Source organism: Arvicola amphibius, chromosome 9 (genome assembly GCF_903992535.2).
Source record: "Arvicola amphibius chromosome 9, mArvAmp1.2, whole genome shotgun sequence".
In the NCBI taxonomy this organism is placed as follows: Eukaryota; Metazoa; Chordata; class Mammalia; order Rodentia; family Cricetidae; genus Arvicola; species Arvicola amphibius.
In genome coordinates, this window is record NC_052055.2 from 69279307 (window position 1) to 69350077 (window position 70771).

General features: G+C 45.0%; 3 protein-coding genes across 13 annotated transcripts in view; 2 read left to right on the plus strand and 1 right to left on the minus strand.

Moving 5' to 3' along the window:
- Window positions 1-546, plus strand: part of Apobec2 (apolipoprotein B mRNA editing enzyme catalytic subunit 2) — a 13341-nt gene extending 12795 nt beyond the window's left edge. The window contains exon 3 of the mRNA XM_038341340.1: window positions 228-546. The gene's annotated coding sequence lies outside the window, so the exon portion shown is untranslated. The remainder of the gene's footprint in view (window positions 1-227) is intronic.
- Window positions 547-2429: 1883 nt separating this feature from the next.
- Window positions 2430-9098, minus strand: Oard1 (O-acyl-ADP-ribose deacylase 1). Of its 4 annotated transcripts, none has more exons than XM_038341344.1 (6): window positions 8989-9098; window positions 8242-8318; window positions 7738-7882; window positions 5437-5495; window positions 4383-4495; window positions 2430-3048 (listed from the first exon to the last, which is right to left on the minus strand). In XM_038341344.1, exons 2-6 carry the CDS (start codon window positions 8278-8280, stop codon window positions 2946-2948), a joined length of 459 nt encoding a protein of 152 aa, XP_038197272.1. In that variant the 5' UTR covers window positions 8281-8318; window positions 8989-9098; the 3' UTR covers window positions 2430-2945. The 4 variants fall into 4 exon arrangements, with proteins under 4 accessions (XP_038197272.1, XP_038197270.1, XP_038197269.1 ...); XM_038341342.1 differs by having other exon boundaries at window positions 8242-8315; window positions 8860-8998; XM_038341341.1 differs by having other exon boundaries at window positions 8860-8998.
- Window positions 9099-9472: 374 nt separating this feature from the next.
- Nfya (nuclear transcription factor Y subunit alpha) lies at window positions 9473-32865 on the plus strand. Of its 8 annotated transcripts, none has more exons than XM_038341337.1 (10): window positions 9473-9620; window positions 17834-17975; window positions 19348-19434; window positions 22832-22978; window positions 25092-25223; window positions 25511-25616; window positions 26717-26865; window positions 27165-27338; window positions 28003-28104; window positions 30377-32865. In XM_038341337.1, the coding sequence occupies exons 2-10, from the start codon at window positions 17901-17903 to the stop codon at window positions 30428-30430; spliced, it is 1026 nt and encodes a 341-aa protein (XP_038197265.1). In that variant the 5' UTR covers window positions 9473-9620; window positions 17834-17900; the 3' UTR covers window positions 30431-32865. The 8 variants fall into 8 exon arrangements, with proteins under 8 accessions (XP_038197265.1, XP_038197259.1, XP_038197262.1 ...); XM_038341331.1 differs by having other exon boundaries at window positions 9474-9620; window positions 26699-26865; XM_038341334.1 differs by having other exon boundaries at window positions 9474-9620; window positions 19348-19431; window positions 26699-26865.
- The last annotated feature ends 37906 nt before the right edge of the window (window positions 32866-70771 follow it).

Consider the following 70771-nt stretch of genomic DNA (forward strand, 5'->3'; position numbering starts at 1 on the left):
CAGAATCTTTGTACCCTGTATTTAACTAGAGAACAGAATCCAAGCAGATCTCCACACCAAAGCAGCAAAGGAAACCATCCCAGCGAGCTCAGCCAGGAACCACAGGAGGCCCTGGAGGAAACATTCAGGGTCTGTTTAGGGAAGGTACAAAGAAGCCTTAGTTATCTCAGAGGGTAGGCTGTTGGGGGTCAGCAAGGCTGTCAGTAACACGCTCTGTTTCCATGAAGGTCTGTCCGCTGCCACCCAGAGAAGCAGTGACATGGATGGCGTCCAGGACATGCCTGTCTTCCCAAATTATACTTGGAGTTGGACATCTGACACCAAGCAGTTGTGCTAGAGAAGGCCCTCCCTCCGAGAACTCAAGCACACCTCAGGCTGTCACTCACTCAACTGTGCCTTTTGTAATGTGGCACCACGCACCTGGGGTGGAGGGTCTCACTGCCTCCCCAGGGGTGTTCTCTGAGACAAAGATCCTTAGGTTCAAGGACAGACCTTTGAAATACATCAAGAAGTGTTTTGAGTTGGGCTGGGTTGTTGTTGGTTTTTTAAAAGGCAAAATAGTACCATTAATAAAGGAAATAGTGTGGTTTTTCTGGCCTGTTCTTTTAAGAAAGTTGGGCAATGGAAAGTTCCCATGGACAGTGAGTGGAGACGGGGCACAGGGACATTGTAGGCTAAGAACCAAGCCGTGACATTAGGAAGGGAAAGCCAGGTCTTGGCAATGAGGATCTAACTCTCTAAGACTCACTTCTCACCATGGCCCTGAACTTTCATTTTTTTCTGAAGACTGGGGAAATGGCAATGGCTCACTGTATAAAGCTCTTGCTGTAGGCATGAGAACCAGGGTTCAAATCCCCAGAACCCATGCAAAGCAGAATGCAGTAGCATGAGTCCTTAAGCTTAGCACATAATACAAAATGATCGAGAATCCCTGCAGATGTGCTAGCCAGCCTGGTATACCCAATGGCAACCAGGAGACTGATTCAAACAAGGTGGAAAGTGAAGATAACATGACAGGTCCTCTCACCTCCATGTGCATTTCTTCCTGAGGGAGATCTAGTAGATCTAGTTTGCCAGTAGAGTACTTGTCTAGCACCTGCAAGGCCCTCACACCATCCCCAGCACTACTGTAAAATCAAGAAAACACTTTTCCCTGAAATTATTTCTAAATGGTAGCTTCTTTGGGATAATATGGTGGGAGGCTTGGAATTTTGAGATATCCACACCTCGATGGCCAAGCAATAAACAATTTCCTCCTCACTAGAGAGGGTCCAAAGTACCAGGTTAATGTTCAGACACTGTGAGATTCCAAAGGGCAGCACTGGAAACCACGACAGGATGGTAGCAAGTGTCATTTCCCAAAAGGTTCATGCCTGGGTGCCAGCCACACTCCACCTGGCTTTCCAAGAAGGTTGTGCTCATCTACTGTCGGGCTTCACGTGTGATCAATCACTGGAATTTGACCCCAAGGCACTTGATCACATCCCCACTAAGGCCCAGAATGTCACCAAGAGTCAATCAAGAGCCCTGCAAAAATGAGCTATAATCCCCCTAAAGCAAGGGAAGCTGGGAGCTAGCAATCCGACAGAGCATTAAGAGGTTTCCGCAGGGGCTGGAGGTGGAGGTGGTGGGGAACAGCCTAACACGAAAGCCTGGAGACTGAACCCACTGCAGGGAAAGACAGTAAAGATTTGCCAGAGTGAGACAAGATAACCTGCCCAGCACCTGCTCTGAAGACTTCTCCCTACAGGTGTACAGACTCAAGAAGGTCCCAATAAAAGCTTTGGTCTCAGTTGTAACGAACGCCCCCCACAGCAACATGCAGAAACTGTCCCCAGATATAAAAGTGGAACACTTTCTGAACAGCTGCCTCCTATCAGGCTGCAGTGTGATAAGAACCAAGAGCGCGTCACCAGCGCTCGCTTCCCTGGTACTTCCACAAGGCTTCTGTAAAACTTAGTTGTTGTTTTACACTGGAAAAAACCACCCACTCCTGAGCAACCAGCATTCACACTAGAGTAAAATCTGCATACTCCTGGCTGTGCAGTCTCTCAGTATGACCACGGCAGGGCAGGAGGGTCCTAGTCCCCCAGTAGTTCCCCTCCCCATCCCCGCAGACATGCCGTTTGGCCTTAGTTTCAGAAGAAGGCCCAATAATTACTGCAGTGCTCCTGAGATCCAGTTAGTTGCACATTACCGTCTTCTGGGGTAGAAATATGAACCTAGAACCCCACTTGCCACTGACATGGCCGATCATGTCAACTATGCAGTAGACAGCAAATGGTCCCCACAAACACTTCAGTCCTGCCTCCTAACCAGGTGGACACAATCCTGGTCACACTTACCTCTGACCTTGTTGCTCTTCAAAATTAAGTCAGAGGTTCAGCCTGCCCCCAAACCCCAGAAAACAGATGTGCATGCGCAAAAACTTCAGTGACTCCAACAGAAAGGTTTATTGTTCCAACCCTGTCCCAATAAGCTCATTGTGACCGTGGAGAACTACATGTGTGACTACAAAACAAGCACAATCCTTCCTTCCCTAGGATGACTTTGATGAATCAGACTAGCACCAAGTGCACAAACACAAGACACCAAAGAATCTCAGCAGTTTACCAAGTCTCCCACAATTTCCCGTTAAAAACAAGAGAGTTAGAATCAATGCTGCCACCTAGTGGCCAGCCAAACAAATCCAGTAGTGGACAAGCAAACAGGTCAGGTGGGCTTACTAAACTGGTTTCCTGGCCTGCTTACAGGCCTCAGCCTCCTCCCACACTGTTCGGGCATAGTGCCCTCCAATCTTAGAATGCAGAATCCCACATCTGGCCTGTGACACAGATTCCCTCACATACTGTCCTCTGCCCATTTTGAGGCCCTACAGTTGCTCAGTCCTACAGCAAAGTAGAGATGACACAAAGACGGTGAGCTCATCCCAAATCTCCATCTGCTCAGAGTGTATACACAGTAATTTTGATGTCTGTCGCCTCAAACACCTCTTCGATTATCGCAGATACATTTTCCCACTGCAGACGATCCAGACCACATCCAATCCTGAAAACAAAACAAAAAAAGATCTTATCTTTTCCTGGTCTTTTGGTTTCAAGTCTGAAAACCAACCAAACAAACCCCTCCACTGGTTGTGACAGACATATTTAGGAGACTGCCCCTTCTTCCCTCTTTCTTTGGGCTCTATCCAAAGCACAGTTCTCTGGGCTCCCATGTGCAGGCAGCCACAGTGAAGAATCTATAGTCAGTTCCTATTGTGAAGCCACTTGACAGTTCTTAGGCAGCCATCATATCTCTTTGCTTTCCAATTATTTCTCATTATTTTCCAATTATTTCACTCTTTGGCACAAGGTCACTAGCTCAGTTACCCACTTCTGATGAAGAGAAACTTCAGTGGATGGAAAATGTACGTACATTTAAAACACTTGCACCAGTGGAATGCTAAGGAGGATGCAAGGGAGAGGAGGACCTTTGCAGAAGGAAGCAAACACCGGGACGCCCAGAATGCTGGCTGTGGCCCAAGTGAAGTCTGCGACACTGTACTGATCCTCACCTGCCCTAGGGACAAAGGGAAGCTCAAAACTGCCAATTTCATATGATAGCAAGACAACTTCTGCAAGAATAGCGATTTTTTTTTAAAAAAAGTTTCTGATACATAAGCCTTGAGTATACTAAAGAAGGATGATGGGCTGGAGAGATGGCTCAGTGGTTAAGAGCACTGACTGCTCTTCCAAAGGACCCAGCTTCAATTCCCAGCACCCACATGGCAGCTCACAACTGTAATTACAGTTCCAGGAGACCTGACATCCTCACACAGACATACATGTAGGTAAAACACTAATGCACATTAAACAAAGAAAAAGAATTGATGTTATAGTCACACCCAAAGTCACTTGAGCTTAGTCAGCACTGACTGAATACTAGGGTAATAGAGAGAGAAGGGTACGGACCAGTTCCCGAGGAAGCAACGGGCCACTGGATATCCAGTGTCATTTAAGTCCTCAAAAGGACAGCAGGGACAGGTCCTGCCTGTCACCCACTGAACAGCAAGCAGGCACGCAAGCATAAAAGGCAAGAGCACTGACAGCTTTCCTGGAACAAAGTCAACTGGAGGGAGGCGCTATGGCTCAGTCTCCGTTCTGGGATTCCACGGCCTCAAGAGGAGAGGACACTGCTTTAACACAACTCAGGAATTCAACAGCTGTGTCTGAACACCAAGGACGCTCCCCACAGAGGAGCTGAGGCAGGTGAATGCCTCTCATTACTCACTGAGTCGTTCAACTCAAGCTAGAAAACAGCTGTGCTATGGCCTCACAGCCAATAGGAAGGGAGTTCTGAGACCAAACCTCATCAACCAATTCAGTCTTCCATTTCCTTGCCTGGGCATAGAGAGGTCAGTGACTCCATTCTTCAAGCAATGGGACTTCATAGCCTCTAAACTCTTCTGCAGGTTCTCGTAAGTTGGCTTGTGTGAGGCCCGTTTCTTTGTAATCTGGACACAAAAGGAAGGATTCAAACTCTCATTAGCTCCACCCCCAAAAAAGTGTCAATGAGGAAGCCACCAGGTTGCTCTACATCCTCAACCTGAAAGAATAAACGATTAATCCCTGAATTCGTCTAGAGCAGGGATGACAGTGTCCTACAGCCACAGGAGAGCCCACCAATGACTGAGAAACACTCTGCTGTGTGACAAGGAAAACCACGACACAGGAAAGCTGTGCCTGTTGCCATGCTTAAGCGAGGCACTGCAATCTGTGCCAGGTAAGTGACACACTTGCGCCAAGGTGCCCATACTGCTCGAGTAGCGCCCCTCCAAGACTGTTCATTACGCAATCACACTCCCTCCTTTTTGTTTCTCTACAAAAGCAGCAGCGAGAGGTAGTTCTTCCAATGGAAAATCATTCTTGGCTTTCAGGACAGCACTCTTGGGTCAGTGTGTCACCCGACTCTGCATGCTGACCAGAAAAGGTTTGAAGTGGGTTGGCTCTAAACTGCCCCTGCAGGCTGTAAGGAAGCCACACCTCTTCTGGGGCCAAAGATAGTGTGGAAGGTAAAAATCCCACATCCCCACAGCAGGCAGGAGAAGGCAGGACATTCTGTGGCTCTGCAGTGGACAGGGAAGATGAGTTCCTCAGGGAACTCTCTCGAGACAAGGTGTCCTTTCACTGTGACTGAGAAAGGGCAGTGGGCCTCCCTGTCTGCCACTCTTAGACCACAGGCCTATGGTAGACAGCACAAGAGCCTCCCGCCGGAGCTGCGGCATAACCTGATATACCTAACTCAGTGCTCCAAGCAGCCAGCTCCTCTGGAGCTGAGCTGGTGTCAAAGTGGAAGCTGTTTGGCATCCTTTACTGTCTCTGATGGAGCATCGTGATCAACGCATGGAAGTCTATTTGCCAATCTATACAAGATGAAGATTTGGCCCCATCTTACCAAGTAATATATATATCGTCCATCTCTCTTCAGAACAGCCACTTCTCCAGACTTCTTTTCTAAGAAAAAGTTATTTAATAGTAAAAAGGAAAAAGAAAACCAAAACATCCATCTCCACACTTAGCTAAAAAAAATTCCCATAGACCTGAGTATTACTATCCAAATTTCAAATGCACTGTCACCTATCCATTGAAAAATGTTAATGTTAACTGTTTTGAAATTGTCTTAGAACGTGCCACCATTCAAAATCTGTCAAACATGTTTATTTAATAAGATCTTTGTGTGTGCGTGCGCGCGCGCGTGCACCTAAGTACAGGTACCTGTGGAGGCCAGAGATTCGGGGACCAGAGTTACAGCAATTATGAGATACTCAATGTGTAGGTTAAGAATCAAATTCAGGTCTTATTCAAAAGCACTATATACATTTAATCACTGAGCCATCTCTCCAGAACCCCCTACCCCCAACTTACACACATCATCTTATATTTTAATTTTTTTTCTCTGTTTCTCTCTCTCTGAGACAGGGTCTCTCACTGAAACTGGAGCTCCCTGAATCAGCTAACTGACTGGCCAGTGAGCCTCAGAGACTCACTCACCTCCACCTCTCCAGGAAGGAGAAAATATGTCTGTACTTAACTTTAAAAAATAAAATACATGGGTTCCGGGGATGGAGCTCACTCCCTCAGGCTTGTTCAGCAAGTCCTTTACAAGACGGCACCCTGTCCCCCATCCCAACAGTGACCTTTCACAGTGCTGTATTAAACATGAGGAACATCCTCCCACCTCCTGGGCTTCTCTGTGTAGCCTTGGCTGTTCTGGAACTTGCTTTGTAGACCAGGCTGGCCTTGAACTCACAGAGAGCTGCCTGCCCAGCTATAAGAAACATTTCTTAAGGTCCTTGATTATTATCTTACAAGTCTGAAAAGGTGGCTCTTCAGAAGAGGGATGGGCCTAAAATGTGGGCTGAGAAATTATTTCAGAGGCTCCAGGTGTACTATTCTTATTCAAAGCCACTGGCAGAGTGCTGGAGGTCTGGGAAGAAGCCGTTTCTGTAGGCCAGGCTGGTCCTGAACTCAGTGACTCCCCGCCCTCCCGCCCCCCAATATCCTGATCACTGGGTTAAAGGTGTCTGATACACTCCCAGTACAAACTACTCTTTGAAGAATAAGCTGAGAAAGTCTGGTGCAGTGGTTCATGCCTGTAATGTCAGCAGCATTTAGGACTGAGCCACGACTGCTTGGAGTTCAAGACCAGCTTAGGTTACTCAGCAGGTGCCAGGTTACACAGTAAGCCTCTGCTTTAAAGAAGGAACAAATAGAAGAATATTTAGTACAGGATCTTTGTATTGGCATTTCACTGTATTTAATAAATAAAGTTTGCCTGAGGATCAGAAAAGTAAAACAACCACACTGGCCAGGCAGCCTTACAGACCAGGCAGCAATGACACACACCTTTAATCCCAGTAGCCACACCAGTTTGCCAAAGAAACAGGCAGTAGTGGTACACGCTTTAATCCCAGAACTAGAGGATTATAAAAACGGAGGAGACAGCTCAGCCTCATTCTGAGATCCCTGGAGGCAGGATCGCTATTTCGAACTGAGGCAGAGATAAGAGCCAGTGGCTGGCTGCTTTGCTTTTCTGACCTTCAGGTTGAACCCAATTCTGTTTTTGTTTATCATGCTTCATATCTTGACTTCCAAGCAATACATACGGAATTTGAAAAGCCCTTCAGCTAAGGTTTGAGAGAAGTGAAAAATTAGAAAGGAAAAATTTTTGAGTATTTGGGAGATGAATTAATCAGTAAAGTGTTTACTGCACAAACATGGGAATCTGAGTTTGATCTCTAGTGTCCACATAAAACCTGGGTGTCAGGGTACACATTGTATACCCCAAACTGGAAAAATAGAAATAGGAAGGTGCCAGGGACCAGATGGTCAGCTAATGGAGCTAAATGGGCAAGCTCTATGCTTAAAGAGAGATAGAATCAACCTCTGTCCTCCACACATGTATCTGCACACTATGATCTCTCTCTCTCTCTCTCTCTCTCTCTCTCTCTCTCTCTCTCTCTCTCTCTCACACACACACACACACACACACACACACACGACAGAGAGACTGGAAACTTTTACAAGAACTCTGATTTGGTGTGGTAAAGATCCAAACCAGAGGCCATTCTTGTGAGAAAAAGTTAAAAGTACTCAGTGAGAAATCTCTTTGAACACACAAGTAAACAGGGTACAATGAAGAGCAAACTATGCTCCACCAGGACGAACTAGGCTGTGATAGAAACTCAGAACTCACGCTGGTTTAACAGTTCCTGCACCCCTCCAAATTTCTTCTTGAAGAGAACAGCTATTCCAGCACCCATCCGACAGTCCTCACTGATACAGTGGGCTAGAGAGTCGGTTTTGGAACATTCGAAAAGATCTCCTTTCACGTAAGTGATCTAAAACGTGCAAAGGGAAAGAACACGTTTGTTAAAAACAGAAAAAGATTACTCCTTTCAGATCTTCAGTAGAACCCCCCTGCCCCGCCTCTTTCCTGCTTCTCCACCACTCGGAATTGAATTCAAACCTTCCTATTTTACAGAATTAACCACCATAAAAAAAAACCTCTATAAAGGGAAAGTGACGGATGATCTCTGCTAAGATTGTATTAGCCTTTCCTAAGTAAATCAGCTAGAAATAAACAAGCGGGGGGGGGGTGCGACAATCCAATTACTGGTTTAATTAGAAAGTGTTTATGCTTTTGACCTCAATTATTCTGAATTTCACTTCACCGATAAATTTAATAGCAGTCACGCACTCGACTTCCTTCTGGATCTTCATTAAGGTGGCCGGCCATGCTAAGTCGCTATTTCCAGAATTTAAGAGTTTCTTCTGCTAATAAAAAGGAAAAACAAGTAAAAAACGCTCAGGCAGCCTGAACACAGCACGTTCAGATCACCCTGCCAACCCACTTAGTTTCCCCCACCTCCTCTACTTGTACCTCTGAATGCGAGTTCACTCAGCCTTTAAGAGGCAACACAGACCAGCCAACCCACTTAGTTTCCCCCACCTCCTCTACTTGTACCTCTGAATGCGAGTTCACTCAGCCTTTAAGAGGCAACACAGACCAGCTTTCCAGGAGGGAGGTCCCAAGACACACCTCCTTACTCCAAACCCTCTCCTAGCACGATGGGTTTAGCCGAGTCCGGTATTTTCCCAGAGGATACGGCTTAGAATAAAATAGGAGGGACTTTGCCACAGTTCCACTGAGCTGCAATCAGTGTGAACCGAACTAAGATGTGCTGAGCGCAGGCGGAGAGGACAGCCTCTCAGTGAAAGATCACCTCTCCTAGAGGTGCAGGAAGTCTGCAACAAGCTACCCATCCTCTCCTCCAACCCTGAGATCCCGTAGGAGAGGGCGGGAGCCATCCTTCACCTGCAAAGGAATCGGCCGTCAGCAGACCCTCCCGCACGCAGGGAAGTGTCTGAGATGAAACCCTGGTAGGTGGGGAGTTACAGAAGAGCCCGCGCGCGGAACCAATCCCGCCAAGGACTTTGCACGCACCCAAGATGGCGGCCCCCACCCTTTAACGGGGCGGAAGTGAGACTCTCTAGCTAGCTACCCGAGCCCGCTCTCGATGGTAAAGGTTTCAGAATTTCCGGCGGTAAACTCGGTAGTCTCCCGCCGCCGCTCAGGCGTGCGTACCAAGAAGCCGACCCCGCCTTAAGAAGAGGAGCGCTTGCGCATTTGGCCTCAGGGGGTGTGTCCCGGTGGCCGCTTAGAAATGGGTTCACAGTTGGGGGAGGAAAAAAAAAAAAAAAGGGCGTACTAGCGCTTGCGTGGTACACCACTCAGGGCAGTGTTTGAGAAGCGAGTACGGCGCCTCTAGAACGCGCTTGCGTAGTCCTCCAGCGGAAGGCGGAGTCCAAGCTAGGAAGTAAATGTGGTCCCTGGGACGCCTGCGCAGTGCTCCCTCTAGGGGGCGGGGCCAGGCTGCCTGGGGTTATGGGGCGTGGTCTCGAAAGCGCTTGCGCGAAGGCGGTTGGAGGGAGGCCCGATTCCCCTTTGTTCAGATTCGCCATTTTGCGAGGCAGCGGCAGTGGCGGCGGCGGCGGCGGCTGGAGCCTCTGATTGGGTTTCGGGGTCCGGTACTGGAGCCAATCAGCGCGGGCAGCGAACCGGGGGAGCGAGGCACGGTGAGTAAGAGGAGCCAATATCCAGCGGCCCAGAGCCGGCCCCAGCGCCCCGATTGGCGGGTCTCGCTGACCACTCAGGAGAGGCCCAGGCGTCCGCCGAGCCCGGGAGTCGAGCCGAGGCTGCCGGAGCTAGGCAGCCGGCAGCCCCGGCTCGGAGCCGGTGGAGGCCTGCAGGGGCGGCCCGGCGTGGGGATGGCACCTTGGAGCCAGGCTCCTCTCCGGGTGCGGGTGGCGGATGCACCGCTGCTCCCCGATCCTCGGGTCCCGGGAGGGCGAGTGGCCGACCGACCCGCCACGGACCGTGGCTGTTTCCCCGGGTCGTTGCAGCCTTATCCTACGACCCGTCCTTGTGTCCTCACGTTCCGAGCCCCGGTGAGGCCCGCGTCCCCTGAGCCCCGAGGCGGTCGGGACGCCAGGTCTGAAGCGAGGCCAGGCGGGGACGCGCAGGGCGGCCTCCCGGACCCACCCCAGGGCCGTTAGCGCGCCCGCCGCCCCTCCTCCCGGCCCGCCACCCCGGGTCTCCGGCCTGCCGCCGTTACCACCCCTTTCTGCTCGTCATTTCCTCTCCTCCCGCCCCGCTCGGCCGCCCGTGCCGGCCGGCACACCTCCGTGCTGGAGCCTGACCAAGAGCTATTCTCTTTTCGAGGGCGCCTCTGTTTGGAACCTCGCTCTTGCGAGACTGACAACCTCATGCATTCTTAATGACGGGACCCATGTCCGTGTGTCCTGTGAGCTCTCTCCCTTTGATGCTCTCTGGTTCCGATTTTCTTTAGCCTTTTGTGTCAGTTCGTGTGAGCTCAGCTCAGCCCATTCTTGTCTTTTTTCTACCACACTTTAGAATCCCGTGTGAACGTTTTCTCAACAGATGTTTAAAAACTTACATGCCGATTATTTTTCTATCGGACAGCAGTCTTCGGTGTGCTGCCAGCCTGTAGTATTTGGCGGGCATCACCCAAGTACTGTAAGGGAGAGAGGGGAGAGGTAGGAAGCACGCCTGCTCGGCGGAGATTGGCTTGTGAAAATCAGTACTTAGGGGTTAGCGTTCTGTCGGGGTCTAGTGCAATACCGGGAAGTGCTGTTTGCACGAAGAAGCCAGCCAGTTTTCATCCGCACGCTTTGGTTGGGCGGTGGAGGGTTGTCCTCCACGAGGAGAGCGTATGTAGGCAGCAGATAGTGCTGTTGGGCGAAGAAAGGGCCAGTAGCACTGAGAGTTTAGGCGGGAAAGTCCAGTTTGTAAAGCTCTTGCAGATATCACAAAGGAGTCTTTGGAAACACTTCTTTCTGACTTGAGCTTAGAAGTGTTGGAGAGGGGCTTTTCTCCCCCAGCGGTGGGGAGAAAACGTTGCTGACCTAAGGATTTAATCTCATAATAATAACTGATTGGGGCTGGGGAGCAGATGGGGAAGAAAAGGACATTTTTCTCTGGGAGAGAGAAGTTGTTCTTACTCAGGCCGAGCATCAGTTGTTCTCAGCTCTTAGTTGGAGCCAGCTTTCACGGTGTGGCTTCTTTAGCACATTTGCTGAGCTCTTAACTGGTGGGTTTGAGGAAACTAGTCCAGTGTTCCTTCTGAAGTGAAGCAGCCTGTATTCACTTTCGAGGAAGTTTTTCTTTAAGTTGTTTCTTCATTTCTTTATGTTCTAGTTGGCTTTTCTGTTGCTGTGATAAGCACCACACCAAAAGGAGCTTGGGGAGGCTTATTTCATTTCCCAGTCCATAAAGGGAAGTCAAGACTCGAAGTTTGAATCTTGTTTTATTATCTAAGTTCCTGGTATATTGTTAGTGGAGAAAAGGAGCAGATTTGGACCTTCAAAGGCCCTAGTCTGGTCTTTGCCTGTGATTGTCATGTCTCACGGCCTGTGTTGATGTTAGGCTTATTGTAGTTGCGTTTCTGAATGTTTCAGCTTTCGAATAACTTCGGATAGATTACCTTTCTAAGTGCTAGCCAGCTGCTTCTGTGCCATCTAAATGGGCAGGGTATATGCTATGGAAGAATGCTTCAGAGACCAGAATAAATCCGTTCTCATCCATATTCATTTATATTCTCACTTTCAAAAACACATTCAAAAATTTGTGGAAGAGCTAGACAGACTAAATCCAGCTGGCTCACTTTTGTCGTAATCTTGGACAAAGAAGTGCTTGAGGAAGGCAGTGTGTCAGATTGCAGATTCTGCTGGCTGAAGTGGCAAAAGCAGGTGCCTGAAGCTCCACTGGGGCCAGGAAGCAGATACCATGAGCAGCCTGAATGTCATGCTCCAAGCGCCATTGCTCCCTTATTAATGCAGAATGGCTACTATATTTGGAGCCTCATCTGCTTTTGCCCTTCAAAGTACAGTAGGCTTCATTGACTTGAGAGGGAAGCATTTGTATCAGCAGGATAAACTAGTGAGGTCTGAATGATACTCGTTAACCATTCTTGCCCATCAAAGCTCCATTTTGCATTTTAATCTGATAAGATGAAGATTTGTGGATACTTAGCCAAGAAGAAAGCCTTATGGGAAGGGGACTTAGGGCTAGTGGATGTATTGAAATACAGAGAATGTTGTCTCTATTTTCCACATCAAAGTGTCAGCACCGTATATGTCTATTTTTTGGTGAGTTTTAAAAGCTCTACACGCCGGGCAGTGGTGGCTCATGCCTTTAATCCCAGCACTCGGGAGGCAGAGGCAGGCGGATCTCTGTGAGTTCGAGACCATCCTGGTCTACAAGAGCTATCTCCAGGACAGGTTCTTAAAAAAGCTGCAGAGAAACCCTGTCTTGAAAAACCAAAAAAAAAAAAAAAAAAAAAAAAAAAGCTCTACACACACAAGTGCACGTGCGCTTGTGCATGTACACACACACATACCAAAAGGAGAAATGTCACTTTCCCTAGTAGAGCCACGTATTTTTTGGCTGATTTCCTATTGTGCCTGAGGTCTCTAAAGAAACAACTCATTCAACTGGCTCAGAAAAGCCTGGTGTAAAAATCTGCAAATATAAACATCTTTTCATCTGATGGGATTAATATCCAGAATATAGAAAGAACTCAGAAATTAAAAATCAAAATAATCTAAGATAAATAGTTCTCCAAAGATTACAAATGGCCTGTAGATGTATTTATAACAAAACAAAAACCATACTGAGCTGCCAGGAAAATGCAAATCAAAACTATACTGTAATTTCACTCTGAGCCGGGCGGTGGTGGCGCACACCTTTAATCCCAGCAATTGGTGAGACAGAGGCAGGCAGATCTCTCTCGAGTTCAAGGCCAACCTGATCTACAAAAGCTAGTTCCAGGACAGGCTCCAAAGCTACAGAGAAACCCTGTCTCAAGAAACCAAAAAAGAAAAAAATAAAAAACTTTTCACTCCAATCAGAGTAGCTGTCAACGAAGAAAATAGAGGATGCTACCATGCACCTTTAATACCAGCACTTGGGAGGCAGAGGCCAGCGGAAGCCAGCCTGGTCTATAGAGTGGGTTCTGGGACAGCCTGGAAACCCTGTCTCAAAAAAAGCATTAAAAAAAAAAAAGGAAGAGAATGTTGAGGATGGGAGCAGCTCTTAAATATCATAGATGGGAATAAAAACTAAGCCACTGAGAGATGTGTATGTTAGAGAGTATGTGAGAAGGCAGGCTTACAGGTAGTCCAGCTAGTCCAACAATGACTGCCTACCAATAGAAAGTCCAAGAATAACTACTCAATAAATAGTTATTGAGTCCTCAAAGCTGCATTTCAGCTGACCTTCATATATTCCAGAATCTCCGAGAAGTAGGCTGTAATGCCAGTGAAGGAATGGGCTTGCTAGCAAGGCCAAGCAGACAAAGAACAAAAGCTTTCTTCTTCCATGGCCTTCATATAGGCTACCACTAGAAGGTGTGGTCCAGGTCAAAGGTGGCTCTTCCTACTTCAAATGATTTAATTTAGAAAGATTTCTCACAGATGTACCCAGTTGCTTTGATTTTAGTTAATGCCAAATGTAATCAAGTTGATACTTTGTTTTGAAGGAAATGACTGGAACTGGAACATCACAGTAAGGGAAAGAAAGCATATTCAGAACCACAAATACCAAGTATGTTCTCTCTCATATGCATACTCTAGATAAAGACAAAGACAAAAAGAAGGGGATTATTTGTAAAGAGAAAAATGGGGTCAGTGTCCAGACAGGTTATAAACATAGTTTAAAAACCATTGTTTTATACAATGAACACATGCTAATAAAGTAGGGATTAAATTTAGTTAAGTTGCTAATTATATTCCCATTGTAAGTCCACTGTAACCCACACTAAAGGCATAAGTGCTCTATTTTGGTTATTCCTTGGTTGTTTGAGACAGAGTTTCTCTGTGTAACAGTTCTGGCTGTCCTGGAACTCGGCTCTGTAGACCAGGCTGTCCTCGAACTCACAGAGCTCCGCCTGCTTCAGTCTCTTAAGCACTGGGATTAAAGGTGTATGCCTGATTATATTTTGAGTGTTTTCCCCAACATTCTAGTGTTGAAATTTCTAGACAGTAAAATTGAAAGAGTATTATGATGAATACTCATACCTATTACTTACATTCTACCATTAGCATCTGCTGTATTAAATGCTAAGTCAAATTTCCACCTATTTTGTTTGTTTTTTGAGATAGGGTTTCTCTCTAACAGCCTGGAACTCACTCTGCAAGCCAGGCTGGCCTCGAACCCACAGAGATCCGCCTGCCTCTGCCTCCCAAGTTCTGGTATTAAAGGTGTGTGTCACCACCCACCCGGCTCATTTTTTTTTTTTTTAAGAGTTACTACTGGAGGAAAACACTTAGAATATAGACATAGAAAAGAATGGCCTTCCATTACTAGGTACTGGGGACTGATCAGTCCCAACCTTGCTTGTCTTGTGAGATCAGACAAGATCAGGTATGTCCAGGGCTACGGGTATGGCAATAAAGGATAAGAACCTTGTGAATAGGACCCCAATGGCATTGGAAGTAATCTTAAGAATTGACAAATGGGGTTATGTGAAATTAAGGTTTAGCAAAGTAAATAACCTGCAGAATGAAAGTTTTAGCATACTACTTCAGATAGGGGGTTAATATCTGCAAAATTATTTGTCAGAGGCAGTTGCTCATCCTTAGGGTTGCTGTCCTCCTTTGAGACAAGGTCTCTCATTGGTATAGGGCTCACCAATTAGGCTGTACTAGAGCCCCAGGGGTTGTACTGTCCCTGCCTTCCCAGCTCTGGCTTTATAAACTCAACACCACACCCAGAGTTCTGGACATTCTGGGATCAAGCTCAGGTCTCATGCTCATGAGGCCAGTACTTTACCAACTGAACCCTCTCCCCAGCGCAAGAGCTACACCAATTAAACACCAGAAGAAAAGAACTGCCAGTCAGTAGATAGTCTCTACAGTTCTCAAAAGTAGTACAGAGGGCCAAGATTTTTCAGCGTGACCAACAGTTTCTTTAACCACCAGGGTAGTGTAAATTAAAACTTACCCTATCCCTTCTTCTCACCCAAGTTAGAATGGCTCACACCCAGAAAATAAAGACCCACAAATGCCCTTGAGGATATAGGGAAGAATTATTGACACTGCTGTTTGTGGAAATGAGTGTGGAGTTATCTCAGGATTAAAAAGATCTAGCATGTGTCCCAGCTATACCACTTCTAGGCATGGACCAAAGGATTCTATGCTATCTCAGAGATACTTGCACATTCATATTTACTGCTGTTCTGTATAGAATAACAAGGAAATGAAACCAACCAGGATGGGCCACCAACAGAATAGATAATGAAAATGCCATACATATGCAGCATAGAATTTTATATAGCCATAAAAAAATGAAATCTGCAAGAAAAGCAGATAAATCTGCAAAGTGTTTTGTGATGGATATTCTTGTTTATCAACTTGACTGTGTCTAGAATTAACTAAAACCCAAGTGACTGGTTACACCTGTTAGGAATTTTTCTTGCCTGAATCATTTGAAATCCAGATCTTTTGAGGTAGGAAGAGCCAATTTCAATCTACACCACACCTTCTGCTGGTGGTAGCCTATATATAAAGGACATGGAAGAAGGGAGCTTTTGCCCGTTCTTTGCCTACTTGCTCTTGCTCCTTCGCTGGCATAGAGTCTACTTCTCCAAAATTCCTAACCTATACTGAAGACCAGCTGAGACATCTATCCTCATGGACTGAATAATGATGTAGGTGTGTCTTCTATTTATCTGATGATTTCATTGGTTAATTAAAGAAACTGCTTGGTCTGATAGGTCAGAACATAGGTGGGTGGAGTAGACAGAACAGGATGCTGGGAGTGAGGCAGATGCCTCTGGCAGCCACCATGCCCCTCCTCTCTGAGATAGTCGCCATGAAGCCAGCCACCAGGTCAGACATGCTGAATCTTTCCCGGTAAGACACCACCTCGTGGTGCTACACACATTACTAAATATGGTTTAAAGCAAGATGTGAGAATTAGCTAATAAGAGGCTGAAACTAATGGGCCAGGCAGTGTTTAAATGAATACAATTTGTGTGTTGTTATTTCGGGGCATAAACTAGCCGGGCGGCAGGAAGTGGCCCACAGCTCCTTCTACAAAATAACTACTAGATTCTTGGGCTTCTTGTTGGTAGACAGCCATTGTTGGACTAATTGGGCCACAACCTATAAGCCACTCTAATAAACCTCCTACCCATATATGTATGGATTTGTTCCACTCTGTTCTCCAGAGAAGCCTGACTAATACATGTTGCATTACACAAGAGAAGTCTAACTCAAGAAAACCCATATGTTCTTTGTCCTAGACCATAGGCAGTCCTACCTTTGCTTGTGAATATGGGTAAGAGAATGTTTGTGTGGGTAGAGATCATATAACTGGGAAGAGCACAAGAGGGGTAGAAGCGGTGCTAAATGTCAGCATTTGGGCACACTGAATCTTGAGAGCAGGTCTTGCAACAAAAGATGGCTTAACAGTGCTTCTGAGTGTTCCTCTGCTGTGGGACAATGATCTGTGTCCTGTCAAGTATATTTTAAATAAACGCTGATTGGCCAGTAGCCAGGCAGGAAATAGAGGTGGGGCAACGAGAATTCTAGGTAGAGGAAAGTATTTTCTGCAGTCTTGTTACTCAGCCACAGAAGACTGCCTTGCTGAAAAAGGTACTGAGCTACATGGCTAGCATAGGCAAGAATAATGGGCTAATGTAAGTTATAAGAGTTAATAAGAAGCCTGAGCTAAAGGGCCAATTAGTTTATAACTAATGTAGACCTCTGTGTGATTTCTTTGGGAATTAACGATTGCAGGATCCAGGCGGGACAGAAAACCTCAGACAGCATTACTCTGGTAATATTGAAAGGTGATCACTTTTACTTGCTTAACTGGATTGGGAAACAACAAATTAGTAAGGCACACCTGGATGTGTCTGGGGGTGTTGCTTATAGGGGATTGCATCCTAAGGGCTCTTGGTACATTTACATGATGCCATTATTGGTAGATGGGGCCTAGTTGGAAGAAGTGGGTTACTGAGGGGAGTATCTGTTCTTGGGAACTATCTCTTACCCTGGCCTTTTAAGAGTATTCATTTCTGTGTCCTGTCCACCATGGTATGAAATATGCTTCTCAACCTCATACACACCCACAGTGGACTAAAATCCCACTAAAACTGGGCCCAAAAAACTAATTTTCGGTCACAGCATCACAGAGATAGCTAATATACAAGGTAAGTTACCAGGAAAAAATAAGTAGAAGCATTTTTTAAATGTGAAAATACAATACCATGTGTTTTGTTTGTTCTGTTGGTTAGTCTTTTTGAGGAAATTTTTTTTTTTTTTTTTTTTTTTTTTTTTTTTTTTTTTGGTTTTTCGAGACAGGGTTTCTCTGCAGCTTTAGAGCCTGTCCTGGAACTAGCTCTTGTAGACCACCAGGCTGGCCTCAAACTCAACAGAGATCCGCCTGCCTCTGCCTCCCGAGTGCTGGGATTAAAGGCGTGCGCCACCACCGCCCGGCTGAGGAAAATTTTTATAGCCCAGGCTAGCTCAAACTCTCAGCTTTCTGCCTCAGCCTCTTCAGTGCTGGGATGGCGGATGTTTACCGCTGGCCTAACTATAATGTTTTATGACTGTGCTATATAGTCCTCTTTTTAATTGAATATATAAACATCTTTTGTTGACTTTCATATTAATGTGGCATATAGTTAGAAAATAAATTATTGTGTTGTAAGAGAGCCTTTACTAATTGACTCATTTAGGTTTTCTCCTTCCCTTTGTAATAGGAGTCCCTACCTGCAGCTGCCTGGAATCTGTAGAGTGAAGCGACAGGACTCTTAACGTGGCCGGGCCATGGAGCAGTATACAACAAACAGCAATAGTTCCACAGAGCAGATCGTGGTGCAGGCTGGCCAGATTCAGCAGCAGGTATGGGAGTGAGTGTGCTTTGACCATCACAGTACTGTGACTGGTGGTGCAGCGACGGGTTTCCTCTGGTTACTCTGTGGGCCTGTCAGACCCTGTAAGTCTAGATCTCATGCTTGTGCTGTACTGGGAAGCAGTCTGTTACCCCTTGGCATCTCTTCTTTGTGAAGATCACTTTAAAAGTAGATTGGCCCTTTGTAACTTAACTGAAGGAAAGTCAGGACACCTCTGCTTTACCCTGGGTTCAGTCTACTGTTCCCCTTGTTTATGCTGACTTGTGGTAAAGCCAGGGTGTGTCACAATCACACCAGTAGTCAGGTTTCAGGCAGTCTGCTGGCCTGTTCTACCAAAGTTAGTTTAATATTAGAATAATATTTTGGGTGATACTCTGTGGATAAGTACATACTGAAAAGGAGCTCCTGCTGCTGCCTTTTCCCACAGTACAGTCTACCAGATGTTTGAATTAGTGCACATAAAGCATTTGCCATGCTTTTATCTGGGTTTATAATAGTGAACCTTCTCTCCCCCCCCCCCCCCCATTCCTGAGCTTTGGAAAAAAAGATATTGTTTTTATTTGATCACAGACCAATACTGTTGTCTTGGGTGTGTTTTTTCCTCAGAATAGAGGTTCACTAAAACAGAATAGAGGAAGTATTGGTGGTCAGTTCCAACCCACTGGTTGGGGAGGGGCTCCTCCACATTGCAGGGATTACCTGAGCATGGTAGCTCCCCAGCCTTGCTGGCCTTCCTTGGGGGCAGAGTGGTTTTTTGGTGGCTTTCTTCCTGGGAGGCATTCCCCAGGATAAGAAGCAAGTTGGGTGGCTTTCTGAAAACATTTCTGTAAAGTGGTCAGTCAGTTGAGTGGGAATAAGTCTTCATTTGGGGACGTAGAAGAGTAGAGTACCAAGACTAGAATTTGGATCACCGTGACTAGTTCTTCTTTGGTGATGCTTTAATAACTTTAATAGCCCCTGAAATTTTTTGTCGTAGTTTCAAGCCTTTAAGATCTGCTGGTTTTGTTCTTATGACCCCAAGAAAACATAGAAATCTTTAACATAACACTTAATTTTTTTTTATTTTTATTTTTTCCACTCAGACTGTGCTCCCTCCCTCTCACCCAAATCTTTAACATAAATGTTTAGCAATGGGGTAGAATTCCTATTTCTGGAAGGACTGCATTATAAATGTGACTGAAAGTCATAGAAGTGTGTTGTAAGGCCCATTCTGGGACAGCTTGAAGAGTCCAGGACTCTGAAAGCTCCTGAGTGGGGCGAAGCTTTTCAGAGACAACTCCCCCTCCCTCAAGTGATCTCAAGTCTTGAGCTGTGCGTTCCCGGTCCGATGCATTTCAAGCTCTTCCTGTTCCTGTTCTCAGCAGCAGGGTGGTGTCACTGCTGTCCAGTTGCAGACTGAGGCCCAAGTGGCATCCGCCTCAGGCCAGCAAGTCCAGACCCTCCAGGTAGTGGTGCCCTCTCTGATTCTCTGTGAGCACTGCATGAACATCGCCTGTCTGCTGCTGTTTATGTTTGGATCTCAAGTTGAATGGCAAAGTCGCATGCCTTTTGTGCTGCTAACCTGTCTCTCAGGCCAGCATGCCAGTGTCCCATGCCAAGACATCTGGTGACTGCTGTGTCTGTTGCTTTAGAAGTACCAGGAAGCAAGCAACAGGAAGACCTTATACAGGTGACTTTGGAGCTTACTCAGTACTCAGATGCCTATCCCACCACTTGGTAAAGTTTCATGAATTGTACACATGGACAGACTTGACTGCACTATTATGTTTTGTTAAAAAGTGCAGCTTGACTGTTAAACATCCATTGCACTGAGCAAAGTTTTTCTGAGAACTGAATAACCTTTCCTGTATCATTACGAGCTCTGCAGAGATGATTGCTTATCTTTTTGATGGGCATATTTAAGTGCTAGCATAGGTCATGGTGGTAATGCCTCCTGTCCCAGTACTTGGGATATGGAGGCAGAAAGAATGAGAGTTTGGGACCAGGTTGGGCTCTTTTAAAAAACAAAGCACAGGTTACATTGATAAGCTAAAAAAACAAAAACAAACTGGAGTTAACCGATGCTGATGCTGTTCTTCAGCACCATGTATGTCCAATTTAAATAGCCCAAATTCTTTTGAGAGTAGCAGCATTGGTCGCTTCTGGTCCATTGAGAGCTAAAGGTTTTGAGAAGTTAGCCAGATTCAGATGCCTGCTCTGCCTGTCTTCCTTCCCGGAATTGGAATGACTTAGTGGGACTTCCAAAGTCAAACTAGCATCTCACTTTATAGTGAGTGCTGCTGAGATCCTTTTGGAGGTAACTACTCCTTCCTGTAAACCAGTGGTTCTCAACTTCCTGATGGCTGTGACCTTTAATATATCTCCTCAAGCTGTGGTGACCCCCAACCATAAAATTATTTTGTTGCTACTTCATAACTATAATTTTATTACTACTATGAATCATAATGTAAACATCTGGGTTTTCTGATAGTCTTACGTGATCCCTATGAAAGAGTCATTTGACCCCACAAGTTGAAAACCACTGCTGTGAGGACTTGACCTTTTCAATTCTTCCACTTAGTAGTGTTTGGTGATGTCATGTGGCCAGTTCTACACATAAATTAAGAAGTTGATTTTGTCTGTCTTCCTGAACAGTTGAATCTCAGGGGGTGTAGCAGCTTTCTGTTCCTGCTTGCTTCATCCTTGTAATACATGAAAAGGTGTCTGGGATTGTCATTAACTACCATAGAATGGGAATGTGACATGCTCTTAACTGTGTGGCTTCTGTCTCATGCATGAGTCCTTGTGATCATCTGTTGTAGACACAGTGAGCTCTTCAGAGTCTCAAAAAATCCTGTATCGCATGCATATATAGCATGTTAGTAGGGGGGTGATGGATAACCAGAAATTTATTAAGTGTTTTAAATTTATGTCACCTTTGGGGATTGTTGGCTATGCAAGTGTAAAGACATAAGTTTGGACCCATAGAATTCACATAAATATGTGGGTTTGCCCCTGTAACCCCAGCACTGGGTGGCAGAAACAGGCAGAACCTGGGGCTAGCTGGCTAAATCAGGGGAGACTGTCTCAAAGCAACAAGGTGGCGAGCGGTAGGAGATGATATCCAGTGTCAGCTTGTGGCATCCACTTTCACACAAGCAAACAGCCCACAGTAACAGCACAGCCGTGTCAGCTAAAGAAGCTCTAGATTGCATTGCAATGGAAGTGATGGGAATTTTCCTCTATAAGTCTCATCATTGTAGAAGAATTTTAAATAGTTCTCTCTTACTCCTCTAGTAAGGCTTCTGATACATTTCATAACACAGCAACTGACAGCATTGGTGTAGCAAAGGGGTTTTAAATGGGGAATTAAGAGAAGAGAATGTGAACAGATAAGCCATAAAGTCTTTAAAAATCACCAGTTTCTCAGGGGATAGTCCTGAGGTTGAACTACTCCTGATGGTTCTGATGGAGATTGGTAGTGGGAGAGCCTAACCATTTTATCTAGGACAGATAAATCAACTGCACAGTTCACTGATACTGTTGGAATGGACTGCTGCTGGAACTAAGAACAAGTATTTTAGTCTGTTGGGTTACAATAGTTCCTTCAAGCAAAGACAGTCTGCAGTAAGAGTTTTTGGGTTTGTCCTGTTACTCATCACTACTTCCAAAGCAACTTCTGTCTGGACCGTTCTCCCTGAGTTTTCACATTGGGGTTCAAGAGGTGACAGCACGTGCAGCGACTTCTTTCTGGAGTGGTCTGTTGAAGCAGAAGACTTGAAGAATAGAAATCATTACACACCATAGCTAACTGATTTCAGTCTCTCATTGCTTCTAATAATTAAAATAAGTATACAGATATTTAAGATAATGATCACAGACTGACTGGAACCTATTTCTGGAGAGTCTTGCTTGGCTTGCTTTTGAGGCAGGGTCTTATCAGGCTTACCTAGAGCTCACTGTGCAGCCCATCTGTTCTCAAACCCATGCTTCTGCCTCAGCTTCCTGAGTGCTGGAATTACTAGCCTACCCAGTCCATGAGTCTTTAGTAGTAGACTCCTTAAGTAGCAGCCATTCCTGGGCTCCTTGGTGTCAAGTGGAGGTGAGTGTTCATGTTTCCCTTTTACGTGAGGCCCAGGAGGAACCTTCAAGTGAGCTTTCAGAACTCTTCCTATTCAGCCTCTAGAATTGGGGCTGTACTTTGATTCACTTCTCAGTTCTCACCATCATTACCTCTCTCATTGCTGCTTTCCCAGCCTTTACCAGAAACCATTCCTGGGTATCCGTTTGAGAAGGCAAACTAGTCTTGGTTTTAAATTCAGCCTGGTTTTGGTGATTAATACCTTATTTATTGAGATTTTCCAGACTCTAGGTAGGTTCCATTATATTTGACTTTTAAATATCCAACTTGGCACTTAATCAGAAAATCAGAGGTATCTGCAGAGATGCAGTGATTAAGAGCACATACTACTACTGCAGAGGGTCTGAAGTTAGTTCCTAGCACCCACCTGGCAGCTCTTAATCACCTGGAACTCAAGCCCCCAGGGATCTCACATCCCACCCTCTGCAGCATATACATATAATCTGTACTCACACTCACATTCAAACAGACACAGACATGGGAGGGGGACATAAAAAGGCTGACATTTAGGCCAGGCTTAATCTCTGTACTTGGGAGTCAGGGGTAGGAGGATCTGAGTTCAAGGCCAGCTAGCACTACATAGAAAGACCCTGCCTTGGAAGGAAAAAGGACTGACTTTCCTAAGTCTGTCTTGCCAAGCAGGACAGTTCCAGTGACAGTGATTGTCTTGGTAAAGCCAGTTGTGTCTTACGCTGTTTCATTGTTGGTGTTGTATTCCATTCTAGGTTCAGGGGCAGCCATTAATGGTACAAGTCAGTGGAGGCCAGCTAATTACATCAACTGGCCAACCCATCATGGTCCAGGCTGTGCCGGGTGGACAAGGCCAAACTATCATGCAGGTACCTGTGTCTGGAACACAAGGTTTACAGCAGGTGAGTGGTCTTTTTAAAGTACTTAGACTGTACATCCGTGAAGTCTGGTATGACTGTGGGTGGTGTATATATCTGTGTGTGTACGGGTTTGCACGTACAGATGGGGGCCAGGTGTCAGTGTCACGTGTCTTCACATTAGCTTAGCCAGCTTCCAACATTTTTAACTGAGTTTTGTAGTATTTGAGAGTCCTTAAGAAAACTTGGGCGGTATATAGCCTAACAGAAAGATCCAAGAATGTCTCTAAGACGTGGGCCGGGTTCCCTTCCTCTTCCCTTCTACCAGCAGTTCGTCACCTGGAGAGTTGCGGAAACTTGAGGCTGTAGGCATGTCCTTTACAGACTCAGTGGGTAGAAGGCAGCCAACAGAAACCCACCTAGCTGTGAAGCAAGGCTCAAGAGGGCCAAGAGCAGTGACAGAATGGTAACACAGCGGTGGGAAGGAAGATGGGGATCTGCAGGTGGGCCAGGGTGATAACTTGAGTTAAGTAGCTGGGCACCCTGACTTTTGGGTTGGGGGTATTCTTAAGTATAAAGTACTTGGAATTTTGAGTTGTAGGGCATTCTTAAATGCTTTCTCATTGAATCTTTAGAGGTTTTGTATCCAGTAGTCAAGGAAATAGGATTCTGTACATTGAGCAAACTGTTAAGGCTTTTTCCCTTTTTGTCAATTTACAAGATTTCAAAGAAAAACTTTTAAAACTTGTCAAGTTTCTGATAATACTCCTGGTAAGTGACTATAGCAGTTAAGAAAGGGAACTAGGTTCAGGTACCACATATGATCTTGAGCTTTCCATATTTGCTCTGTGAGGTCTGGCACTCCAAAACCTGTAAGCAAAGAAAGCGGGAAGAGGTAGATGAACATTAATGGCAGTGCTAAGTGATGGTGAGGGGTTTAGGACTGAATAGGAATATAATATGTCACATCACCTTATCTATATACTGCCTGCCGTGTGACACATTGATTACATCAAGAAGCATTTTCTTACCTTTCTTCTGGCTCACAGTTTAAGGGTACCAGTCCATGGTGGGGAAGACATGGCAGCAGGAGCACAAAATGCCTTACGATTGCATCTGCAATCGGGAGGCAGAGTAATGGATGCTGTTGGTCAGCTCACTTTCTCCTGTTTTCACTCAGTTCAGGACCCCAACTCATGGAATGCCACTTGGAGTTAGGATAGGTTTTCCCACCTCAGTTAATCTAATCTAAAAATCCCTTAACTGACATGTGTCGTACTTGTTTCCATAGTGATTCTTTATCCAATCAGATTAATGATTGTACACTTCAGTTTCTGTGGATCAAGAATCTTGACAGCCAATCTCTGTCTCTCTCAAGAACCTGACCAAAGTGTTGACCTTGACTGCCATTGGCTTAACTCTTCTTGCCTTGGAAAGAATATATTTTTGAAAGTTCTTTTATTCATTTGTAGAGCACTGAAGTATTTTTAAGCAAATGTACTTTAAAAAAAATAACCATGCCAACATTTCTTTTTCTTTTAATGAATACCAATTCTGTAATTATTGATATCCCAAACAATATTCAATATTATTTGATGATCAGAAAAAGAGAAATAAGCTTTTCAATAATTGATAGCTGATATTAGAACAAGACTTCTCTCCTTCAAAGTATTTATTACTCTGTTGTAATTTTGGGAGACAGGGTCTCGTGTAGCCCAAACACTAGCCTCAAACTCACTGTGATCCTGAGGCTGGCCTTGTATTCCTGATCATTTCGCCTCTGCCTCCCAAGTTGTAGAATTACAGGCACGTGCCTCCACATACTTCCTGGTCTCTACAGGAATTTATTCAGCTAGTTTGCAGAAACCTAACGTGTGAGTCTGGAGAGATGGCTCAGCAGTTGAATACTAGCTATTCTTCGAGAGGACTCAGATTTGATTTCCAGTACCCACATAGTGGCTCATAACTATCTGTAATTCCATTTCCAGAGTATCCGACTCCCTCTTCTGGCCTCAGTGGCACTAGGCACGCACATGGTGAATATATACATGCAGACCAAACATCCATATACATAAAATAAAAATAAAAAATAAAAGCAAAAATAAGGAACCAAAGGAGTCATGTCGATGCCAATCTTTTTGTGTATTATATTCCACAGATACAGTTGGTCCCTCCTGGTCAGATCCAGATCCAGGGTGGGCAGGCTGTGCAGGTACAGGGACAGCAGGGTCAGACCCAACAGATCATCATTCAGCAGCCACAGACTGCAGTCACTGCGGGCCAGACTCAGGTGAGTTGAGCAGTAGGCTACCTAGTTCACATCAAATGTGAATGCTGGGGCCGGGTGGCGGTGGTGCATGCCTTTAATCCCAGTACTTGTGAGGCAGAGGCGGGTGGATCTCAGTGAGTTCAAGGCCAGTGTGGTCTACAAGAACTAGTTTCAGAACAGGCTTCAAGGTCACAGAGAAACCCTGTCTTGAAAAAAAAAAAAAATGAATGCAGAAGAAAGCTATCAAAAACATTCTTGGGTTCTCTTGAGTCTTTGGCATCTGTTGAGTATGTCATTGTTTTCTACAGACACAGCAGCAAATTGCTGTCCAGGGACAGCAAGTAGCCCAGACTGCTGAAGGGCAGACTATTGTCTACCAGCCAGTTAATGCAGACGGCACAATTCTCCAGCAAGGTAAGCTGCCATTATTGCCCTGGAACTTTGCAGGGCATTTGTTTTAGCCTTAGAGACTTGGGAGTGCTTCAGAGTTGTTATTGTGAAGTCCACACCATATTTAAACAACAGGGTTCCCACCAGACCTTCAGTGATTGTCACCATATATGACCAACCCATTGCTGCTTATAGATTAGCATTCCTACAGTTTAGTTCTAGGCCTCTAATCTGATCATGTAGTTGCTTACTTTAGAGTCAAGAGGACCTCTCCCCTAGCTAAGGCAATGTAAACACACAGAAGTATGTCCTAGGAAGAGATGCATACACATAAGAAGTCTAGACTTGGCTTGGGCAGAGACATGCTCACAGTAGACTGCAATACTTTAAGTCCAGATAGGTCATTTCAGTCAGATTCCACGATGGTTTGGTCGAGAGCAAGACTTTGCTGTATACTAGATGTAGAGGGTGCACTAGCTGTGTGTTATTCATATAGGAGGGAGCCAGGCTGGACTGAGCCCTGACGAGGCCTCTTCCTGTGTGACTAGGTTCCACATAGAAAAGCAGTGTGTTGGTAATGGGAATGGTGCTGCAGTAGGGAGGCCTCCACATCTTCGTGCCATTTTGATACCCTTGTTGGGATGTACAGTATGGGGTGTTGAAGTATAATATTTTTTTCTTTTTTTGGGGGGGGGGGGAGGCAGGGTTTCCCTGTAGTTTCTAGAACCTGTCCTGGAACTAGCTCTTGTAGACCAGGATGGCCTCGAACTCAGAGATCCGCCTGCCTCTGCCTCCCGAGTGCTGGGATTAAAGGCGTGCGCCACCACCTCCCGGCTTGAAGTATAATTTATATAGAACTGGGTCCTATGCCATTAACAGAGACTTGCAAAAATGAACTCACACAGACCGCAGTAGCAAAATGGAGTACAGGGGTAGGAGAGGGTGTTTGCTTTCTCCCTGGTGTTTGTTAGTGCATTTTTCCAGGAGAGTATATGAGAGCCAGGTGGAAGGGACTAATTGTCTTCCCTTCTTTCTGTTCCATGTGCCTGTTTTTTTTTTGTTTGTTTGTTTTGTTTTGTTTTGTTTTTTGTTTTGTTTTCTTAAAGTTACAGTCCCTGTTTCAGGCATGATCACCATTCCAGCAGCCAGTTTGGCAGGAGCACAGATTGTTCAGACAGGAGCCAATACCAACACAACCAGCAGTGGACAAGGGACTGTCACTGTGACACTGCCAGTGGCAGGCAATGTGGTCAACTCAGGAGGAATGGTCATGGTAAGAAAGTGGTTCCCCATTTCTGTTCTCTGACACTGAAACTTTCCATAGGTTCTGTCTCTGAATTGCAAGTTGTTGTTTCTTGTGAAGTTACTTATGGTGTTAACTTCTTGTAGTTGAACTCTGCCCTTCAGGCACTAACAGTGGGCCTCACTCACAAGATGCATAATTCATTCTAATGCCTACCAGTGTCTCAGACTGTTCTAGACACTGGAGATACAGCAGAAGATAGGTGTGAATGTGCAATTTTATTTAGAATTTTTATGCTACTAATAAGGTCCGGTCTCCTGTTCATGCAGATGGTGCCAGGAGCAGGCTCTGTGCCTGCTATCCAAAGAATCCCTTTACCTGGAGCAGAGATGCTGGAGGAAGAACCCCTGTATGTGAATGCCAAACAGTATCACCGCATCCTTAAGAGGAGACAAGCACGGGCTAAACTAGAGGCAGAAGGGAAAATTCCAAAGGAAAGAAGGGTGTGTATGCCATGGGAAGTGCCAAGCAGGCAGAAAACAGCACAATTATTCTGCCTGTAACATTGCCTTGAATGTGGTGTTTCCCTGTCCCTTCCAAACAACAGAATGCAGACAGATGTTCTGTGAGCACAGTGACACATAGTGGCGTATAAGCAAGGGCCTTTCCCCTTTCTCCTTAAGCAATCCAGAGATAACTTGTCCTCAGGACTTTCTCTTATCTACAGCTGCAGTGCTCGTGTGGGTTGTAGTCTGTAATGGATATTAAGGCAAAGGGTATAGGAAAGGGGCCCTCTCTTTATAATGTAAAGGAGTCCATCTGTCACATTAGCCAGCATCTGATAACCCAGTCTAACATACCTACAGATAGCAATGGTGTCTCCTCCTGACCTGCCATTTACTCAAGCAAACCTCGGTCTGTTGCTGAAGCAGAGGAAGGGTCAATGGTAGGAGCACGATAACAATCATTTTCCTCCAGTTCTTTTAACATTCATGTTCTTACGGAGGTTATATGGCCAGCAGCTACCCTACTGTTCTCCAGCGCTTTCTCCATCATTCAGTCTTCATTGTTCCTTTGATTTTGCCTCTGTCTGAAACTTAACAATCGAATCTGTGCACTTGATAACTGCTAGCTCTCACTGTTAACGGTCTTATTTTCTTTCTTCAGAAATACCTCCATGAGTCTCGGCATCGACATGCCATGGCACGGAAGCGTGGTGAAGGGGGACGGTTCTTCTCTCCGAAAGAAAAGGATAGTCCTCATATGCAGGCAAGGAATCCTTTCTTTCTCTGCTGCCTGCCTTCTTTTTAGCAGTGATAAACTCCTACATTTAAGGAAACTTGTCCCCCCCCACACACACACACAGTGTACAGTGTTGTTGCTTAGTTTCCTCCTTTTTAAAAGCACTGAAAGTTTTGACACCATGGCCTTTTCTTTCTTATTTTTCTAAATTTTTACTATCAACTTCTCCATTCTTGCTATTTCAAGGAAATGTTTTACTTTCGTTTAGCTTGCTATATTCGCAGTAGGTGAGTGTTGGGTAGAGTGTCAAGCACTCTGGTAAACGTGGTGGTTGTGTGGTGTTCTGACTGTGGCAACCTCAGGACCGTGGGATAGGAATGCCATTTTGTCACCATTTCATACAGTTGAGTATGAGTTTTGGAGAAATACATAACTTGTATAAGGTCAGTGCTTAGACGGCTGAGCCTGCCCTGGTGGTGCAGGCCTGTCGGCCCACTTACTTTGTAGGCTGCAGCAGGTGGATAACCAGTAGAGGCCTGCCTGGGCTATACAGTGAGCTTGAGACCAGCTAATTTAGTGAGACTTCGTCTCAAAAAGGGCTAAGGGTGTAGCTAGCTCAGTAATGGAGAGAATTTGTCTGGCATGCATAAGCCATGGGGTTCAACCCTATTTCTTCCACAGAAAAACCAATCAACTGAATTAAAACCTAGGGGATAAAATTCCACTAATTACCTCTTAGGTGTTTCTGAGTCCATATGTCCAAAATGGAGTGCTTGGTTCATTAATCTATTACCCAAACCAGTGGCTTGTCACCACCCAGTTATTAAAGTTTGGATGGTTCAGATTTTGAAGTTCTTTTGGTTTTATCTATGAAACATAATTTGAATCTTTTTGCTTGTCCCCTGCTAACTGGTGTCAGCCTGGCCTAGTCGTGTCTTTGATTTGGATTAATATATCCACTGTCTTCCACTCTTGTCGTCCCTCTTCACATTTACCACATCTTAGTGTGATCTTTGTAAGATTAGCACATCTTTTTCCTGCCTTTGATTTTTTTTTTTTTTTCCCAGCCATTGTCTATTGTATTTGTGCTGAAATACCCAAAGTCCTGGCTGTGGCCTGTAAGCTTGTTTGTCTGCTTCTAGCTTCATTTGCTCTTTTTTGCTTGCTGCTTATCCATTTGTCTCTTCTCTTACCTGGTCCCTTGTCTTCAGTCTCCGGTCTGTAATACTCTTTTCTATATCTTTTCTCATGGGTATCTCTTCTTCTCGTTGCATAGCCTAATCTCAAATTTGCAATTTCTTGCCGTTTCCCAAGTATTGGTGTTAATAGACGTGCACCAAGGACAGTTTTTGTCTCCCTATTTTTAAGCCTGGCTTAGATCTAAAAGGCCTTTAGCCCACCCTCATCTCTAGATGGAGCTCCCTTTCCCTTGTATTTTCCTATAATTTCCTCCTATCTTTTAATGAACAAAAATCTAGAGATTTTTCTATATGGTCCATACTGCTTTCTAATTTACACATCAAAGTAGAGATTTTGTTCTCTTGTGTGTGTTGGGCCTAGCCTAAGATCCAGATCTGAACAAATGCTCAGTAAATACTGGTGAGTTAATGGATTTCTTTTGTTGGCTTGCTTCACTATCATCAGCATGGATTCTCCGTATTCTTACTGTCTCTTCAGTTGTTCTGTATCACATAGTGAGGCTTTTGTAGTTTACTCACGGCAGCCTGGATTGCCTGGCCTGTCCACAGGTGAGACTAACAGTATTCACCTACAGCATGACAGCCACTCTGTTCTGGTTGCTGTCTGTGCCTGGCTGATTAGGAACTGCCAGATGTAGGCCACTGTGTTAAAGGCTCTCCTTATTCCCCATGCTGACTGGAGGATCTTGGTAAGTTCCTCAGTCTTTTAGTCTGTCTCTTCACCTGTGGAGTAGAATACTATTAGGATTCCATTATTTTGAGATCATCATATATAAAATAATGACCCAAAAATACAGCATATCATGGTGTTTGATCTGGGTATGCCCTTAAGGGTAGCACAGGTCAGGATGCTTATGAAAGCAGCACTCTATTAACCATGCAGTGCTTGGTGGGGAGCCAGACCAGGCCTTAGTGCTTTTAGGGAATGGGTCTGCTGGCCTCTTCTAGGCTGATAGAGTTGTATTTAAACCGTGTGTGCAGAAATAGAGATCATTTTGGAACTTCCGTTTACTTGAAAGTTGTATGGCTTCCCTGGGGGTTAAGTTGTGAGTCAGGAACTCCTGTTACTGGTGTAAAGGGTTGTTGTGCTGTCTTTGTAGGATCCAAATCAAGCTGATGAAGAAGCCATGACACAGATCATCCGAGTTTCCTAACCACAGGAGGGTGGCAGAGCTGATCAGTCATGTTCCTCTCCACTCTTTCCACTGCTCCTGGAAATGGACCGACTTTAAATGGGACACTGATGATTGCACTCTGCCCTTTCTCAGGACAGAAACTGCTTAGCTCAGTATTACAGCTGCAGTGATGGTTGATGAACTGAAGTTGCAAGCCTTTGTCTCACCCTTTCATTCAGGACCTGTTTCAGACTGTTGGTGACACTGATCTTTTGTGAATTTGGATGATACAAGGAGGTATTTACCAGACAAGTGATACGTACACAAGCACTTGTGTTGAGTGGTATAAGGTCAGCCATTGCAGTAGGGGAGAGCAGCCTGGTCTGTGGTCAAAGCAGCCATAGCCCATGCCTTTCTGTGGAGTCTACTAGCATCCATCCCCTGGTGGGATGTCGGGCTGGCTGATGCATGGGCACTTTGCACTCGGGTGGCTCCCAAGCAGAGAAGTTTCCTTCATGTTACTACATGAAGCAACAGACTGAGCTGCCGTCTTCTGTCCGTGTGATGAGAGCCGGTCTGCCCACATGCCAGGTTAGTGTTTTTCACTTCGGCAAGAAAGTCCAAAGAGGATAATAAGGACTCAGGACAAAAGTATAGAAGACCTTGAGGATCTAAAAGGTACATCGCTGAATCTTTCTAGCTCTGACAGTGGTCTGTTCATCCCTGTTAACAGGCCCTCTGGGCTATCGTTTGTCCTGGGGCCACTTTAAAGACAGTTTAGAGAGTAGGTGGACCTTGCAGCAGATTTTCCTGGTAGAGAACTTTGCAACATCTGTGCTGAAGTATCGACATTTACAGTTGTTCAACAGAGGCAAACATAGGATTTTTAATCATGGGCTTTACGACAGTGAGCAGGGAATGGAAGGATCTGTGCATTTCTGTGTAGAGAACAGGTATCCTGCCTGCCCGAGTGCTGTCACAAAGCATGATTGTCCAGTGGCTGGATACCAGGCATGGCTCTTAAGCTGAAGAAACCACATTCACACTGACAACCTTCTGGTGTGCACTAAGAGGGAAGTTGGAGGTGTGCTCCTTATATTGTTTGAAAAAGCACTGTTTAGGCAGCTGTCCTGAACACAGACTGGAACGCTGCTGGAGCTCAGAGTGAAGGAGACTGGGCTCGACTCCTTCCTCCGTGCTGGCCCCGAGGGTGAATGCTCTTCCCATGGCAGCTGATTTCCTTGGTGCCAGTTTCCACTGTTTTCTCCTTTCCCTGTAGGCCTTGCAGCAAGATTGCACACGCATCTGTGCTGTAGGGTTCAGCTACAGATCGGAAAGAAGATTCCTGCAGGGTCAGGAATTCACAGTTCCTGGGGTGAGTTGGGCCTCAGTAATCTGTTTTCTAGACAAGCACTCTACAACTGAGCCACACACACCCAGCCCGGAATCTGCTGTGCATGCTGAGGCCTGGAAAAGAAAGCCATGGTTGACATTTCAGAAGAGTTAGCTGTATGCTCTGCAATCAAAGTCAAACAGTCATTCCAAAGACTTTGGGGGTTGGTTAAAATACCGGTCAAGTCTAAAGACTGGCTCTTTGACTTTGTTCTGTGTTTAAAATGGAAAAGATTTTAACCTTATAAAGGAACATCACAGGGAGACCAGTTTAATCGGAGAAGCAGGAAGTAAGCCATCGTTCCCTTCTCCCGGGAATCTTGCCATTTCTCCTGGCTTCCAGATAAGAGGGGACTAATCCTTTTTTAGTAAATTCACCAGAAACTTCTGGCTCTTGACATGAGCTATTGGCTATTCCATGAGGGATTTCTGCCTTTGTGGTGGTAAGGATTCTGAAGGAAGGAAGGGTTCAGGGATTCCTCAGACCTAATGTCTAGTGTTTAAGCCAGCACTTGTAGAACGCTATTTATTTGTGTCTGTAAGTTTGTACATAATCTTAACCTCATATCGTTGCTGAGTTTCATTTTGAGGAAGGCAAATTTGAGTTTTATTTCCTTTGAAATAGATGCTTGGGTTTCATGTTGTCACTGCATTGCAGTTAACCCATGACCCTTTCATTGTGGTTATTCTAGCACAACGTAATAACCCATGGGAGGACTCATTTTTATAGACTTTTGTTTGTTTAATTTAGTTCTTTTTACTTGTTCTTGGAATTGTAGTGATGGCTTCAAAAACACAGAGTGAGTTGGGGAGTAGGCTGCTGGTCTTTGCATCTCTGTACTTCCTGAGTGCTTCTGTTGCAGAATAACTAAGTGTATATATTTTAATTGCACTGGTAATGGGATACACCAGTGTCTAGACACTGCACCAGTGGACTTTCCTGGCTACAGGGTGCCTGATAATAATGTCTTGATTTTCTTTTGGGACTCAACTATGTAGGTCTCCCCACCAGCAAGGGGAATACAGATGATCATCGATGTCATTGCAACTGTTTTTTAATAAATTTATAAAAATACTAAAAAGTGGTTTGACTTTATTTTGTTTGGCTTTTGGTGGGAGGTGTTGTTGCTATTGGTTTGGTTTTTATTGTGTTGGTGGAGGTGCTTTTTGGTTTTGCTTTCTGAGATCTGAACTGGCTTTGTAGCCCAGGCTGGCCTCCAACTCAAGATCTTCCTGCCTTGCCAGGTGTGCACCCCCACTCCCAGCATGGATGACATCTGAGGAATCTGCATAGCCTGTGCCTGGAAACACATCCATGGTGAAGTTGTGGCCTTTAGACATGAAGATAACGGGTGCCAGGCCTCTCTGCTTTGTGGTCTCCTAATTTCCCCCTGAAGTGAACATCAAAATAAGTAATCATCTGAGTAGAAAATAGCCTCTTTCACCAAAAGAGCTCCAGTGTCTCCGGCAAGGTCATTCAGCAAGTTATAAATCGTGCTCCAGAGGACCAGTTTCTCCTGGGGGTGCTCCCTTAGGAAATGATTGTTTTACATTTCAGGAACCAACATGATGCTGTGTTCTTTCAGTGCAACTTCTAGAAAGCCCATGAGGGTTGGATTGGGTGTGGGAATCCAGGTTTCCCCCCTCCCACACCCCCAGCAGGAAGAAAATAGCCAAAAATCTATAAGCAGGAAGAAAAGAATCAGAAATCTAGGATTAGCAGGTTCAGTGACTGTTTCAGGAACTAGCTGAAGATAAAGTTAGGTTGTAATCTTGAGAATAATCTTGAGAAACAGGGAGTTTCCCCCTTGTGATTATCATTGGTATTTTGGAATACTGTGTTTCAGGAACTAGCTGATTATGACCCTGAGAGTGATCTTGAGAGGCAGGGAGTTGCCCCCTTGTGATCATCACTGGTATTTTCAGAATTTTCTACACCTTCCCTGCCCCTTTCGGATCACTGGGCTGTGGATTCTTCCCTTAAAAACTTCTCCCAGTCACTCTGGGTCGAACTCTTCCCCTGTGTGGGTTATAAGTCTCGGCCCCAGTGCACTGGTTCCCGTCTCATCTCATCATTAAAACCTCGTGTGATTGCAGCAAGGACCGTCATATTATCCCGAGACTTGAGTGAGAGTCTCCCCTTACCGGGGGTCTTTCACAGCTACTAAACCTCCACCGTAGTCTGAACACTTGGAAAAATAGCGTTTCCTAATTGACAGGAATGACTTAAGATGATATACATGGGGTTCAAAGCAGGAAGCTTGAGAGATTTCTGACTATAGTGGCACCATTGTTATGGTTTTGGTCCCTGGTCTCTTTAAGAGACAAGCCATGCCCACTCCCCCATCCGCTGAGGCAGGCTGATCTTCAGCTTCCGGCCTGAGCTCTCCCATCTTCCTCTTGGAGAGGCAGCTTCGCTTCTGTCTCTCCCCACTTGGCTGCTTCCCCCTGTCTCTCCCCCCCCCCCTCTCTCTCTGTCCCTTTCCCCTCATAACCCCCTTAATAAATATTCAACCTCATTCTGCATGTCATGTCTATCCATGTCTCTGTCTTCTGCCTGCCCACCATGTGTTTCCCTGCCTGGGACCAGCCACTGCTCAGAGACTGGCAATCATCTCTGCCTGGGACTGGCTGCTCCCAGAGCCTGCTGCCTCCTGCTACAACCGCTCGGGCTACCCCTCTGGGACCGGCAGCTGTCTCTGCCTGACTGGCTGCTCGCAGGGCCCGCTGTCTGCCGCCACATGGCCCGCTACCACCATTTGGGACCTACAGCATTTCTGCCTGCCTACAGCTGCCGCCTGGGACTTTATAGCATTTTTAAAAGAACACCCATGAGAGTAGATTTTTGTCTCTCATAGGGGAAGGAATATTGGACACTGGCAGGGTAGGGTGTGACCACCTGTGCTTCACAGCAGAGGGCTAGGATGTGACCACCCGTGCTTCACAGCAGAGAGAAGCTGGGGGTATATTGTCTGGACACTGTAGCCTGGAGACCACAGCACAGTCACAAATTTATCTGCATGGCTGCTCTGATGCAGAAGTTGGGTGAGAGTGAGCCAACTTGGGCATTTCTCAGAAACATGGTGCACTAGGGAAAATGGTGCCAAATGATGCCACACTCCTGGTCTAGCTTGGATTTCCAATAAACTAGTCTTAACTGCACACCGTTTCATGTGTCTGAGTAGGGTTTCTCGTTCACAGCTCACAGATGGGCTTTCGTGTGTGTGTGTGTGTGTGTGTGTGTGTGTGTGTGTGTGTGTTCAAAAGAGCATTTGGGGAAGGCTTTGGCTATACATGGTGGAGACCCTATTGGAAGGGAATGATGGGAGATATTCAGTTATTCAGTCTGACTATATGTATTGTAAGTAACCATGTCAGCAAAGCATAGCTGTCTGCACAACAGGAAAACGTCACCAGAATAGAGACAGCCTTCAGAACGAGGAGAAAGTCTCTGTCCAGTGTACAAGATTCATACCCAGGATGTAGGAGATAAGGGCTTAGCAGAAGGAGCCCTGGCTGTGAAATTCCCAATACTCACATCAAAGCTGGGCAGGGATGGCGGCTTGGGACAAAAATAAAATAAGATGTATCCAAGAGATGCTTATACATAAACTGCAACAATCAAACACCAAATGCCTTGAAGCATCCCATCAACACATGAGCTAATAAAAAGGAGCCTTTGATGAGGGAAATCATAGCTTTCACCTAGAGTCCATCTTCTTAAAAAGGAGTGGAGATGCTAACTTAGGAAAAAGGAAAGGAAATAGGTTGTTCTAGTTTCAGTGTCCACCATTACTTTTCACTGGCCAGTCAGTGTTTTATAAAAGCATCCTGATGCCAGACACTGATTGTGGCTCTGCAGAGCCCTGGAGCATGTTAGGATATAGGAAAGCACACATATGTTAGGTGGTAATAAACATGGAGGATAAAAATGAATTAGTAGCAGGGGATGTGGGATTCTGGGAAATCAGTTTTAACCAAGTGCTCAGATAATATCTCACAGAGGAGTGATGTTAGAGCCAATGCCTGAAGAGATGAAGACCGACTAGGACAGGAGTCAATGGGCACTGCTAGGGTCTGCATGCTCATGCCTTCTGTGTAGGACAGGCACTGTGGGGGGCTGCATGCTCATGCCTTCTGTGTAGGACAGACACTGTGGGGGGCTGCATGCTCATGCCTTCTGTGTAGGACAGGCACTGCTAGGGTCTGCATGCTCATGCCTTCTGTGTAGGACAGGCACTGTGGGGGGCTGCATGCTCATGCCTTCTGTGTAGGACAGGCACTGTGGGGGCTGCATGCTCATGCCTTCTGTGTAGGACAGGCACTGCTAGGGTCTGCATGCTCATGCCTTCTGTGTAGGACAGGTACTGTTGGGGGGCTGCATGCTCATGTCTTCTGTGTAGGACAGGTACTGTTGGGGGGCTGCATGCTCATGCCTTCTGTGTAGGACAGGCACTGCTGGGGGGCTGCATGCTCATGCCCTCTGTGTAGGACAGGTACTGTTGGGGGGGCTGCATGCTCATGCCTTCTGTGTAGGACAGGCACTGCTAGGGTCTGCATGCTCATGCCTTCTGTGTATGACAGGTACTGTTGGGGGGCTGCATGCTCATGTCTTCTGTGTAGGACAGGCACTGTGGGGAGCTGCATGCTCATGCCTTCTGTGTAGGACAGGCACTGTGGGGGGCTGCATGCTCATGCCTTCTGTGTAGGAGGAATGGTGAGCGTAGGAGATTAGCTCAAAAGAACGGGAGGGATTGATTGGCAGATACTGTGGGCCTCCTAAACCACTGAAGGGTTTTTGCTCTAAAAGAAATGGGAAGCCACTGGTGGAGTCTACAAAGAGAGCAAGGTTTACTTTTATTGTATGTGGAAGGGTTGCCATGGCTTCCCAGTGTTGTCGTCACTGGTTTGACACGGGGCCTCTTTGCTATTTGTCACTGTGTCCTTCAAGGCAGTTGGCCCAGGAACGTCCACAATGCTCCTTTCCAGTTTCCCATCTCACTTTATAACACTAGAATCACAGGTGTGGATATTAACTAACACTAGAGTCACAGGTGTGGATATTAACTAACACTAGGCACATAGGTGTGCATATTGACTAATACTAGAGTCACAGGTGTGCATATTAACTAACACTAGAGTCACAGGTGTGGATATTAACTAACACTAGGCACATAGGTATGCATATTAACTAATACTAGAGTCACAGGTATGCATATTAACTAACACTAGCATCACAGGTGTGCATTTGTTCCAGCCTCCAGCTTTCACATGAATTCTGGGGGCTTGAACTCGGGTTCTTGAGCTTGCTTACACAGCAAGTCCTTTACCCCCGTAAGCATCTCCTCAGTCCATTCTGGATTCTCTATTGAGAACAATCTGAAACAGGCAAAGAAGGAAGCAGAGAGACCAGTCAGGAGGCTATTACAGCCAGACAATGAGTGGCATAGACCATGATAGCAACAGCGTGGGAAGGGGACCTTGTTGTCTAGACAGAGCTAGCAATATTCACTGTGATCCTGTTCTGGTATGTGATAAGGGCAACAGTCAATGACAATCCAAGATCTATGTTGGGGGAGGCCGCTTGTTTGTTCCTGGCTGCCCAGATCACAAAATAATCACCCAGAAACTATATTATTTGCCATACTGTTTGGCCAATAGCTTAAGTGTATTGCTAGCTAGCTCTTACATCTAGAATTAACCCATTTCCATTATATTTTACCATGAGGCTCGTGACCCTACCCGCAAGGTTCCAGCTCTGCCTACTCTCTCCTCCTCTAGCTGCTTGGAATTCCCTCCTTGCCCTATTCTGCTAAGCCACTGGCTGAAACAGATTTAAATTCATTGACCAGTAAATGCGACACATAGACAGAAGGACTTCGCACAATAAATCTATATCATGAGTTTCAAGACAAATGTTGGACTGACCAAAAGTCAGAATTATATGCTATTCTCATGATACTAAAGGATTTTAAAGAACCTCTCAATGTAGTTAACTTATTCACAATATGTAGAAAGAGTTGTTTTACATATTGAAACCACTGAATTTATACAAGATTATTGATACGAAATTGACTTCATTATTTATCCAGGTTCAAGATATAATCAGGAATAGGCTTTGTCCAATATACATATTGCACATCTGATCCCATACGGGTCTGCCAGGTCCTCTAGCACAAGGCAATGTAGAAATTGATTGATTATTGATTGGAAATGTGCTGAAGGCCTCAGAATTTCATTTAAAAAATCCTATCAATGACAAAGGTTTAAAAAAGGAGTTTCCTATTACATGACAACAAGCTAAGGAGATTATAAGGAAATGTCCTACTTGCTCTTTCTATAACCAAACACCACTACCTGAAGGAAGTAATCCAAAGGGTACTCAAAGGAATAAAATCTGGCAGATGGATGTAGAATTTGGAAAATTAAAATATGTACACCACACCACTGACACCTATTCAGGTTTTCAATGGTTAACTGTTTTGAGTTTGGAAAAGATTGATTCGGTATTCACACATTTACTAGAAGTTATGGCCATGATGGGTATAACCACACAAATAAAGGCATACAGTGGTCCAGCTTATGTCTTTAAGAAAATAAAAGTTTTTTCTTATTATAATATAAAGCATATTATAGGTATACTGATGTGGGAGAGTCTTCTGTTTGAGTTGATTTCATTGGTTAATAAAGAAACTGCCTGGCCCACTTGAGAGGCCGGCCCTTAGGTGGGTGGAGTAGACAGAACAGAATGCTGGGAAGTTAGTCAGACCGCCGTGCCTCTCCTCAGGGAGACAGATGCGATGAAGCTCTGGCCCAAGATGGACATATGCTAGAATCTTCCCGGTAAGGCACCACTTTGTGGTGCTACCCAGATTATTAGATATGGGTTAATCAAGATGTGAGTAAGAGGCTGGAACTAATGGGCCAGGCAGTGTTTAAAAGAATACAGTTTCCATGTAATTATTTCGGGGCATAAACTAGCCAGGTGGCCGGGAGCAGGGCAGCGGAAACACAGCCCACAGCCCCCCACTACAGTATACCACACAATCCTACAGGTCAGGCAGTTATAGAAAGAGCAAACTGAGCTATAAAGGATATGCTAAACCAACAGAAAGGGATGCAAAATACTCTCAGAAATAGATTACATAATTTTTATTAACCTTGAATTTTCTTAATGTAAATTAGAAAGGGACATCAACTGCTGAGAAACATTGGATAATAGAAAAAACTTCTGATTATCCAGTGTATTTCAAGGATATGTTGACCTCAGAATGGAAGCCAGGAGATGTGCTATGTTAGGGAAGGGTTTTCACTTTTGTTTCCACAGAAGAAGAAAAGTTATGGGTACCATTAAAATTAATGAAGATTCAGTTTGAAAAAGAGAAACCTCTTGATAAAGAAAAATGACAGCTCATCCACAGAGGTAACAATCCTACAGGTGGTAAGAAAACCTCATAAGGGTTGGGGCAGGGCTCTGTTCTTGTCTTTGCAGGTAAATATTCACCTTCAAAAGGTCGAGAGACCTTGGACATCTGGATGCCTAGAGAAAAGAATCTTCTTCAGAAAGAATCACCAAGTAAAGAAAAATCTGACTTATGATACCAATATCCTCTGTAGGGTAAGATATCAATACCTAAACATACATATAATAGTAGTTTTCATTTAGTAAAAATCAAAGCTGGCTTTGGAGTTAGACAGTGGCTAGTCTTCTCTAAATCCAAGCATGTTGTTAAAAGAAAAAATATAGAGTTTCTGTCTCGTATCAGGAGCCATCTGGTATAGGACAGAAGGAAAAAAATCTAGAAACTACTATTTTATTTCTCCCCATACCTATTATTGTCTCTATGGTACCTTTCTTTTAATATATGTGTATATGAATAATGCTTAAGTCTTCCACAATGAACAATAAATTTTCCTCCAGTAATCTTTGAAGTTTCCAGAAAGGATATGGGTCCCCACAACAATGATTCTACCTGGTTGATATGTTGTCATTATGCTAATAGCATCACTTTAACATCAGTTTGGGGTTACAAACTGCCCAAGACTAGCTGACATGGTACACCTTCTTACAACATTCTGGCCAGAACTTCAAATAAGAACTTCAGAAAAACCCTACTGACTACTCAGAAACTATTTGCAAGTATACCAGACAGTAACTTTGAAACTTAACTAACTATCATTTTAGTTTTTACAGGATCCCATAGAAATAGCATCACCCCCATATCACAGATGGAAGTAATTCTAGAAGACAACATCCCTCTTCCTTCAAAGTTTGTCCCCAGGATTAGGGGCATCTATTAGGGGTTGGTTGTAGTGAAGAGGTGAGCAGGCCTGTTTTTCATCCCACCCAGCTCCCACACGGCTAGCTTAGACACAGAATAATTACACGGAAATTGTATTCATTTAAACACTGCTTGGCCCATTAGTTTTAGCCTCTTATTGGCTAATTCTCACATCTTGCTTTAACCCATATTTAGTAATCCGTGTAGCACCACAAGGTGGTGGCTTACCAAGAAAGATCTTAACCTGTGTCTGTCTCAGAGAGGAGAGGCATGGTGTCTGCCTGAGGTGCCTGCCTGACTCTGCTTTCTTTCTCCCACAATTCTGTTCTGTCTACTCCGCCTACCTAATTTTTTGTCCTATTAAAGGGCCAAGGCAGTTTCTTTATTAACCAATGAAATCAACACAAAACAGAAGACCCTCCTACATCAGTTAGTTATAAGTGGAAAGTGGTTGAGGGTGGAAATGAAGTAAGCTCAGGAATCTCTTTTGATAAAAAAGGGGAGATTGGGTGGGATAATAGGTAGATTAGATTGTTACTTGTGAGCTATTATTTATAGACAATTTAGATTGGTATAGATTCATGCATATTGATACAAATTAAAATTATATTTGTCACATTTAATATGCTCCTATTTCTGTTTATAATATTGTGCACCCATGAAAAGTTATTTGTCATATTGTATTCATGCATGTTTCTACCTCTGCTTAAGATATTTTGTAATAATGATGCAATATTAGGGATATATTTATCATATTACACTATACATTTCTACCTTTCTATCTCTAATCAAGATACTTATATATTGTTCATAGTTTGAGGTCATTGTCTTCATTTGCTGCACATTTGTTTAAAGATTGTTCAATATTTTAAATGAAGTTTTAGTCTTTAAGCTATATAGGTATTAAGAATTATAGGTCAATAGTCATCCATATTTGTCATACTTACAGTTAGACTAGTCAGGTTCTTTAGATGCATAGAGATTGTATTCTGCATAAATAGGTAATCTTCAAACACTTCAAGGAACTGTAGAACATGGCATTTAAATAACTTAGGATTCTGTTGATGTGAGACATGATTACTCCTAACAGCACTGATCTATTCCCGAGAGAATGTTGGGTACCAAAGACACTCCACTTGGAGCTTGTTTCTTTCTTGGCAAAACTGGCCTTCGGGCAAAGAATTGCCCCTGCCTTGACCACTGACAAAATACATGGTGTCCTGACTGGACAAGCAGGATGCAAGCAAAAAGACTGTCAAACCTTGCCAAGACAGGGTAAGACAGTTTGAAAATTTTCCTGCCTCTGAAAATGGTCTGTCGTCAGGTACTCTAGGCCTTAGCCAAAGTTGGTTGCCCCAACATTGCAAATGAAACTTTGAGTGATGGCCCAGGTAGCTGGTTGTCTCTGTCATTTCTTGCACCTTTTGGCAGTTGTTTGATTGCACTTCCTTTTTATTCAAGTAATATTATTTCCCTTCTCAGGTCTTTGATGGTGTTGAAGATGAGATAGTCATAGTTAATTCCCTCTCATGACTTGGCCAAGCCATTTTGAATATAAGTCTTAGACTCCTTGGGATAGGATAACTATTGAAATATTTAACGTATGTTTCTTGCTTGATGTTGTTCATGTTCATGTAATTCTAACTTTTATATATGTTTTTGCCTCTTCTTTTCCCTGGACAATATTTGATATTTGTTGTTATTGTATATGGTTTTGTATTAAGCTTAGAATCTCTTATTTAGACAAAAGGGGGAGGTGCTATAGAAACTCCTCCAGCCAATAGCCTTTAAGATACCAGCCCACTTTGGGTATTGTCTCACATACTATAAATGCGGCTAAAAAGCATACAAGGGCCTCTTAGCTGCAGGAGTTGCTTCTAGTTCCCAGCATATGCAGAGGACTTTGGGTCACTACTGTTTCTGTAAGTTTATTACCAGATAAATAAACCTTTGTTATACTTTATTTCAGGCTGTTGTGGAACTCTTTTGTACACCAACACAAAGTATCTAATTTCCTATGGAATTTTCTCACAACCCTAGTTTTGGTTGATGCTACCTCACACTCCTTTCTTCACCATCTTCTTGCTCTACCCCCTAGTATCTGTTCATATGTGTCTGTCTCTACCTCCAGTAGACTCACTCAAGAAGCAGCATATTAAAGGCCGGGTATCTGGAGTGAAAAGGAAACAAGAGCTTATTTGGAACTTACTAATAAGTTCTTCTGTGCCCCCTCCCAAGTCATTTGCTTGCAGGAAACTAGACAACAACAGTGTTCAGATCTCATACACTACCCCAGGCATTTTTCCACCTTCTTTGCCTAGACACAGTCCTGATCCTGGGCACAGATGTTCTCTGTATAAATAGAACTATGATGAGAGCTTGAGGATGTTAGATTGCTTTGAAAGTGTAAGATTCCCCCCGCTTCTCCTGGACCAGTTTCTTGTCTCTCTGGCAGCTCAGCAAACTTGTTCTGTTTCATGTGCAGGAAAGTTGATGGACATACATCCTCCAAGGTTATGATGTCCTTGACCTGGCCCACTTCTCTGATTGCTTAGACCTGCTCTTTATAAGGAAAGTTAATCTTAACAAACAAAACTTTTGAAATATTTTTTGTCTTTTGGATTTTTCTTGTTTTGGTTTTTATTTGGGGGGTGTTTTGGTTTTGTGATTGTTTTGCTTTTGGTTTGCTTGGTTTTAGGTTTTAAGGGGGTTCTTTTGAGATAGGGTTTATCTTTGTAATGGCCCTGACTGTCTTGAAACTTGCTTTGTAGACCAGGCTGGTCTCAAACTCAGAGATCCTCCTGTCTCTGCTTCTCATGTGCCTCCTGTCTCTGTCTCTTGCGGTGAACCCCCCTGGCCAGCAGGGAAGAACGACCACCGAGTCGAGGATCCTTCTCAAATCACGCTTTATTGGAGCCTCTTGGTTGTAGGGAGAGCAAAAGCGAAGGGCCCGGAGCACTAAACGGCAGCCGCTTATATAGGGAGAGCGGACACAGGTCATGCCTGGATTAGCTACTCACTCATCTTTCGATGCCCCCGGCCACGGGATTGGCTAAGATTACTGCGCACTACTGCGGATGCGAGAGGTTCCGTCTACAGCCTTGCCATATATGGAGTTGTTTGCTCGGTGGTGCAGGGGCTCACCGCCATCTTGTAATGGCAGCTAGCAAATTGGCTCCCTGCAGTTCCCCCTTTTTTGTTTTATAGGCAACAAGGGGTCTTATTCCCGTTCTGGCTCCCACCTCATGATGTGGGGGCCGATCAAGGGAGGCCCAGGCTCGTGGTACTCCTTCTCCTGTTCAATGGGACAAACCCCTAGGAGGTGCAAAGGCAGTACCTCAAGCGTTGTCTCAGCATACCTTCCCTGGTGCAATGGGAACAAGCCCTACAGGGGTGCAAAGGCTATGCAGGACAAATGCCTACTGGTTCTTAAGAACTGATAACCATATTTGGGGAGAGTCACCACACTCCAAAGCGGCTAGGCCTGTAGGACAGCAACCTTATCTCTATTTGTTTGGGCTCGAAGACGGCAAATCAGCCACAAGCAGACCATGCATCCTCCCAGACAGCATGCCAGAAATATCCCAACCCCCACCCATTCCTTAAAAAAGGAGAAAGCAGAATATAGCCAGTCAGAAAACTGTTCAAGGGTGATGGGCTGGACATGAGTGTTATTCAGGATAGTGATCTGGAACAATTGATTCTGGAGAAACAGCTCCGCTTCCCATGCCCAGTTCCCCGCCAGATACTCCCCAATTCTTCGTGACTCATTCCTGGAATTATTAAAGACAAGAGAAGTAATGCACACATGTTTCTGATAGGAGACACATCCAATCTGGACCAGGCGGGTCAACTCATCCACCTAAGTCTGCACATAATCTATCCTCTGATTGGCAGCTATTATGCCAGAAAGGATATGATTATTAATTCTATTTTGAGTTTCTAATGCATCAGCTGTTTTTGAAACCACTTCGTTAATTGTGGTCGCTGTTTGCACCTGATTAGCCATGGCTATCCCAGCCGTGACGGCAGCCGCCGCTGACACTGCTACAGCGGTGACAATGGCTGCAGTAATACCAAAGTCACGTCGTTCACGCAAAAGCGTTGTGATGGGAAATTGGTCCGGGTCAGCTTGGACCGGGAGAGGTACGAAGGTTGGGACCTTCACCATTATAGCCAGCTTTTGAGTGCCATTCCAACATTCAGACAAGTGGCAATTAACTGATCCATTTGTGCAATCCAAGGTACCCGAGGAATCCGGGGTGGAATCAGTAAGCAAAAAGGAAAAAGGAGGGGTCACGCAGACCGCAGCTCCCCCTAGAGTGGCATTACTCAATTCTTCTTCTTGATAAATGCGAAGCCATCTCCCCTGGCCCAATGACTCTGATATGCTACCAGAAACATTAAGGAGCCAAGTCCTAGTTAATCGTAGCGTTGCCAGGGCTGAGATGTCCGCCGTGGCTCCTACTTCATTAGAGAGCAGCCATTGATACCAGGACCATCCTGATCCAATAGTAGAATCTTGATTAGACTGGTTATAAAGGTATCTCCTCATAGATGGGGAAAGGGAGAACCCATAGGCAACCTGTGTCTTTTCCCAAGTCTTAGCTTGGCAGGCTGTAAATGTAGGTGGAAATGAAAAATCTGGAACACAGTGTGGTGATGTCCTAAAACGAGTGGCATTTTTAGGAGTGGATGCACCTCCCAATGGTACCAGGGACTCCACTCTCATGGCCAAGGTGGTAGCATTGATAGATGTAGCATTACTGGGCCCTCCTGACCCTGAGGTGATCCCCTGAGTCACCTGGGCTAATACTGTGCCCAGGGACCCTAACCCAACATTACTCTGCATCAGGGGATCCATCCAATTGGTCAAGTTTTTGCGTAAAAGCCTTATGCAGGGTCCTTTCTCCTCAAGGGAGAAGCACATAGTCCCGTTTAGGGCTATCTTTGTAGCATTAAACAACTCCTGTTTAGCGTCTGAGTTAGGCAGACAGGGTGCCTCCAGATCGCAGGAGGTGGAAAACAGTGTGGGCAATATAGAAGAGTTAGCATGAACAGGCATCGGCATGGGCCAGGCCCTCGTTACCGCCCATAACGTCATTGGACTCGCGTTCAGCAGGGCTGTCTTCATTGCCAGGATCAGCATCCATGTTGTTGCAGCCCTCATCTTCAGCTGTTGGTCTCAGGCTCCTTGTCAGCCGTGTTGGTACCCAATGAGGGACTTCTTGACTCTGTGGGAAAACACAAACAGCTCCCCTGGATCTCGCAACAACTGGATCCGGTCCATACCATTTGTTATCCAACACATCTTTCCACATAACAGACACTCCCTTATCTTCGGGGGTCATGTTAGCATGTCTATCAGCCGCTGTTCGGCCTTGACCATCAAAAATTAGAAAATTAAATGTAAAAAGTGCCAAGGCAATTCTATCCCTGGGGGAAGCTGTTTCTGCTATTCCCCCTTTTTGTTTTGTTAGAATATCTTTGAGGCTTCTGTTAGCCCTTTCAACGATCCCCTGGCCTTGGGGATTATATGGTAGGCCAAAAGTATGTTCAACCTGAAGCTGTGTGCAAAAGGAGCGAAAGCCATGGGAGGAATATGCTGGGCCGTTGTCTGTTTTTAAGCGCAACGGTTTGCCCCAAGCTGCCCAAGCTTCCAGGCAATGAGTCTTTACATGGGTGACCTTTTCCCCCGCCAAAGGGGTGGCATGGATAATGCCTGAACAGGTATCAACAGACACATGTAAATATTTCAGCCTCCCAAATTCAGGGATGTGAGTCACGTCCATCTGCCATAGATCAGTCGGGCGCAGGCCCCGAGGGTTAACCCCTGTGTGAGGAGGGTGAAGAAAAGTCACACAAGAGGAACAGGCCTTCACAATATCTCTTGCATTGCTTCTGGACAGGGCAAATTTTCTACAAAGAGTATCAGCGGGTACATGATAGAGCCTGTGAAACTCTCGAGCAAGCTCCATTGGGTCCGCAGCAACCAAGGCCATAGCTCTGGTTGCCTGATCAGCTCTTGCATTAGCCTCAGACATAGAACCAGGCAGTAGGGTATGGGCTCTAATATGTCCAATATAGAATGGATTACTCCTTTGAAGTATATGTTGCTGAATCTGTATTAGAACATTGGAAACCGGACTTGACTGGAGAATGGAAGCGGCCACCTCAAGAGAGGACACCGCATTAACTACATATTGTGAGTCCAAAAACAAATTAAAGGGCTCAGGAAATTTCTTAAAAACTTCCAATACCACCAAGCATTCTGTAGTCTGAGGGGCATCGGGTTGAAAATTAAATACCACCGGTGGCTGATTATCCACCACCATACCTCCTACTCCTGTTTTTGAGCCATCAGTAAATATGGTTACAGCTCCCAATAAGGGCTTAGGGGAGGTAACTCGTGGAAAGTACACTAAATTCTTTTCCACAAAACTCAAAATTGGATGCTTAGGAAAATGATTATCAATAGTATTAGAAAAAGTGCAAAGCAAAATAGCCCAATTGTCCACAGTGGCGGCCAAGACCTCCACTTGCTCCTTAGTATAGGGTATAATCAGCTTATCAGGCATCTTTGCAAAACAGGTCAAGCAAAATTTTATTCCCATTAAGGCTTGATTAGCCACCAAGTCAGGATAATATCTAAGCGTTTTTGCCCCAATTGAATTACCATGCAGCCACCATAGAGGTCCCTCTTGCCATAAAACTCCTGTTGGAATATTTTTTGTTTTTAATATACAAAGAGAAATTGGCAAAGACGGGTCATGGCGGCATAGCTGTGCCTTGGATATAGCCCCCTCAATCTTGTGTAAAGATTGCATAGCAGCAGGTGTCAACGTCCTCGGGGAGGTAACATCAGGATCACCCTCTAAGATAGAAAATAGGGGCAGTAGCTCTGACCTTGGTACATGTAGATACCCTCGGATCCAATTAATATCTCCTAGTAACTGTTGGAAATCATTAAGGGTCCTTAAGTTTTGGGTACGAATAAGGACCTTTTGTGGTCTGATTGTATCTGGGGAGATAATAGAACCCAGAAACCGTGCTGGTGTAGAGCACTGTACCTTTTCAGGGGCTACAATTAGCCCTTGCTTTTCCAAGGTCTGAACAGTATTTTGAAAAGCTTCCCTAAGTACCTGTTGGGATGAAGCTGTCAACAGAATGTCATCCATGTAATGAATGACCTTTACAGTGGGAAACTGTCTCCTTACAGCCATCAGGGCAGAATCTACAAATAGCTGACACATAGTAGGACTATTTGACATCCCCTGGGAGAGGGTTCTCCACTGATAACGGGAATCAGGCTGTTCATGATTTACAGAAGGCAAAGTGAAAGCGAACCTTTCCCTATCCTGGGAACACAGCGGAATGGAAAAGAAGCAATCTTTGATATCTAGTACTATAATTGGCCAATCCTTTGGCAGAGCAGAGAGTAATGGGAGACCCTTTTGGGCTGCCCCCATAACTTGCATCTGACTGTTTACAGCCCGCAAGTCATGTAATAACCTCCATTTTCCTGATGCCTTTTTGATAACAAAGATTGGGGTATTCCATGGTGATACAGAAGGCTCAATGTGACCTAATTGCAATTGTTCCTCAATTAGTTGTTTAGCGGCTTCCAATTTCTCCTGGGAAAGGGGCCACTGGGGGATCCATACAGCCTTATTTGTTGTCCATGGTATGGGTATGGAGCCCATTGTGGAAGCCGATATGTCAGTGGCCCCTAAGAAAAACCCAGTCCTTTGCGGTCTGTCTTACTGACCGGTATTATCGGGTCGGGTATGCCTTGAAGATTTTTTCCCAGGCCTCGAGAAGGAACAAATCCTTGCAACCTCATCATATCTTTACTTTTATCTGAAAATTCATTAGTCAATCTGAGCTGTAATTGCTGCTGAACATCCCTTCCCCAGAGGTTAATGGGAAGGTCTACTATAAAAGGTTGTATTTTCCCATGCTGATCTTCTATTCTCCAAGTCAGTTCCTTAGAACTGATGCAAGGTGTACGTGCGTACCCTAGCCCCTGTAGGGACTGGCAGGATTGCTGTAAAGGCCATTGCTTAGGCCATGATTGGGTTCTGATAATGCTTCGATCCGTGCCAGTGTCCACCAAGCCCGAAAAAACTTTTCCTTCAATAGTCAATTCTAAGATCGGTCTATCATTAAGGGCCATGGACAAACAGGCAAGGTCAACTCCTGTGGACCCCAAGCCCTCATTCCCTCTTACTCTGTCTGCAGAGGGGAATGATTCATGCTTGGAGGGAAAAACTAACAATTGAGCAACCCGGTCACCGGGAGCAACAGAAATTACGCCATGAAAAGCGTGACAAAGAATCTTAATCTGCCCCATATAATCAGGGTCAATAACACCTGGGTGAACTATCAGTCCTTTCATAGTAGATGAGGAGCACCCCAAAACAATCCCTACATGTCCCTCCTGCAAGGGACCCGACATGTCAGTCTCCATAATCTGAACTCCCATGTCTGGTGTTAATACCATTCCGGAGGTGGCACAGAGGTCCAACCCTGCGGAACCGATGGTGGCTCTCCGTACTGGCGGGTCTGCCTCTGGTGACTCAGAGGTGGGGCTGAAGCCTGAAGCGCCCCGAATATTTTCGGGCCCCGGGGACTGGGGCCCCTCATCCCGTTTTTTGTCTCAGAACTAGAGACTTGTGGGATAGGTTGACCATTAATGTCCTTCACTGAGCGGCATTCATTGGCCCAATGCTTTCCCTTCTTACAGCGAGGGCAAGTGCCTGGCATACGTGGACCAGGCCTAGTAGGCGGTTCGATAGGTCCGCTGCCATTAGGACAATTTCTTTTTAAGTGTCCCATCTGGCCGCACCGAAAGCATCCTTTGTTTTTTGTATCCCGGGCCGATCTAGTGGCCGAAAGCATCGCCGCTGCTAAGCCTGCATTTGTTAAAGGACCTCCAATTTCCCTACAAGCCTTCAACCAAGCATCCAGTCCTTTATGCCTGACTGGTCCTATGGCTCGCTGACATTCTTTAGTGCTTTGTTCAAAAATTATCTGTTGCACAAACGGCAGGGTCACATCTGAATTTCCAAAGATCTTTTCAGCGACCTCAGTCATCCTGGCCACAAAGTCTGCGAATGGCTCTGTGGGTCCTTGGACGATCTTAGTCAAATTGCCTGCCACTTCCCCTTTATTGGGTAGGATCTTCCAAGCATGGAAGTAAATATCACTAATTTGCTGGTACACCTCAAGAGGATGATCAACTTGGTTTTCAGCAAACTCCCCTTGTCCCAAAAGCATCTCAGCCGTCCAATCTGGGTGGCCATTTTGTGCATTAAGCCGAGCCTGAACCTGTGCCTTGTCAGCAGCCAGGGATTTGAATTCCAGGAATTGTCCTCGGGACAGGCATGCCCTAGCAACCTCTGTCCAGTCTGTGGGTGTTAAAACCTGGGTACAGAGTCTGCGCAACAATGCAATGGTATAGTCTGCGGTGGGCCCAAAGTCCCTAGCCACGGTCACTATGTCTTTCAGCTGTTTATAGGGCACGGGCTCATACCACCTATGATGTGTATCAGCATCCTCAAACACTGGGAAGGCTGAGGCCAAACGAGCCCAAGTGTTATTGCTGATGAAATGATAACCTCCGGCAGGCTTTGCTGCCTGCGCATAAGATGGCGGCGGCGCTGTGGGTGGAGACTCACCCAGCAGCCTCCCAGGCCCTCCTCTGGCCCCGCCTCCAACTGCAGAAACCCGCGGCAGGCATCTCCGCCCACGCCGCTCCTCCTCGCATCTAGCAACTTCCTCCTCTAAGTCCTCCTCTTCCTGAGGACTGAGCTCATCGTCCGACAAGTCTAGGTCGGCGAACTCCTCAAGAACTGGATAAAGCCGGTTCCTCTCCTCCATTTTTGTGCCCAAGGGCTCTCTTTGGCCCTTTTCCCTGGGCTTAACTTTTGGATCCTTTTCTTTTTCCTTTTCCTTTTCTTTTTTTCTTTTAGGCCTATCCAAGTCTCCCCCTTTTGATTCCGATTCTGATAAGCTGTCCTGGTGTGCTATTAATGCCTCTCTACCTTTCCTAACAAGATCTGCATTATCACCCCCTCGTAAGCAGTTCCTCACTAGTCGCCATAGCAGCATAGTGCCACGGCCTATTTGGTTTTCATGTTTTGCCTTTTCCAAGTCCCGTCCTAATTTTTCCCATGAGGGCAAGGTGAAATCCCCAGAGACCGCGAACCACGGTGCGTTCTGGTCAATGTCCTTCACGACCTTATCGATCGTGCTCCGAGAAACCTTCAGGCCAGGCTGTTTAAGCAGCGCCTGCAGGGGACTAACGAGGTCGATGGGACCAGGACCAGCGCCATGAGTGTTGCCCATAATGTGGTCTTATGCACGGGCACCCTACAGGAGAGCCGCTTAAGCTACAGCGGTCTTACTTCCCCTTCAGAGAAAAGCCGTTTTATCTATGACGGACTTACTTTCGATTCTGACTAGGCGTGGTCGCAACAGCAAAGGCACTCTTGACCAGGCTTATGGCAACGCAACCAAAAGCAACACAGGAGCACACAGATCACCATTACCACAAAAACAAGGCAGAACACTCCAGGCTCAACTCCAGCAATCATCATTTTTGGGAGACTTGCTTACCGACGTCGCTGCCCCGCCTGTCGAGTTCTGGATCCTCCTTGGCCCCTTGCCCAGTGACCGAAGGGTGTCCCGGCGTCCCGGGGTTTCGGCACCAGTTGCGGCAAACCCCCCTGGCCAGCAGGGAAGAACGACCACCGAGTCGAGGATCCTTCTCAAATCATGCTTTATTGGAGCCTCTTGGTTGTAGGGAGAGCAAAAGCGAAGGGCCCGGAGCACTAAACGGCAGCCGCTTATATAGGGAGAGCGGACACGGGTCATGCCTGGATTGGCTACTCACTCATCTTTCGATGCCCCCGGCCACGGGATTGGCTAAGATTACTGCGCACTACTGCGCATGCGAGAGGTTCCGTCTACAGCCTTGCCATATATGGAGTTGTTTGCTCGGTGGTGCAGGGGCTCAGCGCCATCTTGTAATGGCGGCTAGCAAATCGGCTCCCTGCAGTCTCTCATGTGTGTTTTTTGGTATTTTTTTGCTTGTTCATTTTGTTTTCTTTATTTTTTTAAAAAATAAGCATGAAGTTGGGTGATGTGGTAGTTTGAATGTAATTGGCCCCTACTAGGAGGTGTGGCTTTGTTGTAGATGTGGCTTTGTTCAGGAAGTGTGTCATTGTGAGGGTAGACTTTGAAATCTCATATATGCTTAAACCATGCCCAGTGTCTCAGTTCACTTTCTGTCACCTTCAGATCAAAGATGTAGAATTCCCAGCTTCTTCTCCAGCACCATATTGGCTATGCACCACCATGTTCTCCATGATGACAATGAACTGTAAGCCACCCAATTAAATGTTTTCATTTATAAGAGTTGCCATGGTCATTGTGTCTCTTTACAGCAATAGAAACCATAACTAAGACAAATGGGTAGAGATTTGGGGAAAGATCTGGCAGGAGTTAAGGGAGGGAAAAACATGATCAAATATATTTATTGTGTGTGTCTTGGGTTTCTATTGCTGTGAAGAGACACCATGACCTTGGCAACTCTTATAAAGGAAAACATTTAATTGGAACTGGCTTACAGTTTGAGAGATTTGGTCCATTGTCATTATGGCAGGAGCATGGCAGCAGGCAGGCAGACATGGTGTTGGAGGAGCTGAGAGCTCTACATCTTGATACGCAGGCAGCAGGAAGTGAACTGACATCCTGGGCATGGTTTGAGCATCCCCCCCATAGTGACACACTTCCCCCAATGACACCACACCTACCCCATCAAGGTCACACCTCCTAATAGTGCCAATCCCTATGGGTCAAGCATTCAAACACTTAAATCTATAAGAGGTTGTACCTATTCAAACCACCACAGGGGTGAAAATGATTTTTAATAAAAAACAAAAAGGGCAAATCTTACACAGGGCTCTGATATATTCCCAAGGAATCCAGAACTCAGATGGAGCCTGAGGTTTGGAACACAGATAGTCATAAGCCTGTCCCTCAGGCATAACCTGTGCTGCATCTCCTGCAGTTTTCCAGTGTCTTGGGTCATCTTTGCTCCCCACCCTGAGTTCCTACCTTGACAATACATCCTTGCACAGTAGCCTTCTCTGCCCACAGGATTACTGTACTGGCACGTTAATGAGTATCTGCATTTCATTCAACACTGAGTGTTGCTCAGAGGGAAAACTAAAACACAGCTTTCTGTATAGCAGTGTCCACGCCTCCCTAGCCATGTGGTAATGTCTCATTCTAGAATTGTGGGAAAGGTTGCAATTTTAGGGCCACACACAAGTCATTTAGGTTATTGTACCCTGTTGCAGGATGTTTGATCACACTGTGAACCCCAAGATTGCATTATTTACTGGAAAAACCTATTTCTAATTGTGGTGTGGCTCAGCCCCAGGGCACACCTTTAATCCAAGAGCTTTCTGCTTAGATATTGTAAACAGGATTAAATAGAGTCAACCATAGGTCAAGAGGCAGAGTAAGCAACCAGTTGACAGAAAAACCATAGAGGCAAGAGAAAGTCAGGAGGACAGATAGAGAGATGCACAGGAAATAGAAGGAAGTGACATTCAGTTTGAGGAGTTTTGTTTGAGATGGTGTAGGAGAAAGATATTTCTAGGACACTGGCAGAGGAGAAGCACCTGGATGCTTTCTCTGCCTCTCTGAGACAGCAGGTTTTCACCCTAGCATCTGGCTCCTGGGTTTTTATTAGTAAAATCGAATGACTGAGATTTTGTTAAAAATAACAGTACCATCCCCTCCAGAGGCTATTCAATATTTTGAATAACTCTATATTTTAAAAAAACAGGGACTCATTATTTAGCACAGCCACTCTGGAACTCAAGATCCTTCAATCTCAGGCTCTTCAGTGCTGGAAATACACACACACACACACACACACACACACACACACACACACACACACACACTGGGGTTCTACCTCAGTTTCTTTTCTTTTTTATTATTTACTTTCTAAAGACAATCTTTTCTCATTTTACATACCAATCCCAGTTCCCACTCCCCCTTATCCTCTGTCTCCCCCAAACTTTCCCCCACCTCACCCCCCATCCACTCATCAGAGAGGGCAAGGCTTCCTATGGGTAGTCAACAAAGTCTGGCACATCACTTTAAGGCAGGAAGGACCAAGGCCCTCCCCTCTATATCCAGGCTGAGCAAAGTATTCCTCCATAGGGAATGGGCTCCAAAAAGTCAGTTCATGCATTAGAAATAAATTCTGTTCCCACTGCCAGTGGCCCCACAGACTTCCCAAACCACATAACTGTCCCCCACATTCAGAGGGCCTATTTTGGTCCTATGCAGGTTCGCCTGTTGTCAGTCCAGAGTCTGTGAGCACCCACTAGCTCAGGTCAGCTGTTTCTGTGGGTATCCCCATCATGGTCTTGACCCCTTTGCTCATATGATCCCTCCTCCCTCTCTTTGACTGGACTCTGAGGGCTCACCCCAGTATTTAGCTGTAATCTCTGCATCTACTCCCATCACTTGATGGATGAAAGTTCGTGTTTGTCTTTCTGGGTCTGTGTTACTTTACTCAGGATGGCTCTTTTATAGTTCCATCCATTTGCCTGCAATATATAAATGATATATATAAATGATAAATTTAATATATCCTATATATAAATGATAAAGGGGCTAAGGAAGAAGTCAGAGAAATATCAGCCTTTACAATAGCCACAAATAACATAAGATAAAATACCTTGGGGTAACACTAACCAAAGAAGTGAAAGACTGTATGACAAGAACTTTAAGTCTTTGAAGAAAGAAATTGAAGAAGATATCAGAAAATGGAAAGATTGCCCATGCTCTTGGGTAGGTATGATCAACATAATAAAAATGGCAATCTTACCAAAAGCAATCTACAGATTCAATGCAATGACCCTCAAAATCTCAGTACAACTCTTCACAGACCTTGAAAAAAACAATACTCAACTTTATATGTAAAAGCAAAAAAAAAATCCTGTACAATAAAGGAACTTCTAGAAGCATCATTATCTCTGACTTCAAGCTCTATTATAGAGCTATAGTAATGAAAATAGCTTGTTATTGACACAAAAACAGACAGGTGGACCAATGGAATTGAATTGAAGATCTGGATATCAACCCACACACCTATGAACACCTCATTTTTGATAAAGAAGTTAAAATTATAAAATAGAAAAAAGAAAGCATCTTCAACAAATGGTGCTGGTATAACTGGATACCAACATGTAAAAGAATGAAATTAGATCCATATCTATTACCATGCACAAACTCAAGTCCAAATGGGTCAAGACCTCAGCATAAACCAAGCCACACTGAACCTGATAGAAGAGAAAGTGGGAGGTAGCCTAGAATGCATGGGCACAGGTGACCACTTCCTAAATATAACCCCAGTAGCACAGACACAGAGAGAAACAATTAATAAATGGGACCTCCTGAAACTGAGAAGCCTCTGTAAGGCAAAAGACATGGTCAACAAGACAAAGCGGCAGCCTACAGAATGGGAAAAAATCTTCACCAACCTCACATTGGACAGATGACTGATCTCCAGAATATATAAAAGAACTCAAGAAACTACTCATCAAAATATCAAATAATTCAATTAAAAATGGGGTACAGTCCTAAACAGAGAATTCGTAACAGAAGAATCTCAAATGCCCGAAAGATACTTGAGTTGCTCAACATTCTTAGCGATCAGGAAAACACAAATCAAAATGACTCTGAGATACCATCTTACACCTGTCAGAATGGCTAAAATAAAAAACACTGACAACAGCTTATGCTGTAGAGGATGTGGAGTAAGGGGAACACTCCTCCATTGCTGGTGGGAGTGCAAACTTTTACAGTCACTTTGGAAATCAGTGTGGCAGTTTATCAGAAAATTGGGGATCAATCTACCTCAAGGCCCAGCAATACCACTCTTGGGTATATACTAAAAGGATGCACACTCATACCACAAGGATATTTGCTCAACTGTGTTTATAGCAGCATTACTTGTTGTAGCTAGCACCTGGAAACAGCTTAGATGCCCCTCAGCTGAAAAATGGATGAAGAAAATGTGGTACATTTACATAATGGAGTACTATGCATTGGAAATTATAGTTTGACATCACCAAACCTAGCTTCTGGAAGCTTCTAAAGACATTTGTCACCTAGCTTCTGTCTTACTGGAATTATATTTGTGCCCATCCCTTAAAGGATGTCAGTCCATAGACTGGGGCTTGTTTAAGATTTAGAACAGCCCAAGGTGAGACTAAGTATCACTGGTCCTCACCTTAAGTCTCCTTGAAGGTGCGTCAGCAGCCTTTATCTTTCTCCAGCATCCTAGCTCTGACTGTATGAACAGACTTAGAGGCTTACATAAGTGTACTGCATAGTTTTATGTCAACTTGACACAGGCTACAGTCACCTGAGATGAGGAAACCTTGGCTGAGAAGATGTCTACAGAAAACAGGCCTGGAAGTAAACCTGTAGGACAATCTCTTAATTAGTGATTGATGGGGGAAAAGATCCATGAAGGGATGAGGCTGGAACTGGCAAGTTCACGGTCAAAAAGAAAGTTAGAAGCAGGCGACAGAAAATGAGCAATGGCTTGCGACATTTGCAGCATTCCCCTACAATGGAGACCACAGGGCCTACAAGGCAGGCCCACTGTACAGTGAAGGTGTCCCCTGCCCAGCTGAACAGGGGACCCCAGAAGAGGCTGGGTTGTGGGAGGGCCTATGGGAACTGGAGGCCTGGGGAAGAAGGTTCTCTGGCAGGCAGTGTTCTGGGCTCTGGCTCTCCTCACCCACTTTGTAGTCAGAGTGCAGAGATGCATGTAGTCAGAGTGCAGAGATGTATGTAGCCAGAGTGCAGAGATGTATGTAGCCAGAGTGCAGAGATGTATGTAGTTATAGTGCAGAGATGTATGTAGCCAGAGTGCAGAGATGCGTGTAGGTCAAAAATACAAAATAGCAACTATGCAGAGTGAATGAGTCAAAGATTTAATGTACAACATGAAGATTATGAGTAAGAATAATACGTCATACCCTGTATTTTGACCACATGAGTGGCTTGTGACTGCTCTTGCCACAGGAGGGATACGGGTGTGCTCTTAGGTTTTTCATTGTCAGTTGACACACAATGAATCACCTGGGAAGACAGTCTTAAAGGAGAACTCTCTAGATCAGGTTAGTCCGTGAGCATGGCTGCAGCAGGAGGGGATTAGCATGACTGTTAGCTGATGTTGTAAACCTACCATGCAGGCAGCACCATTCCCTAGGCAGGGGCTTGGAAACAGTGTAAGGAAGGAGTTAGCTGAGAGCAGACAAGCAGAATGTGTGTATTTGCTTTGCTCTTGGATGTGGGTGTGGTTTGTCTAGCTGCTTGAGTTCTTCCTGAAATGATGGGCTGTAACTCGTAATTGTTAGCAGATGAGCTTTCCCTCTCCTGAGCTGCTTTTATGTCAGGGTGTTTGTCTTGGCAACAGGGATAAAAGCAGACCAATTCATTGTTCTACATTATTAACAATATTATATATTCAGCATCATATAATATGTAATGCTGTGGGACAATGGTGTTTTACCCTGTCACTTATTTTTTTTATTTCCACCTCCTCCCTGCCTCCCATTTACTCCCCTCCCCCCTCCACTCCCCCTCCCTCTCCTATCCAGAGAGCAGTAAGGGTTCCCTGCCCTGTGGGAAGTCCAAGTTCCTCCCCGCTCCATCCAGGTCCAGGAAGGTGAGCATCCAAACAGGCCAGGCCCCCCCCCCCCCGCCAAAGCCAGTATGCGTAGTAGGATCCAAATCCAGTGTCATTGTCCTTGGCTTCTCAGCAGCCCTCATTGTCTGCCATGTTCAGGGAGTCTGGTTTTATCCCATGCTTTTTCAGTCCCAGTCCAGCTGGGCTTGGTAAGCTCTGAATAGATCAGCCCCACCATCTCAGTGGATGGGGAGACCCCTCGCAGTCCAGACTTCCTTGCTCATGTTTTCCCTCCTTCTGTTCCTCATTTGGACCTTGGGAGCTCAGTGTGGTGCACCAATGTGTGGCTCTGTCTCTATCTCCATCCATCGCCAGATGAAGGTTCCCTCATGGTCCTGACTTACTTTCTCATGTTCTCCCTCCTTCTGCTCCTCGTCAGGACCTTGGGAACTCAGTCCGGTGCACCAGTGTGGGGCTCTGTCTCTATCTGCATCCATCGCCAGGTGAAGGTTCTATGGTGATATGCAAGATATTCATTAGTATGGCTATAGGATCTGGCCTTTTCCGGCACCCTCTCCTCAGCTGCCCACGGAACTAGCTGGGGGCATCTCCCTGGATAGCTGGGAACCCCTCTAGAGTCAAGTCTCTAAATAATCCTAAGATGGCTCCCTTAATTAGGATATATGCTTCCCTGCTTCCATATCCACCCTTCCTATATCCCAAACAACCCATTCCCCCAAGCTCTCCCCATCCTCCCCTTCACGCTTTTCTCTCCCCATCTCACCTTGCCCCCAACCAACCCCACCCCCAAGTTCCCAATTTTTGCCCGGCAAACTTGTCTACTTCCAATATCCAGGAGGATAACTATATGTTTTTCTTTGGTTTCACCTTCTTATTGTCTTCTCAAGGATCACGTATTATAGGCTCGATGTCCTTTATTTATGGCTAAAAACCGATTATGAGTGACTACATCCCATGTGCATCTTTTTGGGTCTGGGTTACCTCACTCAGAATAGTGTTTTCTATTTCCATCCATTTGCATGCAAAATTCAAGATGTCATTGTGTTTTACCGCTGAGTAGTAGTCTAACATGTATATATTCCACAGTTTCTTCATCCATTCTTCCACTGAAGGGCATCTAGGTTGTTTCCAGGATCTGGCTATTACAAATAATGCTGCTATGAACATAGTTGAACAAATGCTTTTGTAGTATGATTGGGCATCTCTTGGGTAAATTCCCAAGAGTGGAATTGCTGGGTCCTGGGGTAGGTTGATCCCAAATTTCATGAGAAACTGCCACACTGCTTTCCAAAGTGGTTGCACAAGTGTGTATTCCCACCAGCAATGGATGAGTGTACCTCTTACCCCACAACCTCTCCAGAAAAGGCTATCATTGGTGTTTTTGATTTTAGCCAATCTGACAGGTGTAAGATGGTATCTCAAAGTTGTTTTGATTTTCATTTCCCTGATAGCTACGGAGGTTGAACATGACCTTAAGTGTCTTTTGGCCATGGACTTCTTCTGTTGAGAATTCTCTGTTCAGTTCAGAGCCCCATTTTTTAAAAGGGTTAATTAGTATTTTGAAGTCTAGTCTCTTGAGTTCCTTATATATTTTAGAGATCAGACCTTTGTCAGTTGCAGGGTTGGTGAAGATCTTTTCCCAGTCAGTAGGCTGCCTTTGTGTCTTAGTGACAGTGTCCTTTGCTTTACAGAAGCTGCTCAGCTTCAGGAGGTCCCATTTATTCAATGTTGCCCTTAATGTCTGTGCTGCTGGGGTTATACGTAGGAAACGTTCTCCTGTGCCCATATGTTGTAGAGTACTTCCCACTTTCTCATCTATCAGGCTCAGTGTGTTCCGATTGATATTGAGGTCTTTAATCCATTTGGACTTGAGTTTTGTGCATGGTGATAGATATGCATCTACTTTCATTCTTCTACAGGTTGACATCCAGTTATGCCAGCACCATTTGTTGAAGATGCTCTCTTTCTTCCATTGTGTACTTATGGCTCCTTTATCAAAAATCAGGTGTTTATAGGTTTGTGGGTTAAGATCCGGGTCTTCTATACGATTCCATTGGTCAACTTCTCTGTTTTTATGCCAATACCAACCTGTTTTCAATATTGTAGCTCTGTAATAGAGTTTGAAGTCAGGGATGGTAATGCCTCCAGAAGTACCTTTATTGTATAAGATTGTTTTGGCTATCCTGGGTTTCTTGTTTTTCCATATAAAGTTGATTATTTTCCTCTCAATATCTGTGAAGAATTTTGTTGGGACCTTGATGGGGATTGCATTGAATCTACAAATTGCTTTTGGTAGAATTGCCATTTTTACTATGTTGATCCTCCCAATCCACGAGCAAGGGAGATCCTTCCATTTTCTGGTATCCTCTTCAATTTCTTTCTTCAGAGAATTAAAGTTCTTGTCAAATAGATCCTTCACTTTCCTGGTTAGAGTTACCCCAAGATATTTTATGCTATTTGTGGCTATCGTGAAAGGTGATACTTCTCTGATTTCCCTCTCTGCTTCCTTATCCTTTGTGTATAGGAGGGCAACTGATTTTTTGGAGTTGATCTTGTATCCTGCCACATTACTGAAGGAGTTTATCAGCTGTAGGAGTTCTTTGGTGGAGTTTTTGGGGTTGCTTATGTACACTATCATATCATCTGCAAATAACGAAAGTTTAACTTCTTCCTTTCCAATTCGAATCCCCTTGATCCCCTTATGTTGTCTTATTGCTATTGCTAGAACCTCAAGCACTATATTGAAGAGATAAGGAGAGAGTAGACAGCCTTGTCGTGTTCCTGAATTTAGTGGGATAGCCTTGAGTTTCTCTCCATTTAATTTGATGTTAGCTGTCGGCTTGCTGTAAATAGCCTTTATTATATTTAGGAATGACCCTTGTATCCCTAATCTCTCCAAGATCTTTATCATAAAGGGGTGTTGAATTTTGTCAAATTCTTTTTCAGCATCTAATGAGATGATCATATGGTTTTTTTCCTTCAGTTTATTTATATGATGGATTACATTGATAGATTTTCATATGTTGAACCAGCCCTGCATCTCTGGGATGAAGCCTACTTGATTGTAGTGGATAATTTTTCTAATGTGTTCTTGGATTCGATTTGCCAGTATTTTATTGAGAATTTTTGCATCAATGTTCATGAGTGAGACTGGCCTGTAATTCTTTTTCTTGGTTGAGTCTTTGTGTAGTTTAGGTATCAGGGTAACTGTAGCTTCATAAAAGGAATTGGGCAATGACTGTTCTGTTTCTATATTATGAAATACCTTAAGGAGTATAGGTATGAGGTCTTCTTGGAAGTTCTGGTAGAATTCTGCATTGAAACCATCTGGTCCTGGGCTTTTTTTGGTAGGGAGGTTTTTGATAACAGTTTCTAATTCTTTGCGACTAACAGGAATATTTAGATTGTTCACCCGGTCCTGGTTTAACTTTGGTATGTGGTACTTATTAAAAAAAAGTCCATTTCTTTTACATTTTCCAATTTTGTGGCATACAGGCTTTTGTAGTAAGATCTAATGATTCTCTGAATTTCCTCTGTGTCTGTGGTTATGTCCCCCTTTTCATTTCTGATCTTATTAATTTGCGTGTTCTCTCTCTGCCATTTGATTAGTTTGGCTAGGGGTTTGTCAATCTTGTTGATTTTCTCCAAGAACCAGCTTCTTGTTTCATTGATTCTTTGGATTGTTTTCTGTGTTTCTATTTTGTTGATTTCTGCCCTCAGTTTGATTATTTCCAGTCTTCTACTCCTCCTAGGTGAGTCTGCTTCTTTTTTTTCCAGAACTTTCAGGTGTGCTGTTAAGTCTCCAATGAGTGCTTTCTCCGTTTTCTTTAAGTGGGCACTTAGTGCTATGAACTTTCCTCTTAGCACTGCTTTCATTGTGTCCCATAGATTTGAGTATGTTGTGTCTTTGTTTTCATTAAATTCAAGAAAGACTTTAATTTCTTTCTTTATTTCTTCCTTGACCCAGGTGTGGGTCAGTAGTTGACTGTTCAGTTTCCATGAGTTTGTAGGCTTTCTGGAGGTAGCATTGTTGTTGAATTCTAATTTTAATCCATGGTGATCCGATAAGATACAGGTGGTTACTAATTTTTTTTGTAACTGTGGAAGTTTGCTTTGTTACCGAGTATATGGTCAATTTTCGAAGAGGTTCTGTGAGCCGCAGAGAAGAAGGTATATTCTTTCCTATTTGGGTGGAATGTTCTATAGATGTCTGTTAAGTTTTTGGTTCATTACCTCCATTAAGTCTTTTAATTCTCTGTTAGGTTTCTGTCTGATTGACCTGTCCAATAGTGAGAGAGGAGTGTTGAAGTCTCCTACTATTAATGTGTGTGGTTTGATGGCTGCCTTGAGTTCTAGTAATTTTTCTTTTACGTAAGTGGGTGCTTTTATATTAGGGGCATAGATATTCAGGATTGAGACTTCATTCTGATGGATTTTTCCTGTTATGAATATAAAGTGTCCCTTTCCATCTCTTCTGATTGATTTTAGTTTGAAGTCAACTTTGTTAGAAATTAGTATGGCCACACCGGCTTGTTTCTTAGGTACATTTGCTTGATAAATCTTTTCCCAACCCTTTACTCTGAGTCTGTCTTTGTGGTTGAGGTGTGTTTCTTGTAAGCAGCAGAATGTTGGATCCTGTTTTCGTATCCAATCTCTTAGCCTGTGCCTTTTTATAGGTGAATTGAGTCCATTGATATTAAGTGATATTAATGACCATTGTTTGTTATCTCCTGTCATTTTTTTTTCTGGTAGTAGAGTTTGTGTGTTACCCTTCTTTGAGTTGTGTTGGTGAAGGGTTGCTAGATGTCTGAGTTATTGTGGGCATTGTTGGACTCCTTGGTTTGTGATTTTCCTTCTATTACTTTCTGCAAGGCTGGATTTGTGGCTACGTATTGTTTAAATCTGTTTTTGTCCTGGGATATCTTGTTTTCTCCATCGATGGTGAATGCAAGCTTTGCTGGGTATAGTAGTCTAGGCTTGCATTCATGTTCCCTTAGTGTCTGTAGCACATCTATCCAAGACCTTCTGTCTTTCATGGTTTCCACTGAGAAGTCAGTGTAATTCTGATAGGTTTCCTTTTTATATGATACTTGACCTTTTTCCTTTGCAGCTCTTAATATCTGTTCTTTATTCTGTATGTTTTGTGTTTTGATTATTATATGGCGTGGGGATGCTTTCTTTTGATCCAGTCTATTTGGTGTTCTGTAGGCTTCTTGTATCTATACGAATATCCTTCTTTAGGTTGGGGAAATGTTCTTCTGTAATTTTGTTTAATATATTTTCTGGGCCTCAGGACTCCATCTCTAGGAGTTCCCAGTCCTACCAGAAGCCCTCGACCCCCTTCTGTCTGTGGAATATGCTAACATCTCTAGGAACAGACTCCAGCCAGCCAAGGCAGCTGCCCAAGAGGTGGAAACCAGGGCCTGAGGGCTGAGGGCACACGGCAGAGCACACAGGTAAACCTGCGTCCCAGCAGAGGAACAACTTCCTACAGCGTAGTTGGTCTCAGACTGTTGGGGCCACACTTTCTTCAAGGAAGATGGCGAACAGTACAATAGAGAGGGCTTGTGGACCCCCGGTCGCTCCGCTCTGGCGGCCTAGGGCCAGGGCTGCTGGGACAGTCTTACGTGTATAGAGACTTGGGGCAGTGCCTTCGATGACTCTCGCCTCCTTTCCTTCGGTGACCACCACTTCCTTCCCCACTGGCTCTTGAAACCCAGGCAGATTGTGTAAGATCCCCAGGAACTCGAAGTCAGCTGAGGAGACCCGCTCAACCCCCAGCTCCTCCCCACACCAGCCTGTTACTAAAACCATCCTGCTCGGGAACTCTGTGACCCTGCCCAGAAGAAAACTAAGATGTGGGCAGTGCCCTTCGCTGGCCTGTCTTCGGAGGCTTTTCCACCCACAGCAGAACCAGGGAGCTTCTTCGCCATAACCGGCCACTTGTCTCGGCGAGAGTCCAGAGGGCTCCTCTGCCGCCTGGAGGACCGCCATTCACTGGCTGACGGTGTTTAACTACACCATCTATGCCATATCCACCTGCCAGGATTCGGGCAGAAGATGCCATCTGTCCTCAGCCTGAGGCTCCATGCAGACTCAGACTGCTTGCCCATGTGAGGCAGGCACTCAGACTGAGGGAGGCGGGGCCAGGGAAGGAGTGGGATGGTGTGTGTGTGTGTGTGTAGCTGATTCTGGGGACCCTGACTTCTCAAGTCCTTCTCCAGCAGCACAGATTTCAGTGTGAGAGACTGGTGATTCCTACCCTTGACAGAGTCCAACTGTCTTGCCCTTGGGTCATTGCTCTTTGTCATTTCTTGACTCTTACAGGACCTTTGTTCTGGGTCTGGGTTTCAGTCTACATTTTCCTCTGAGAACCCATTTTTATTGCATGTTCCTTGAATTGGTTCTCCTGCCTAAGGCTCATCTTGGGTGTTGGGCTCCCCATGAGCTGTCTAAACCCAAAGGTTTTTCTCACACTGGAACTCCTAGAGCTGACTATGCTGTTTTCACTGGACCAGTATTGATGGATAACTGGGAAAGCCAGGCTCTACACTCCAGCTTGATGCTAGAGAGACTGAGTCTAGGATGTAGTTGGGAACACTTGTAATGTGCCCTGTGCCTCTATATGGATGAAGAACCCAAACACCCCTATTTATACACATTCCATTATTCTACAGTTGGATGTATACTGAGTCCTACAGGATCTTAGATGGAGATCCTGGGGTCTACAGATGGACATACACCGATACAGATGGACATACCACAGGTGAGCAGTGGTAGATGGCAGATCCTGGTGTTTTTACTGTGTTTCTGGTCCCTGCTCCCTCAGGGATCTCTTTGTGTATGCATTGGGGCAGGCATGTGACTAAACAGTGGCAATCATGGCTTAGCTGGGGGGATGGATAGGGGCCAGGATAGGACAGGGGAGCAACCTAAGTGACAGAAGCCTCGAATGCAGCAGGGGACAACACAGGTGCAGCTCACTCCGCTGAGAGGTTCAAGGTGAGCAATTCTTAACTTGCCAGTGGCTCCAGAGAAGACAACTTAAGCTCCTCCTCCCTGCTCTACAGGAGCAACCACTAAAGGCCTGGGGGCCTTTCCAGGAAGTGCCCTCGGGGTGGTGCCCTCACCTCTCCTTGCCTAGGGCTTCTACAACAAGCCAACAACCTATACCAGGGGTGTCTGAGGAGAAAAGGGATGTCTTAGTTTCATTTCCTGTTTCTATGACAAAGCACCCAACAATATGAACATAAATGAGCCAAGGGTGAGCTGGCCACACAGCCGAGGGCACAGTCCACAGCGGTAAGAAGTTCTGGCCACAGGAGCCGAGGCAGCGCTCAGTGTTGTAGCCACAGTCAGTGAGTAGGCAGCAGTAACTGTCGGGCCTCAGCCTGCTTTCTCTTTTTTATTTACTTTTTGTTTACTTTTATTTCTGTGTGTGTACAGGAGCCACACGCATATAGGTGCCCTCGGAGGCCCCAGCAGAGGGTGTCAGATCCCTGGATCTGGAGTTACAGGCAGTTGTGAGCCTCTCCTCTCCCTCCTGCCTGGGTGCTGGGAACTGAGCTTGATCCCTCTGGGAAAGGAAGAGGCACTTTAGCCTTAAGCACCCCAGTCTCTATAGGCCCCTCTCCTTAATGTTCTTTTAAAATAGGCTTTAAAGTTTCCAAACGTGTATATGCTCGTCTCCCTGGTGAGAACACCCCAGAGCCGAGAAGCTTCTTGGCCCTTTGCACCTGGAGAGGCTTTCCCCACCCACAACCTTTTCCAGAAGTCCCTGAGGGTCAGCCTTAGTTTTCCCTCCCTCTTGCTCAGGCCACAGGTGAAGATTGCACCTTCAGCCTCTCCTTTTACACCTCAGGGCTTGTTTCAAGTCACCTCCCAGGAGAGGCTTTGTGTTGTGTCAACAACCACAGCAATAACAGCAAAATAAAAACAACCTCCAGAGGCTGGCCATGGAGGGACACACCTTTGACCACAGCACTCAGAGGGAGATCTCTGTGAGTTCAAGGCCAGGCTGGTCCATGACCAGTTCAACCAGGACAGCATAGCCAGACTGGGTCTCAAAGCAGCAGCAGCAACAACAGAGCTAAAGATGAATTTGGGGAGCAGCCTATGGGGAGAAGGGGTGGACTTACCCTGTCAGAAGCCAGGACTCACCACAAAGCTGTTAATGTTTACCTCTGTATTTGGAATGGAGAACTGACTGAGGCAACTGAGCTGGGAAGAGAGAAACAGGCTGCGGCTCATAGAGAGTGGGAGGTGTGGGATTTGATGGAGCAGACATTCCCAGTCAGGGGGAAGGCTGGCACAGCCATCATCTACCCATATGGGGGAAATTAAAATTAGATTCCTATCTATGTCTTACACAAAAATACATTCCAGATGGAGCAGAAGCTGATTGTGAAGAGCTGAACAATAAAACCTTTGGAAGAAAATGTAAGCGTTGATATGAGCCGGGCAGGGTGGTGCATGTCTTTAATGCCAGCACTCGGGAGGCAGAGGCTGTAATGAATTACTAAAAAATGCTGCAGGACCCCGCTGTGGCAGGCAGTGGGCCACGTGGTGGCACGCAGGAGGCAGCGGGTCTCGGAAGCAGCCAGTCCTAGGCAGGGTCTGTGCATGAGACCATGCCGCAGGTCTCCAAAGGTGGCTGGTCCTGGGCAGCTAGCCACATTGTGGCAGGTGAGAGACAGACGGATAGGCATGCCATGCAGAGTGAGGTTGGATGTTTATTTAGTGGTTATGGAAGGGAGAAGAGAAGGGGAAAAGAGCAGAGAGGTAGAGAGATGGGGGAGAGGAGAGAAGGGAGAGATGGAAGCTCCTCAGAGGGAGTTGGAAAAGAGAGAGAACTTAGGCTGGAAGCTGAAGATCAGTGTGCCTCAGCAGATGGGGGAGGGAGTGGGCGTGTCTTGTCTCTTAAAAAGACAGGACAATCATCACAGAGGCAGGTGAGCCTCTGTGAGCCGGATGCCAGCCTGATCTACACAGAGCTCCAGGACAGCCTGGGCTACATAGTGAGAACCTGTTTTAGGAAAATAAAAGAGTTTGCAAGATTTTAAGGTAGAATATTTCTTACATGTCATTAAAGTTACAGACCTTAAGTCATATGTTAGGCTTTGTTAACACTGAAAACGTAAGTACCAAAGGAGATTCTAGAAAAACAGCAATATATGGTAAACACCAATATCTGGAGCCTTACTTTCTATACTGAAACAAATACATCAGGAAAAGTAGGTTGCAAATCAGAAAATGTAAGTAAAGTGGAACAAAGACCCTATGAGTCCGTCCCAAAGTCAGAAATATATGTATTCTCATGGTACTAAGGATTTTATGAAACCTCTTAATATAGATGCTGATTTGCAGTATGCAGAGTTGTTTTGCATATTGAAACCTCTGAATTTATATCCGATGATACAGAATTGACTGTATTATGGTACAGGACAATCTTTGGCTGTCCTAGAACTCCCTCTGTAGACCAGGCTGTCTTTGAACTCACAGAGATCCGCCTGCCTCTGCCTCCCAAGTGCTGGGATTAAAGGTGTGTGCCACCACACCTTGAACTCACAGAGGTCTGCCTGCCTCTCTTTACCAAGTGTTGAGATTAAAGATTTAAAGATGTGTACCACCATGCCCAACTACTCTCTTCTTTCATTTTTATTTTAAGGACCTTTAGTCTGCATATATTTTTAACACACTGTAAACCATTTAGAGGTTTTCTTAGTCTTTGAATCTTTCTTTACTGTATTTCTCTCTCTCTCTCTCTCTCTCTCTCTCTCTCTCTCTCTCTCTCTCTCTTTCTCTTTCTCTTTGACCACATGAGTCTTTAATTTGCTAAGCAATATGGAAAGGATTAAAGTCGTGGCTTTGACAACTGGATCCAGCCCATTCTTTAGCTTTCTAAAATACAGTCTGTGTGTTGTTATTTCTGGGGCTGAGCTAGTCAGGAAGCCGAGAGCTGGGCAGGATGAAAAGCAGGCCTGCCCGCAGCTCCTCACTACAGAATGGCACCCAACGTGGATAACTGAATCCACAGAAAGCTTGAGAAAGCTTGGGAAAGAATAGAGTAAAGCATGTTTTCTTGGTAGCAGCAATTTCTTGGGTCTGGCTCTGCTCACTAGAGGCAAGCGCTCTCATCTAAGAGAGGTTTCCTGACTCAGCTTTAGCTGCAAAACCCTGCAGCTCATTAAGAGGTCCTGCCACAAAACACTTAAACCGTGTTGATGAAAAGCCGACCGCATGTTTTTCAGTTTTCAGCCATAGCAGGAAAAAACCTGTGCCGTTTTAAAATGCTGGTGTTCTGGTCCATACTGCCAGGGCAAACTCTAACTCTTTCAGGCAGGCGGTCCGACTACGTACAGAGCATTTGAATGTGGTCTTTGAGAAGAATGTTGCAGCTTGCTTGCTGGCAGGGACCTTGAAATGCCACAGAGTTGTGGTAATAAAAATGGCTCTAGCAAGTACCTCTGCCATGAGGCTGGAAAGCTAAGGAAAGGGCTGGATCCAGCTGCCAAAGTCACGGCTTTAGTCCTACTGATATTGTTTGGTAAATTAAAGACTCGTGTGGTCAGAAGAAGAGAGATGTACAGTAAAGAGAGATTCAAAGACAAAGAAAACCTCTAAATGGTTTACAGTGAGTTAAAAATATATGCAGGCTAAAGGTTAAAGTTCTTTAAAAAAAAAGGAAGTAGTTTGTTGTGGTGGTACACACCTTTAATCCCAACACTTGGGAGGCAGAGGTAGATTGACCTCTGTGACTTCAAGGTGTGGCAGCACACACCTTTAATCCCAATGCCTGGGAGGCAGAGACAGACAGATCTCTGTGAGTTCAAGGTGTGGTAGCATACGCCTTTAATCCCAGCACTTGGGAAGCAGAGGCAATTGGATCTCTGAGAGTTCAAGGACAGCCTGGTCTATAGAGTTATTCCAGGACAAAGATATACAGAGAACCTGTCTCAAAAAGTAAAAGTAAAAATAAACGAAATAGAGGTTAAAACAAAGCTGCACAAAGATGGAAAATATACAGAGAACCTTGATACTGTATACTATTATGCTCTCTTTGGATTGTTTGAATGCTGAGGAAGGAGCAACAGCTGCTAAAAGATATTTGTTTATAAATGCTGCTGAACTAATCCAAGAAAGATATTTTGAAAATACCTTGACTTCAGAATTTGGATCTAAGGATATGATACTTTGGAAAAGAGATTCTTCTTTTGTTTTTACAGAAAATGAGACCCTATGGATTGCATCTATCCCAATATGGTATGATAGACCACGCCCTCCAGAAAGGTTGCTGTGAACACCTTCAAAAAATTACTTTACCCAACTGCCGACTGAGATAAACCTGGCACACAGGTTATACCATGAAAGACCTAAATAACAGCGCCCCCACTCAGCAGGAAGCAGTTTGGAGAGAAAAAACTGTGCCCATTTCCCCAAATATTGTTTATAAATGTTCTTTACATTTAAAGGGGGAGATGATATAGATAAGAATAATTTGCATTGGTATGGATTTTAAGGTCAATTTTGTTATATGTATATGTATTTCTGATCTTGATTAAGTTATTGTGATTGTATAGTTCATTTTAGAATGTAATGTATAATTAGGAAATATAGGTTGCTAATGGATAATCATCGATAATAGTAAAGCTTGTAGTCTTGTTAGATTTTCTAGATATATAGAGATATATTTCAGTTAAATAGGCATTCATATCTTTCAAAGACTACAGAGTATTGCATTTTAAATGTTTTAATAACTTAGGGTTTTTCATGACATTGAGACACGTCTGCTCCTGGCAGCACAAACTACTTCAAGAAGATGATGGGCATCGAAGAGGATCCTTATGGAGTTTGATAGCCATTTGGGCAAGAAATTGCTCTTGCCTGGACTATTGCATAAACTGGACACAGAGAACCCTCAGAGAGAGGACTGCTGAACTTGCCTATAGGTGAGATGATCTCTCTGGGTTCCTGATTCATGAAAGAGTCTGCAAGACATTCTGCAGAACACAGCAGATAGTGACTGAACTGTCTTTGAAATTTCCTGCTTCATGGGAAAGTCTGCTGGATACTGTGAGCCTATAGGCCGAAGATAGATGCCCCAACAATACAAAAGAACTTTGGGTGACTGTCCAGGCAGCGAGATGTCTCTATCATTTCTAGAGTTTGGAAATTGCATATTTCTTATTTACTTAGGTAATATTGTGTCCTTCTGGAGTCTTTGATGGAGCTGAAGAAGAATAGATAGATTAGTTATAGTTGTTTTCCTTTGTTATGATAAAAGATAAAGTAGATATAAATATTGTAACTGTAATTTTTGCATGATAACTGTTTTGTTATATGTAATTTTACTATGTTAAAGTTAAAGCCTTTCTTTTTTGTTTAAACAGAAAAAGGGGAAATGATGGAGGCTTCCCATTGGCTAATAAAGAAACTGCCTGGCCCATTTGATTGGCCAGCCCTTAGGTGGGCGGAGTAGACAGAACAGGAAGAAGGAAGTGAGGTAGATGGCTCAGTCAGATGCTACGCCTCTCCTAAGTTAGACAGACCACTGTGCCTCTCCTGAGAGAGAGGCCAGATGCGATGAAGCTCCAGCCCAAGATGGACGCACGCTAGAATCTACCTGGTAAGGCACCACTTTGTGGTGCTACACAGATTATTAGATATGGGTTAGTCAAGATGTGAGTAAGAGCCTGAAAATAATGGGCCAGGCAGTGTTTAAAAGAATACAATTTGTGTGTTGTTATTTCGGGGTATAAGCTAGCCGTGCGGGAGTCGGGCGGCGGGAAGCCAGCCCGCAGCTCCACACTACATGCTACCAAGAAGTCATGACCTTTCCGGGGAAGCAGTTTAAATAGACTGAGGGAGTGGTCAAGATTTTGGCAGGCACAGGGATGGCGTCTCCAAAGATGGAAGCCAGAGACCGGGACTTGGGACTTACATTCCAGACAGTTTGTATAAGGGGTAACAGGAAGCTGAGGTGATATTTTATCTAACATTTAGGCTCTCTTAGGAAAAGGGGGCATTGGCTCAAGTCTAGCTACTTCCTGCGGGCTTGGGACGACATGGGGAAGGGGAGAGCTGGGTGTTGGTGGGTCTACGCTCAGTGAGAGATGTGGCTGGAAAGGCATCCCATGTACTGTCATCCCAGAGACACCTGGCATCTGTTCCTTGGGGGAGGTGAGAAGGCAGGAAAAAAATATTGTTATCACCAAAGATGAGTGTGCCAGGATGAGGAACACCTTGGAAAACCGGAGGGTGGAAGGTCTTGTCTGCTGGGCAGATCAAGTATCCAGAGTAGGTGTCCACTTGAGCCTGGAGAGATGGTACCAACATGGGTGTCCCAAGAGCTTGGAAGCCAAGTGGGTGGTGAGGATTACCGTGTGAGGTCCTGGCCATTGAGGTTTGAGAGACCTAGGCATGAGCTGTTTGAGGAGCACTCTGTCCCCTGGGGAGAGTGAGGCAGGTTCAGGGGCATTTGGGTCTACTGGTGTGGGGGCAAGGAGATAGCTGTCAGCATGTGAACAGGAGAAGGGACCTTAAAAGGATAGGTAGGGTTGGTACCCCACCAGTGGAGGAGTTTGGACAGAGAGGTGTTGGTTAAGGAGAAAGGGCCTGCCATAAAGCAGCTCAAAAGGGCTCAGGCCCATAGAGGAACATGGGGTGGCCCTGAGGCAAGTAAGGGCAATTGGGAGAAGGGAGGGGTTAGCCCTTGTTGATGAGTCCATTGGCCCTCTCCACCTTTCCCTGGGATTGTAGATAGTGGGGAGTATGGAATTTCTAAGAGATGTTGAGAGCTTCTGACACAAACTCCATGACCATGGAAGTGAAGGCTGGCCCATTGTCTGTTTGGATGGTCTGTGGAACACCAAACTGAGGAATGATGTGGTCCAAAGTTTGAAAAAATATTTTTCTATCACTTGGCAACAAGCCAAGGAAATTATAAGGAAA

Bases quoted from the DNA above. Each gene is read 5' to 3' on its own strand.
- Oard1 (XM_038341344.1), bottom strand. From the start codon at position 8,280: ATGGCCGGCCACCTTAATGAAGATCCAGAAGGAAGTCGA. The intron at 4,496-5,436 runs GTAAGATGGGGC...TTTTGTGTCCAG, and splicing joins GACGATATATATATTACTTG to ATTACAAAGAAACGGGCCTC. The intron at 3,049-4,382 runs GCAAGGAAATGG...TTTTGTTTTCAG, and splicing joins ACTGACCTCTCTATGCCCAG to GATTGGATGTGGTCTGGATC.
- Nfya (XM_038341331.1), top strand. From the start codon at position 17,901: ATGGAGCAGTATACAACAAACAGCAATAGTTCCACAGAGCAGATCGTG. The intron at 17,976-19,347 runs GTATGGGAGTGA...TCCTGTTCTCAG, and splicing joins CTGGCCAGATTCAGCAGCAG to CAGCAGGGTGGTGTCACTGC. The intron at 25,224-25,510 runs GTGAGTTGAGCA...TGTTTTCTACAG, and splicing joins TCACTGCGGGCCAGACTCAG to ACACAGCAGCAAATTGCTGT.